A 72,089-nucleotide genomic window follows, 5' to 3' on the forward strand; every position below is an offset into this window, starting at 1 on the left:
ATATATATTTTAAAAACACAGCATAAGGATTTTTCTTTCTTTTCTATGAGTGACAGTGTTTCTTGTACCTATCAGGCCCTTTCCAGACTCAATGTATTGGATCCAAATGAAAAGAGTCAGCAGAGTACCATCAATAGAAAGGGTTCTTTGGAGGACAGAATTTAGTGATGATCAGTGAATATGCTAAATGGTTTCTCATGGATTTTATGCTGTATTGATCATGGCAGAGGCCGGAACAGGTTGAATATCAGAGCAGCACATACACCGAGTGTACAATCGCTCCCCTATTTTTTCTCTCTCTACTACCGCTGGCTTGAGGCGCTTCTGACCCCAAAGATTTCAGCAGCACACTAATCTACCTGCCCCACCTTAGTCAATCTGACCAACCATCTATTGGACTGAATGTGGACTCTGTGATCCAAAGTCAATAAACATAACAGGGCCTCAGGGGCAGCGATGAAAAATCAATGGATTCACCAAAAGACCTGCTTAGCTCCGGTTGCAAAGAAAAGGTCACCCTCTGAGCCAAAAAGGCACTCCATTATTAGCTATATAAATAACAACACATAATGAAAGTAATGAAAACAGTTCAGCAGTTAAACAAAGCCAGGTAAGCAGAAGCCTGGTTTCCCTCATGGACCTTCAGTTCGCTTCGGTAATGTCAGTAGGGGTTGCAAACAAGCGCTGCTGAATCTGGAGCTCTTGCGGGCCTGCCGTGTTTGAAACCACAGTCGACTCACACAGGCTATGTATGAAGATCTGATTTTTGACTCCCCCCATGATGCACCATGACAGCGGACAGAGACGTCATGCGCAAACAAAGCCACCCCAGTGCTGCCAGGAATTAAACGGTTATTCTGTGCCTCAGGGAAATCCTGCGTCGTTCGCAGCTCCCAGATTTTGTGTGTGTGTGGAGGGGGGGACGACGACATCATACTGGCCCACTGAGAAACATCTGGAGCTTCTTTTTTTAATTAAGGCTAGTTGTCAAAGTGCTTTTTTGAAAACAAGTTAGAACCGTATTTAAATGACGAAACAGCACAGCTTTCCACCGCACAATGGAAATGTTTAATCTTCTTTTCAACGACTGTCAGTCTAATATACACTCACTCTGTTTTCCCATACACATATGAATGAATACGTTCATACAATAACATGAATACGTTGAAAAATGCCATTGATGTTACACAGTGGCTCTATCCGGTCTATGGCAGACTGTTAATCCCAGAAAATGCCTGAACAGCCTCTGTGTGTGTGTACTTGATTTAGTACTGGGTAAAGCTCTGAAGCCATGTCCTGCAGATGAAGAGAGATGGCTCCACACCTACAGATTGTTGTGAGGGGCTTTACATTATTGATGAGGCCACACTCGGCGCATGTCTGCTGGGCTGCGGGAGGGTGCAGGTTCCCCTGATTCAGCAGTCTACTCCCCAGCACCAGCAGCTTTCAGCTCAGTCAGCACTACAAGGGGCAGAGGCAGAGACAGAGAGAGAGAGAGAGAGAGGAGAGAGAGAGAGAGGAGAGAGAGAGAGAGAGGAGAGAGAGAGAGAGAGAGAGAGAGAGAGAGGAGAGAGAGAGAGAGAGAGAGAGAGTGAGACGGGGGTCGGGGGTGGGGCAGAAAGATAGACAGAAAGGGGTAGTGGTTGCTTATATATCTTTGCAGATTAGGGTCCACCTTAGTACATAGACAGGACTGCAACAAGCTTCATGACCCCCCCCCCCCTCCCTCCAAACACACACATTAAAACGACATACACACATGCACACACACATACACACAACCAGCTGCTCCTCTATAATGTATTCCTTACAGTGCCCAAAGGACCAATGAAAGCACGTATGCCTCTTCAATGTCCCCGATCTGCATTCCTCTCTATAAACTATGTGATGGGCCCTCAGTCTGGGTGACTTTGGCTTAATTAGTATTTCATCCCCCGGGAAGGACAAGAGCAAACACAGGGAGAACAACGCGTAAAATCCCACAGCCTACTTAGGAAGGAATCACACAACACACAGGCATGACACAGCCTTTTAAAAATAAAACACTACATAATACAAAGATGAGGAGGAAATAATGGCCGTCTGCCCTGACACTAAATTGAAACAAGAAGAAAAGAAAACGGAGCAATCCATTCTGGCACTGATGAAGGAGGATTTTGGTAATTTCATGGTTGGAATTCATGGTTGACACGGTACTATGACATTTATATATGCACCTTTTTTAGTGTGTGTGTGTGTGTGTGTGTTTAACTGCTGTAAACCCGCCATCTTTGCTGTTCATCTGGTGCATTTATGCTGACAGTATCAGTGGTGGTTGCTAACAGAAACAGGCCTTGTTGCATGCGTCGACCTTGGTGCTTTGTTTCACCCGGGTGTAAACTGGCTTAAATATTTCATGGCACACAACAGAACTGTGTTACTCAACACAATGTGGCTTTGTTACATACTATTTCTCCACTCTCTAGGAGAAATCGCACCATAATTATGCCTTAGGAAGGGGTGATTAATTTTTAAATGGATTTAATGTTTTATTCATAGTCTTGCCAGCTCTGCGCTGTGAGGAAAGAATGGGAACTACAATTGCGAATACCCCACAAATACCTGCATTCTCTAAAATATGCGACGTACTCACAAACTGCATGGGATAGGGGATAGAAAGAGAGAGAGAGAGAGAGAGAGAGAGAGAGAGAGAGAGTATGTGTACATCATGTCTCCTGTTGACTTTCTCCCATAGCTGTCATGGTTAATGATTACATATTCATATGCCCATGTTTGCTGATTTGGAAAGTAAATTGGAAAACTGAGGTCGAGGAACAGTCAATGGCTGCCTTAATTGACAACATGCAAGCAATTGATTGCAATGAATTGCTCAAAATGTCATCTGGATAGCTGTGAATTATAGGCTAATCATATTCCAACACTGGGATTACTTTCATTTCTTCATTCTACCCACATAATGTAGATCTACACAATATGATCATCTGGATGACGACAAATGTTCTTTCTGTATTTTTTTTGTGTATACATGTCTAACTCCTCACACAGGCACACATTAACACCCATACGAATACACCCATACAAAAGTTAAAGTTTCGTCACAAACATCTGTAAATGAATTCTGATCATTCAGTAAAAGCAACAGTATATTGCCACAATGACTGTATGACAATGCAAGTTTTCAAATACATTCACTACAATTAACAGTATCACATTAGCCTACACTGATGATGATTGTTTTAGTGGTTGTGATAGCAACAGCGCTGAACCACTATTAGAGCGTAAGATTAGCTACTACTGGCTGGATTAATGATATCAGTGTCTGTGTGCCCAGCTGTTCCCTAAAACAACCCCCAACCCCTACCCCCACCCTTGCCCATCAACCCCCCCATCTGACTTCCCAATTTGCAGCCATCAAGCTAATGAGATTGATCCCTCACACTCACGAGAGAAGAGCAAGCAGGTGCCACTTATCAGTCAGATGACCCTTTTCTTTCGTTTTATTCCTTTTGGTATTCTGCAGCCTTACTTCAAAAGCAGGAAGTGATACTACAAGATAGGCTACATCAAGGCACAACATTTGAATCAAGGGGTGTCCCTATAGACCAGGAGGATCAGAGGACCACTTGCCTGCAGTTCTGCAGTGTCCATGACACACTGATAGTTTACAGGGGTTAACTTGGGGTTGATTTAAAAAATTTAAAGTTTACAAAGAAGCATAGGCTGTCTGCTGAACTTTTGTCTGGAATTTTGCTTGCGAAATGTCATAATCAAGAAACACTTCATGTCATCAACCTGCCTTTAAAAATGTTGAGGCATTTCATCATACGAAAAAAAATGTCCAGTTCTCTTATCCGGAATATCAGACCTCATCAGGCGGATATCTGCAAAGAAGGGGAGGTGTTAGGATGACCTTAGAGGGCGTTTGCATTTAAATGAGCAAAAGATGGGGTAGGCTGCCCACGCCGAGACCAATCAATAGCCACAACATCGACTGGCATGGGACGGGTTAACTTTTTCCAACCATTCGAGGGAGGGTTTTAGGTAAAGGAGGCAGGACTGTAACCGGAAGTATGTCGAGACTGCTCTCCCTGTCAATTCGATACGGTAGATATCTGTGAGGAGAAGGACGGCAGAGGCGAAGGAACACAGCTCTGTCAGCTGGTAAAAGGAAAGAAGAAGCTGCAGTGTTATACTAAAACAATGAAACCATCGGACAAGCCTATTGAAAGGAACTAGTTTCATGTCTAGTTTTATTTTTTAATGAATTAAATGACGTAGCTAATATTCTTTTGATCAAATTTATGATTAGTGGCTGCCAGTGAAAGAGGGCTGTGTCATTGAGAAGGCAGGACACGTCAGGAGCAGAGAGAAAACGCTGGGAAGCTACACATTATATTACAGCTAACTCATCCTGCATAGCTAGGTCGCTAGCTACTAAAAGCATAAAATCATATCATCCATACCGGCTTCGTCGTAGTTAACAGTGTGGTCAAGCTGGAACGGATATCGTCAGCCAACGCTTGGATCAAGGGTAACGTTAGCCCCTAAAAGGTGAAAAGTGATTTTAATTTTTCCTGGTCATAATATCCGCTTATATATGTAACATTAGCTATCCCTTTGACTATATTTCAGAATTTTTTGTCGAAAGATATGAAAACACCTAGATGTAGTTCTGTCGAATAATGAAAAGACTGGCTAAACGTCGTCGTCTTTCTGCGTTTAAAGGGTGACTAGCTGACGTTAGACAGTAACGTTAACTAGCTAATGTTAGCTAGCTAACTAGCCAGCTAGCAAGCCTTTGCCAAGAAAAGGAAGGAAATTCTGAAGGGTGTATCTCGTATCTTTCTGCCTTTGGGTTTGATTATCTTACTAAAACGATACATTGTTGGAAGGACGTTCATTGTTGTGTTGCTTTATAACTGGTTACTAAAATCTGGGTCTGCTAGGTGGGTAGGGAGGGAGGTAGTCAGTCAGTCGCCAATATCACTTACGGCTATGGTTGCCGGGGTTGCCTATATTAGCTTTGCCAGCTAGCCAGGCGTATTCTGTGGTAACGTCACGAGGCTATAATTAGGAGAGCTAACGAGCGAGTCGGAATGTAATCTAGGCAGCTAACGTTAACGTCACCAGTTGTAAAGACGAGCCAGCTGTCTTTGTTTCTGACTAAACTTAACTAATTACGTTGACGTTTAAGTTGCCTGCAAACGGTTTCTGTTATATAAAATAAGACACCGGTTTATTGCCATTCCCATGGTTATTTAGATATAGAAAATGTGGTTTGATTGACTCTGAAATGGACATCAAATGACAGTTTTTTTTCCCCCCTAGGACCTAAAGGCAACGGGATCGAATATTGTGTGGGGGATAATCGAACTGCACCAGATAAATGGGGGATTACGGGTTTGGAGTCCTAGTGCAAAACAACACTGGTAACAAGTCTGCTTTCCCAGTAAGAATTCACCCACATCTCCAGCCTCCTCATCACCACCAAAACACCACTCCCAGCCCTGCCACCTACACGAGTAGTAACACTGCAGGGAATGGCAACAGTAGCGGGTCTCCCTGGCTCTTCCCCGCCACCAATGCTCACAGCAGCATGCAAGATGAAATTCTTGGCTCTGAGAAGGCCAAAATACAGCAACAGGAAATTCAAGAAACACAAGAGAAGCAGCAATCACAGTTGTCCCCAGCCTCCCAAGAAAGTGGGATCATATCAGAAATGGACAAGGCTCGATCTGAGGAGGGCAAGGGTGAAGGCAACCCCTCGGATGTCAGCAATGGCAAGGAGAAACTGCGTCTTGAGTCTCCTGTGCTGACGGCCTTTGACTACCAAGAGGCCCAAGGCCTGGGTACGGCTGCCCAGTCCAGTTCTTCCTCCTCCTCCCTGACCAGCTTCAACAACTGGTCTGCTGCTATTCCCCCGACCCCAGCTTCCACCATTATCAACGAGGACATTGGCTTCTTCAACCCGGCTGCCTCCGCCAACAGCGGGCCGCTTCTGTTCCAAAACTTCTCGCACCACGTGAGCCCGGGCTTCGGAGGCAACTTCTCACCCCAGATCGGCCCCATCTCGCAGCACCACCCCCCACACCCCCACTTCCAGCACCCACACAGCCAAGCGCATCCCCAGCAGCACCGCCGCTCCCCGGCCAGTCCACACCCGCCCCCGCCCTTCCCCCACCGGAGTGCGGCAGCCGCCTTCAGCCAGCTGCCGCATCTGTCTAACAACCTGAGCAAGCCCCCGTCTCCATGGGGCAGCTACCAGAGCCCCTCGCCCTCGCCCTCCTCCACCTCCTGGAGCCCCGGTGGGGGTTATGGAGGCTGGGGGGGTTCCCAGAGCCGGGACTACCGCAGGGGCATGAACGGTGGCGTGCCTCCCCTCAACTCAATCTCCCCCCTGAAGAAGACCTTTCCCAACAACCACGTTGTGCCCTCGCAGAAGTACTCCCGTGCCAGCCCTGGCTTCAACCCCAAGTCCTGGATTGATGAGAGCGTAAGCCGGAGTGAGAACATCTTCCCCTTCCAGGTGAGAGGTCTTAAGCCCGTTCTCCTCCCCTTTCTTCACTCTTACACCCTCGCCAGATCCCTGACTGATTTGTCTGATCTTGTATAGATATGTGCACTGCATAGAGCAGTGTGTTATTTTGGTCTACACACACTGACTGCAGTGTTGATTATGCTAAATCTAATTTGACTGCCAGTGCCTGTCTATGGCTTAGTTTGATGATGATGATGATGAAATCATGTGTGTACTGCAAGGAGCTGGACTATGGGTGGGGGTAGTGTGTGTGGTGTGGAGCGGGGGATAGTGGTGGAGGTAAAGCTGGAAATGCCAGAGGCCCAGATGACTAACGGAGCTTTCGCACTCATGAAAATGTAAGAATCGAGCGCCCCATCTTCTACCAGCCCCAGATGCTTTTACTGTGTGGTGCACAGAATGGAAGGAAGAGAGAGTGTGAGGAAGCCATGGACAACGAGAGGGAGAGAGGCATTTCTGAAAAATGGGAGGAATACATTAGCTGTAGCTGTGTAGCCTGGCCTATTTCCTTGCTTTTTTTTTGTTGAAATTTTACAAGAGGGTGGTTAAAGATGATGTGGTACTACGTCTGTCACTCGTCTTGCCCTTTTCATTAAGCAGGTGGTGTTTTCTGGAGTGTAGAAATGCCTTGTGTGCTTATTTTATTGATCACGCATAGGGAGCATGACAAGAGTGCGGGGGTGGGGCTGTTAGTGGAACCCCGGGTTGAGAAACTGGTATGAATGCTGCCAAAGGATCTGACGATGTTCACACAGCTTCTCAGGTCCCAGCATCATTAGCCTGTTTTGTATGGTATAGCGAGCTCCTGCTGTGATCTAGCCCTGCTGATCAAATGCAGCCATCTGAAGCTGCTGTTTGTTTTGCATACTGCTGGCATTAGCACTTGGCCATATTGCTTTTCTCATTCTGGCCTCTGTCATGCTGCTGCTTTTTGTGTAGGATTGATGGAACACAGTTTAAGTATTGCGCCTTAGGTGTAGATGGCTGGTCACCTTATGGAGTACGTTGAAATTTGTGTGTGTGTGTGTGTCAGGTCATGGTTTGCTACAAGGTCTTGGTAGAGCAAACATTTTTCAGAGGCAAAAACCAACCCTTTTATTTCCAATCAGGCACTTTGGGTTTGATCATATTGAGTAGCCTGATGTAACCAACCAAAGCTGCGTCTCATCTAGAAAGCTGTCACTGGTTTTGAGGCGCCCTTTTCTGAAGAGGAGTCTTTTTTATATATATATTGGTGAGTGATTTTTTTCTTAAGACCTAGCTTGGCTTTATAAAGAAAAAAGTGAACCTGTAACTAGAGGTCAGTTGTTCCATTCTGTGAATCAAACATGGCCTAATGGTTAACAACAGGTGAGGCTCAAGATGGCTGTATTTTGACCCTACTATTTAAGGCAATGTTCCTATTTTTCCTCTTGAGATGTAATGAAATGATTCCAGGACTTATGGACCTGGGCACCTAGTAATCTAATTTTAATCAATCATGTTGTGAACATACTATTGGCATTTGATATAAGTAGCTGTGTGTCAAGGAAGATTAGGCCCACATCTCCATATATTCCCTAAGTAGAAGCCCCTGAAGTTACATGTTATTACGTTATGAAGCTGTGTCATAAGTGGCTATATAGCACATACGCTAACTGCTTGCAGTAGCTTTTGTGTCTGATGTCATTGGATGTGATGTCAAGTTTGTGATGTGAGTATAGGTGCTGGAACTTTCCAGAGACTGTCATGACCAAGAATATCTGAACTTTGGTGTGAAAATGACCACTGTCTCTGATTAAGTCTGTTGGCAAGATGGCCTACTCACGCACGTGCGCACACTGACACACACACACACACACACACACACGTACGTATGCACAGTACACACACAATCGCAGCCTACACATTCTCTCTTTCTCTTTTCTACACGCATACACAGAACCTCACTTAAAGAAGTCAGAGCTACGAGGCCGAGTAAGCTGGTGATTAGGACAAAAGCAGATATTAAAGGCTCTGCCCTCTTTACACTTGCCCGCCTCTCCTCTCCCTATTTATGTATTTAGCGTGGGAAAAGCAGCTATTGTGCGGCCCACGTTTCCAGGACCACCATTACTTGCCACGGTTAAGTGTCTCCACCAAAAAATTAGCGCGGCAGCTTTTATAGAGGCCTGTTAATCCACACACACCGACATGCTCAGACCACAGCATGTATGGCGTATGCACCTGTGTTCTTGTTGTGCCACGTTTGCATGCTTCACCTGGTTAAATGGCTAAAAGTACTGTATTGTCTCAGAGCTGTGTAATGATCTTACTTCGTGCTCCAAAAAGTCAGCTGCAGTTTGTTCCTCAGGGTATAGCCCATGCATAGGCTTTATTTCTGCAGGCCTTGTGGGTACACCTGTGACCTCCCGAGTACCAAGCAACATTCTGGAAATTTGGCTTCCTTTAGAATTGTTCTTCTTTTACAGAAGAATATAGCCTACCTTTGAGGAAGGTAAAACTTCTCCTTCCATGTGGTTAGTGAGCCCTGAAAGCAGTCAGGTGAGATTTTGAGTTACATGCATACATACACCACATAAACATGTTGTTAGTCAGGATTGAATTAGGACAGAGGGCAGACAGGCGCCCCAGGTATTTCACTTTCTAAAGCCCGGGCATCCTCTTAGCAGGGTGTAAGCGGCTAAAGCTCTCTGTGACCGAGTGTGTGTGTGTGTGTGTGTGTGTGTGCGGGAGCAAGGCCCAGCAGGAGCATCAGCCAAGGAGCCTGTTTCCCATCAGTTTCTGTTCGGCCGCCACTGGAGGTGCGTGCAGGGCACTGTTACACAAAAGACCAGCCATTTATGGTCTGATGTAAGTCCTATGCAAACGCTTTGGCGTTTCCTCTCTTTGCTGGGGCTTGATGGGTCAAGTCATAGCCTTCATGTCTCCACCCTTGTTTGTTTATTGCACAGACTTTGAGAGTTGTTTAACTTTGACAACATGTTCATTTCATTTGAGCAGGCCTTTCAGAGAGTGTGCGTGTGTGTGTCAATGTGCAGTTGGCCAGACTGGGCTGTTATTGTTTATTTAGGTGCTCACATATCATTTTGACCAACTTCTACTTCTACTACAAACTTCTAATATTTCCTCCTGGTTCCTTGCTAGGTTGTATGATTCAGTAAAGAACAGATTAAGTCATTCTCCGCGTGACTGTCCCAGTAACTTATTTAAAAAAAGAATGATGGCCATCAGCAGAGAAGCCACCAGAACACTAGATAGAGATCTTAAGCCTTAAGTATGATAAGGCCTCTCTTTCGCCATACCTGAAAAAGAAATGCGAGCACAACGCTAACACAGCAGGTTGGCAACAGATCCGTGGCCCTAACCAGAATGTAGACCTATCCATACCCATCGTCTGTTTATCACCCAGAACCGCCTGTGCCTCTTCTGCTGTTTGCTGCCTTCAGAGCCAACAAATCATGAGGCTCTGGCCAGTGCTTGTATGGCATGTTTGAAAGAATAAGTATACAATTCCATGGAAGGTATAATTTAGCATATATAAACGTGTTGACAGTTGGCTAAATTGACCAGTCTTTAAAGCCTGGATTCACCAGGATTACCAAACATGGACTTTTATTGAAAGTGGTGTTAAACATGTGTGAGGCACACGCTTGGTAGGTCACACATTTTGCAACATGTGACAGCCGTTAGTCCTGCAATGAATATCAGCCTACTGGCTACTGTCTTACTAAACAGCATTATTTGTCTGCATGAACAATTAGATACTTACCCAAGTAATCACATTTTATGCTGCCATAAAACTGGGGTACATTTATTCACAAAGCAAGTAGATCCACCCACCTATTTCTTTTATCCTGGTGCTATTTTTTCTTTAGAGTTCAATCGTACGAGTTCAATCGTAGTGACCCCAGTCTTGAGATGAGCAAAGTTGTGTGTGTGTGTGTGTGTGTGTGTGTGTGTGTGTGTGTGTGTGTGTGTGTGTGTGTGTGTGTGTGTGTGTGTGTGTGTGTGTGTGTGTGTCTTTGTCTGTCTTCCATCAGTCTTGCTTTAACTAAGCCTAGACTGGCCAGGGACCCTCTCTCATGATGATGTGACTTTCAAGCCATTAGCTGTGGTTAGCAGCTCTGCAATTAGCAGCACGTAAACAGACTGGAAACAGTACGGATCAAACCGACACCGTTGGCCCCGAACAAGCCCCGCTGTCTGCCCCACTGTCTCTCGGCAACCTCCCGCAGCTTGCTCTGACACACGCGGGCTTGTAACAATATGACAATAGAGGTTAAAATGCGAACAATGAAAGGGCCAAGTAATGCATGGCCAAGCGCAGGCGCTGTTTAAATGATAATGAATAGATAAGCAGCGGTGAGCCTTGGGCTGCTTCATGGGGCTAAATGACTGTATTACTGTAGTGGATCTGTGAATGTCGTGGAAGGACTCTGGTCCCCCTGCCTTCTGCCTGCACGAATGTTCATAGGCTTAGCAGCAGGACAGAGAGTGATTTTTGATGTGGAAAGGCTTTGAAATACCTCCACCGGCAGTAATGGCAAACACACACACACACACACACACACACACACACAAATTACAGCATTAGATATTAAGCCCCCACCCCCACGCTCACCCTTTTTCATCAGTTTAGTGGTGACATTTCAGATTAACGTTGTTTGAAACACCCTTCCCATGCTGCTCTCAATCACCTGCATCACAGCCCTTCAGCAGGGTCCTTTCTCAGAAAACACACACAAACAAATTAATAAATAAAGTCATAAATAATCCATGGACTCAAAGGCAAGCTGGGCTGTGTTACTGCAGACTACAAGGTCATCTAAAACGAGGAAGAAAAAAAAACGTGCTCGGTGGACAGAAGTCCAGCTTCATCTGGAGTGTCTGGTTAAGCAGCTACTAATTATAGCCTTGCCTTGTAAAGAGAACAGAAATGTAAAAATAAACGACTGGGCGAGACTGAATCAGGAGGCGCCCTTACAAGACCTTCCCCCCACTACTGGCTTGATCTGTAGTTTCACCTGTCGAGTAAATTCACCCACTGTTGTGAAACAGTAAGGATTTATGAGGTTTTGCAGTTGTCTGCAAACCTGTATTTCATTAGATCAGTATCTCAACTTGGCATATACAATCTACAAATTTCTCTATAGCGTCAGGCTATTTATAGGTTCCTCAACAACTCAACTGGGTTTAGGCCTAACCATTTTAGAGCATCCGTTTTTCTCATAGAATAGTGCAATTTGATGACAACAGAGTTAATATATGTAGATTTACCTTCATTAATTTCAGCAGATGCTTTTGTCCACAGCGACATACAACAGATATACATTTTCCTCATTTAATATTTGTCAAAATGAGTCTGAAAGATGCGGGTATAGCCGCAGGGGGAGAGTGCTTTGAGGAGTATGAGAGGGTGAGCGAGCGAGTGTCAGAAGGATGGGAATAAAATGGTGAGATGAGGGAGAAAGAAAAAAACTAGAATGTGTGTGCATGAGGGAGAGGGAGAGATTGACCTCCACTCCTACTGGAGATGATTTGGTCGGTCTGTGCTGTTTGAAGCACTCTGCCTGTATGCCGCCGCCGCCTAAGCCGTGGGGGATGAAGAGATCCACGCACATGCCGGTTCGTGACAGTGGGAAAGGCCGATCAGATGGTTAATCGCCATGGCTGCCAATCCAGTCAGTCGCTTAGCAACGGTAGCTACGCCCATGGAGAGGCCGCGGTGGCTGGCACACGTTGGGTGAAGCTCGGCATGTGTCGCATTGTCATGTGTTGCTGTTGGGTTTGGAGTGTACAACAGTGATGTGCCCATTCAAATAATTTAATACTAGCTTTAAGATGTATGTGGGAAATGGATTGATTCACCAGTTTTTAATGTTTAAAAATTCTGACAGTATTATAATTTGTATGAAAATTGGACAGATACAAAGACACAATGGACACTACAGTAATGCAACATTTTGGTAATGGATAAAGCTTAGTTTGTGATCTCTTCTGTAATTTTCTGTTGTATTGCATGGGGCTGGGCAGTTAACCGAAAATTTACCAAGAACCTCATTTCTACGTTTTTACCAAAACTCATTAATCATGTTGGGTATGTCAGATTGCAGTATATTTTAATGTTTACTTTTGAAGAATACACACAAAATAAAAAAATTCCTTCATTAAAAATTCAGAACTTGACAATAGAGTGCATGATGTATGCTACAGAAGTTTCTGGCATTTTTGTCAAGTGTTAATTTGAAAATTGATAATACAAGGTAAATGATTGTGGATTTATCATCACCAAGGTAAATCTGTGAAATTATTGTGATATTTACTTTAGGTCATATCACCCAACCCAATTAAGGAGTATTGTATGAACTCCTGATGCATTAGGATGATCTAAATAATAGGACAAAGGTAAAATGTCTATCTTTGCAGCTATTAATTACAGGTTTTAAAGGAATTGTGGAATACAGATAGTAAATCGGAAATCACAGTTAAATGCGGAATTGCATTGACATGACATTTTCAAATGAAATGACGGGAGAGAAATACATTCAATAGGATTATAGGCAACATTTTTGCCTGTGTGAGGGACTGCACATCAAAGATGTCAGAGACAGCTAGCAAAAATGAATGGGACAAGTTCTCATTTAATCTTCATTATATCAACCGCTCGTGTTCAGTGGTTTTAAAATAAAGTTCGCCACATTGATGGTGAAGTGATTCATCCCTATGCATTGTGAACCGAACAGGTAATGCGGTCACTCGTTATAGACTAACACAGGAGACCGCATCTGAACTTTCAGATAACCATAAGACGTAGAATGTAGCTGCATGTAGAACACAAGTGGCTTACTGACTCCGTATAAGTCTTGTAACTAGAAACTGTAAGGTAATCTCTCCCCTTTTCATTCTATAAAATTAAATTGAATATAAGAGTAAATTAAACTGTATTCAGGGTTATGCTATGCATTGCTATGCGACACTCCCTACCCTATTAAAACAAAGGTCTGGAAAACACGGAAATGGAAAACATGAAATTTAGCAGAAAATAAGAACTTAGAATTTAGCAGACAGAACTGCCACTGGTTCCTAATGTTGTATGCTAATATGATTGTGAAGCCAATTTAGAAATGCAACATACATTTTGAATGCCTGAAACCTATGGCGAAATGAATCTCAAAAATGTTTTGTGAAAGATGGTTAATGCAATGATTTTTAGACATATTCCAGAGGAAAGTATTGTCTGTCTTCAAGTATGATATAGACCTAGGCTATGTATGACGCAGAGAGCTCCTCTTCACACCTGAGCTCTCGTACTTCCGTGGTGCTCTTGTGTTGCGTGAATGGCTCTGGGAAGACTTAAAGGGACCATCTGTGTGAATGATCTCCAGGGATCGTGCCCCCTACCGTCATGCTGGGTTTGGCTTTCGCTGCTATTGTTGGCTGGCTGTTATGGTATGTCTTTTGTGCTCAGGCAGGTAGAACTGGCAACAAAATGTCAAGTGACTTTTTAAGCTTGTACGGCGTCAACAGCGCATTGTGTTACAGCCTTATGACGCCAGGCTTTTTCTGTCTGATGCCTGCCAGATTTCTGTGAACTACTGTGGGTGCGCGTGCGCAAGTCCAGTCTTGTGTGATAAATGTGTTATCAAACTGCCACGTTGAACTGGAGCTTAAAGCCTCCGAGTTGTGCTCTTTCAGCTCTTAGTTACTAGTGTCAGCTGTTTTCGTAGCCTGTGGAGTTTAAAGTACATGTCAATCATTTGCCCATTCTGTACTTCAGCCCCCCCAGTGCAAATCTGGTGGTATACCTCATTAAATATAATTAGGATGTATTTTTCAGGTTTTTGAGGAATAAGCCTTGGGGGTTTAGACAACAGCAACAGCTGAGAATCGGTTTCTAAGTGATTTGTGATCGACATCACCATAATACCTGGCTTAACTGTCACATGGTCGCAGTGTGAGCACACTTAACGTTCTGAAGGGTCTCTAGACTGAAAATGTAACCTTCATGTTTTGAAGGACCACTGTTGTACTTATGAAGAGACATCTATATTAATCAATTCCTATCCTCCACCTTCTCTTTCTCTCTCTCTCTCTCATACAGGAGCGCACTCGTTCATTTGATGGCTTCAACATGCATTCGCTGGAGAGCTCCCTCATCGACATCATGAGGGCTGAACAGGACACCCTTAAAGGTAAGGGCCAAGTGGGATGAGTGGGGCTCACTGCAGAAAGTGGAAATTATGCATGCACATGAAAGAAAACAATGAAAAAAACAACAATAACAAAAAAACAACATAATGTAGTCATGGACCAAACCTAGGGGTAGGTACCTGAAGAGGTAACGCTTTCCAAATGAATAGGTTTATGTATGCTTAACACTGTGAGTGAGGTTTTGGAGGTTGAAATATCAATGATTTGTCATAAAGTAGCTTTAGAAACAGGGGTTTTGTCTATAAAGCATGCAGTATCTCTGTGGCTCTCCATGACCACTTGCATGTAACTGTAAAGGAAGGTCTCATTTGAGATCAGTTTGTAACTCTTGAATTTTATTTTGATTTGAGACACACACACACACACACACACACAGATATTGCCCCTGTATACAGGTTCGGTCTCTTTTTCAATCTCTTTTAGGCTCTGACATTGCCTTTTGCTCTCTTTGTGTCTATTTCCGCTTTCTCTCTCTCTCTCTGTCTTCGTCTCTCTTTTCCCTCCTGGCTCTTGCTTCTGGTCACCTGATTAAACGTTACTGGAGTGCGGCGCAGCTGTCCTTCATGTGTTCTTTTTGTGGGTTGTGATCGTGGCGGCCCAGCGGCTAACAGGCTTCGTGGGTAGACTAGAGCAGCCCAGCCAGCCTGACCTATAAAAGCCAGCCGTGCTGCTGAGGCGTAACTCCAAGCTGGAACTTCCACAGGGGCTTGTCTCGCCATGGCAGGCCCAGGGAGGAGCTCCTCTGTTTAGTGTGAGGGGCAGTGGTAGTACCCCCTTTCCCCTTCCCCTCCCTCTCTATCCATTTGTGCAGTTTGGCATGCTGTAGGGCTGGTGACATAGTTTCATGGTGATGAGGAGGATGATAATGAAGATAGATGGAGTGTGTTGTCTCTCCATGTGGTTTTTAGGCCAAATTGTGATGTCTGGGAGATGCTTGGCAAATAGGGATTCTATAGTGAGGATTCCTACAATCATGAAGCCTGTCTCATCTGTCTGCATTCAACATTTGTAGAATCATCTGGAAAAAGGTTTGCTGCTTTTTTTTCTGTTTTCAGAGGTGTTATTTTGAAAGCAGATGAGGTTTCACTATGGGTGTGGAGTTGTTTGTAGGGGGGAAACTCGCCCCCTCCATCTGATCTTCATATCCAGAGCAAACAAGCACCAGTTCTGCAGGTTGCTCACCAGATAAACTGCAGGCACAATGGAACCAGAGCCCACTGCAGTCGAGCAGCTCAAACAGTGAGCGCTTGTCAAAACATTTCAGCCAGCTCGCCTTCAATTTTCTGAAAGCAGTCTGACATTTATTTAGTCAATATAATTCTCATGCAACATTTTTATGGCAGCGACGTGGCGACCAGACACCAGCTGCCCACAAAGCTTTACTAGACCAAATTACGCAGCGCAACAGAATTCACTTCCAATGTTCACCTCCTACTTTGATCAAAATGGAAGATCAGAGCCAGACGTTGCCTTTGAAGAAGCACCTGCATATAGGACTACTTAGTTCATAGGATTTTTTTTTGGAATGGAGGCCACTGTACAAAAGACCTTATAGGCAAGTCTCACCAATCAGCAGTACAGATAGACCGATATTATCTGTTCATATCGGTACCGGCCTCATATCGGTTTTGCAGATGTTTGTCCAAAAGTGTCCTCTGGTGTTTTTGCTATGTATGGCAGGTTTACTTGCATACAGAGCTAAACTAGAACTACTGATATTTTATGTCTTTTTTATATATACTTACATTTTTAACATTAATTTCTGCAAATTCCTGGTTGGGAACCATACATTCCCATAACATTTCCAGCAAAGACAATTGGCACAGGTTAGTTAATCATTGGTTATAAGTTGGCTTAATTTCCCAATATATATATACTTAAACATCTTATTGTAGCAAAGTCACACAGGCAAGCTAACGTTTTAAGTGTAACCTTATTTCAGATATAAAACATAATGGTGTAACATTAGCTCCGCTTTTGTTAGCTGGCCAGCTAGTTCATGTTAGCGGCATCCCTTTCTTTGCTACCTGCTGGAAATAAAAGGAACGTTCAGGTGAGGCGAAACGTTCGTTATGCCTTTTCCACCAATCTGATTGGCTCTTTACAAAACAGGGCAAGACTTCCCGTTACAGATCCACCCTCTTTTGTGTTACAGACTCCCCCATTCATTTTGCCTTCAGTGATTTGTCTTCTCCCTTATAATGTCTCTGGCTGTACTTAGGAACTTAGTCCCTGTTCTTTTTCTTTTTGTCCACCTTGTCCCTTAATACTTTAATAACATAACACTGCTCCATGCTTATGACACTACTCCATTATACCCAGACAAAGAGTGCACACAGGGAGAAAAGTCACTAAAATGTAATACTTGAGTGTCGTTTATCGGTCTTAGAAATGAATTCCCTCTAAGGCGAGCATGATTTCATCTTTGCATTCTTTGATGGGCTGGGCTCCCCCTGGAATCTAACCAGGCCTCTGTTGATTGGCTTGGTCTTGCATCAGTAACGACTTTTCTGATTGGTTGCTTATGACCTCCCAGCTCAGGGTGAACTCTGAGACGTAAGCACTCTTGTCACTTGGTGCTTACCACACACACACACACGCACACACACACCTGCACACTACAAAAATGAGAACTAGACATATCCATACATCCTCTTAAGAGCAAGCAAAATAAAAAAAAGATATCTGGTGTAGAAGAGTTGGCTTTGAATGCTGTCCAGCATTGTTCCTCTGCCTGAAAAGGGCTCTGTGTTATTCTGCATAGTGTGTTGGCACAGGCAGAGCTTTGGCCAGTTCACTGGTCTGCTCTGTGATTGAAACTGGGAAAGGAGTGGAAAGGAAAGCGAAAGAGGGGGGAAGGGAGCGTTACAGTAACCCAGTGCTATTTGCCCAAGCCGCATGCCAGCCACAATGGCTTTACTATGGGCATATTTCTCCCCTCGTTGCCCCCCTTCTGCTGTGGGACCACAACGTGGCGCACAGGCGGTGGGGGAAGGGAGGTGAAGCAGGACTGAACTCGACCGTGGCCTCCAGGCTTTGGCCTGGTTGAGTGGAGTTAGCTGCACAGCTTTTCGTTGAGTCTGTTTATAGCATTTTTAGTACACAGGTGTTGGGACATCCACACACACGCACACACACACACACTTACATGAACAGCCACCCCCACAGACACAGACATTCATAAGTTATATTTCATGTTGGCCGGGCTGGTAATAATTTATTCTCTCCTTTCTTTAAGGCCGGCTTGGATTCACACACCCTGCTGGAGACAGTCCTTTGCCCATAAATGGTACGTAAATAGATTTTATTACCTTTCAGTGCCGACAGCTTAACCCCATACAGAAAAAAGGATAGATGTAGGGAGAGGGAGAGTGTGTAGATGGAGAGAGGCAGGTTGTGTATGTTGACTCAGTCAGCAAGATTAGTACTTTGTTTGCTCACAGGGAACAGGCCTGAGTTTGGTGTTTGTCTGCTTCCCTGTTTTCATCATTGTTTTCTCTCTCCCTCTCTCTCTCTCTCTCTCTCTCTCTCTCTCTCTCTCTCTCTCCCTCGCTTTTACTTTCTCTCTCTGAGCGACACAGCCACAGTAGCCCTGTGCAGCATTTGCATCTTGGCCTGCCAGAGAAGGTGCAGTAAGCACTCTGAGACGCCTCCGCAGTCTCCCTCAAATGACCGAGTTGAGCTCTGGAGGGGGGTGAGGGGCAGGCTGGGTGTTACGTCATGGTGCGTGTAAGGGAAGCTTGAGGGTGTAAGATAGGGGACTGGCCTCCGCAAGTTATATTGGGATAAGCCACCCTGTGGATACTCATGTCAAAGTTAATAGGGCCTCTTTCGTTTCTGCAGATGTTTAGCAGTTTCTGTGTACAACTGTTTTTTTGGCACCCAGCGTATAGTTTACTAAAACTGATAGAACTGTTTAATTCATTGCAGAATTCTGGTTTTTCCACCTACAGTCCTGACCTATGTGTTATTTAAAGGGTGTGGTTTTTGGTCAAACTATTTTTGAAGACTCTGTAGACTGTCAGCTCCTGCATCTGATCTTTCAAATGTATATAAAGATTCCCAATGCAAAAGCATGGAGACTCTCAGTACAAAATTAATCCACAGTGATTCACAGTGCAGATCTCTAAATTTAAGATGTGTTGATGGGTTTTGTGAGTGGGTTCTTGAGCTGGGGTATACTTAGGGGATGGCAGATATTTGTTTTGATATGTCCCTCCAATGGGTTCTTCTATAGCCCTTCAGTCGATTCCAATCATAGAGTTTCATTAAAAATAAAAGTGTACGTTTGGATTGAATTGAACATTATTGAAGATTATGGTTCAGCACACGTTATCTGCAGGATTTGACAGATTATCTGTCAGGGGGATTTTGTTGTACCTTCATGTGTTTGTCCACTCATGGGTCGTCTGTCTTATTTTACAAGCAGCAAGGAATTATGGGAGGAGACGAGGTAAAGGAAATAATTTCAAAACCTTTGAAATTGAGCTACACCAACATTTCCCTTTTGATTACTGTTGAACAAATAAGAATAACAGAATGTCTTGTCTGAGGCCGTCTGCATGATGTGATTTTGGGCAAAATAATCTGTATAAGATGTGTGCATGCAGCTGTGGGGTGATATTAATTAGTCTATCGTGTGTGTGTGTGTGTGTCATGCAGTGTTTCTGTGAATTTGTGGGGGGGTCGGCTGGTGTTGTTTTCCTGCTATCCTCAAACCCCTTGAAAACAGCGCTATGAATATCTAATGAAGGGCAAAGATAACCCATGTCTGGCAACGCTGAACACACACACACACACACACACACACACACTACTCATGTTGCGGCAATGGAACGGTATTATTACGGAATTGGATGCATGCTAACTGGAGTAATCGTATCGGAATCAGACCTGGCTCTCCTGGGGCTGGTGCAGACGCTCAGCTAACAGTCCCCTGGCCTGGTGTTTGGGTTGTGTTTTGGATCCTATGTGCCCACGTTTCCCCCTTTGCCTGACGGACCTCCGCTTTGCTCCCCAGGCCACTCGTCCCTGTTTCCCATGGAGGACGGCTTTGGGGAGGACGAGCGAGCAGAGCAGAGCCTTCCCGGCCTGGGCTCCCCACACTGCTTCCCCCACCAGAATGGGGAGAGGGTGGAGCGCTACTCGCGCAAGGTGTTTGTGGGCGGCCTGCCTCCAGACATAGATGAAGGTGAGACGGCTGTTATAACCGAACCCCTAACACACACACACACATACACACTCTCACACACACTCTATCTCTCTCTCTCTCCTCTCCACTAGTCTTTATGACCCTCCTCTCATATGACACTCTGGTTATCTATAAAGTGCTGTATATGTGTAGCTTGTCATGCATCACTCATTCACTTGTGTGCTCACTTTCTTTCTCAGAAGCTATCGAGCACATACACAGCACATGTCATAAACACTTGTCTCAGTCTGAGCACAACATGTGTGCACACTATTTGCCTTAAAGGTTCAACGTCCAGGTGTTCTCAGATGAGTCAGTTATTAAAGTCCACAGAGGGTCCATTCAATACTTAGAAAAAATACAAATGTAAAAAACAAAGTTATACAGATAAAAGTAGCAGATGTTTTGCCACTCATATAATAAACATTTGCACCAAAGGAGCTTGCATGCACATGGCCCCTGTGTTGAGTAAAAGATCCTCCACATTTCCCTTGCGAGCATATTTGAGCTTATCTAGCTTCAAGTGGTACACAACCTCCTTGAGCCATATTTCTTGGGCCATGTCTTCCAATTGACCGATCGCGAAACTCCTCCCTAGAACGGCCCTCATCCAATCATACCTTAGCAACCGCTACTAAGAGAAGAAGGTCCGACAACTTTGAGGTCTGAGCAGCATGGTGAAGCAGTGTGCTTACGGGACTTTTAGATCTGACACAGAGATTAGAGGGATGCGTCGTTTTTTCCCCGCATTTCCAAAGCCCAAAACACAAGAGGAAAGGTGCCGGCGGTGGATTAAACAGTGTGGGAGACCCCACTCCCAACTCAATATACCGAAAAACACACACATGTCTGCTCCAAAGTAAATGAAGCTGCTTGGAGATAGCTATCTATCTAGCGAACCACGCTATCGTTAGGTATGATAACTAACTATCTATAGTTGAGAGAACATCCCCAAACAGTTATGGTTCATGACAACTTGTATTATTACCACTATTACCACTAGTGTATATAAGTACATAACTAGTCTCTCCAACTAAAGTGTTAATGTTAAAATCAAAATGTTAATGTTACCGTCAAAATGTTAATGTTACCCTCTGTAAAATTGCATGCTGATCTATCCTAGCTAGCGATAGCAAACGCCAGCATTGAACAGAACTTTTAATGAACACTTTGTATTTATGCTTGATACAACATTGAACAGAACTTTTATCTAACACTTTGTATTTATGCTGCTGGCGTTTGCTATCGCTAGCTAGGATAGCTCAGAGTGCAACTTTACAGAGGTAACATTAACATCGCTAGCTAGGATAGCTCAGCGTGCAATTTTACAGACGGTAACATTAACATTTTGATTTTAACATTAATACTTTAGTTGGAGAGACTAGCTCGGGCTTAACATACTGTATCAATGTTGAACAAAAGGCCAATATGAAGTTTTTTTTTATTTTAATCTTTGTAGCATTTTGTGAATGGGCAACCTACTCCTGAGTATCCCAATGTATGCATAAGGCACAACCTAAGAGCAATAAGCTGGCGATCTGATACAAAGCCATAGCATTACATCAGGATCATCATTTTACAAGCAAGTTATCACTACAGTGACTGTGAAATACTTTCAGCAACATGCACACACATCCCTTGAACAATAACGTTACTAGCAGCTGATCCACACTGGTACGTTATTGTACTGTTCTCCAGAGTCTCTCTCCAGAGACGGAATAAATAATAAGAATAAAGAATCGTTGTAGGTTATTAGCTAGCTTGAAATATTATATACAGATCTTACCCAGTGGTGAAATAACATGACTAGTCTACAAGGCTGTGCTGGTTGCATTTAATGAAGAGGTTGTGGGGTTTCTCATTTTTTTTTTATTGAGACCTGTATGCTTTTGCTTCAATTATTGTTGTGTCCACTTCGTTGTTGATCTTAATATTTTGGATATATCCTTCCACTGCATATTGCAGTCCCTTTTGCCTTGATCTGGAGGATATCGTGGAGGTATTACTCCAAAAATCATCACTCACACTGACAGCTATAGCGGTTGTCCCCGTACTCGCCATGGCTTTTGGCTTGATAGTTCCGGGAATTGTGTCGGACGTAGCAACAGTAACTAAGGGGGCGGGGCCCTGGCGATCGGTCAATTCAGTAGACTGAGGCGCTAGGCTAATAATGTTGAGAATGCTACTACTGTGTAAAGCCTTCTGGACCAATGGGGGTTATCAGGTTTAGCCTGACGGGGACACGGGCAGGGGCAGGACATGCGTATGAAGTTAGCAGGAGTACTCATACCTTTTTCGCAAAGTGGGTCTAGAGTGGGGAATATTTCGGAAGTCCACACTTAGTAGTGTGGATTTTTGGACCTTTTTAAGTTTCCATTCCAATCCGAAGTTTCCATTCCAATCCGAGCCAGACAGAGCGCTGCACATCTTCCATTGCTACATATGGTGCCTCCACTGTTTATCTCTTCCAGTGGATGAAAACCAGTCGCTGTAGTTTGGACTGTCAGGTGTGCTGGAGCTTTCGCTCTGTTTTCCATGGCTAGCTTTTGTCATTTTCTTTCAATTTTCCAGTGTTTTTGTTTTTTATTTCTTGTAATTGTGTGTTTTCTTTTCTCAATGTGAATTGCATGTCATCCACATTCAATATTGGTTTGACCACCCATATGAATCTGTTTAACACTGTTTTTATATCTCTTGCTTTTCAAATTCTTTTGCAGCCTCCATTTTTTTTTTTTTTTTTCTGCTGTGTCTTCTCTGTGTCTCATCTCTCTCACTTCCTCCGTCTTTTCTTCCAGATGAGATCACAGCAAGTTTCCGTCGTTTTGGACACCTCTTTGTGGACTGGCCTCATAAGGCTGAGAGCAAGTCCTACTTTCCTCCCAAAGGTGAGACCCTTTCCTCCACAGAAGATAAGGGGACACACACACATTTTTCAAAGCCAGGTTCCACTCTTAAGGTCCATTTCGTTCCCATTTGAAGAGCATTGAGTTGGGTGTCAGTTGTGTGAAGATGGCCTTTACCTAAAATATCAAATGGTCCTTCTTCAGAAGTCCTTTCATTCAGTGTATTCACCTATGCGTGTGTGTGTGCAGGATATGCCTTCCTGCTGTTCCAGGACGAGAGCTCTGTACAGGCCCTGATTGATGCCTGCATTGAAGAGGACGGCAAACTTTACCTCTGCGTGTCCAGCCCCACCATTAAGGACAAACCAGTGAGTCTCTCACTCTCTCACTCTCTCACACACTCACGCTCTCCCCCTTTCTCACTCACACACACCAATTCCTTCTATAGACACACACACTTGTGTAAACAGTCTTTTTTTCCCCTTTTCTCTCCCTTGTATGAACAGATGCACGCTGTGTTTCTCTCCCCCGATCCTTCACACGTACATACACTCTACTTACCAGATGTGCAGAGGCGTTAGTATAGTGCTGTGGTGGTTGACTGTGCGTTTATTCTCTATGTGTGTTCCAGGTTCAGATCCGACCCTGGAACCTGAACGACAGTGACTTCGTCATGGACGGCTCTCAGCCTCTGGATCCCCGCAAAACCATCTTTGTCGGTGGAGTGCCCCGCCCTCTCCGTGCAGGTAAATCGATTTAGCGTTAAAAATGGATTAACAATCTATAACTTCAGTTTAATAATGGATTCACATGACAACGCGAACGTTTGCCGATAACACACGCCGTCTGATAATTAACACCGTTACGATAGGCAGCTTTTTTTTGCCCACATGAGTGACAGGCACATCAAAGATGTTGTCAGAGACCGCCAGTGAACGGACTCATCGCTATGCATTGAGAACCGAAAACAGGAAATACGATCACTCGCAGACTATCACAGGAGGCTAAACTGCATCTGAATATTCTTAGAATAACCATAAGACTTACTGACTTCAGTACAAGTCTTTTAATTTGAACCCGTAAGGTAATCTCCCCTTAAATAGGTTTGCCATTTTTTTCATTCTATAAAATTACATTGAAAAGGATCAATTAGACCGTATTTGTAGTCTTCGGGGTTATACTAGCATTGTTTGTTTGTTTGTTTGTTTGTTTTATTTATTTAGTTATTTATTTATTTCTCTATTTCTCTTTCTCTCCCACTCCCTCCCTCCCTCTTCCCCTGTGCAGTGGAGTTGGCTATGATCATGGACAGGCTGTATGGTGGCGTGTGCTATGCAGGCATTGACACCGACCCCGAGCTCAAGTACCCCAAAGGAGCAGGGCGGGTCGCCTTCTCTAATCAGCAGAGCTACATAGCAGCTATCAGCGCTCGCTTTGTGCAGCTGCAGCATGGGGAGATCGATAAACGGGTGAGTTAGGGGGCCCCTTCTTTTTCACACACAACCACTACCATGCACACACACACACACACACACACACACACACACACACACACACACACACACACACACACACACACACACACACACACACACACACACACACACACACAATGAGTCACACAAACGCACCAAGCACATAATTAAGCATGCATGAGTACCTCACCCATACTCTACACCCAACACAAGTACATGGCAGATGTTTTTCTTATTGTCTTTGAAACGCCCAGCGTTTGGGTGGCTAAGATCACACCCTGATACACACAGTTGCATACTCATTCTCCCTGTCCAATTTGACATGCAATTATGGTTCTCTGAAAGGTTAAGATAACATTTATATAGTGTAGGATGCTTAGGAGCGATGGGAGTTCCTGGCTTTCCCACAGCTCTATGGGGCAGTCAAATTCACTCACACATTTAAATATTTAACAATTCAAATACTCAAGTATCCAAATACATATCCAAATATCCCGGTACCCTAAAACAAGCATATGTTATTCTGGTTTGTCAAGTTTTCCCAGAGTATTTTTTCTCGCGCTTGCAGAACCTCTTTGCGAGGCCTCTGGTCTGTGTGTGTGTGTGTGTGTGTCTGTCCATGCTCAAAGTTTTGTATGTTTGTATGTGCACCTGCGTGTGTATGTGTGTATCACCACCTGTGCTCAGCTTATCTCTGTGGGAACCTGCAGCAGAAGGGCCTCTCTCAGTGTTTAACCCATCCCCCCCCTCCCCTCCCCCATTCATGGAGAGTCCGTAATTGTCTCTCAACAGGGAACCACCTGAGTTAAGTCAGTTAAGTAATGTCATGTTAGAGCAGGTAGTTGGCAGCCCTACCTATTACTACCTGTCCAAAGCAGTGGAGCTCTACAAACATGAGTCAGCGGTTTTCCCCACATGCCCCCGCACTCCCAGGTTCTTGCTAGGTGGACCTTCTTGCTAGGTTGACCTCGTTTAACGGTTTCTGGGTCGAGAACGTCAGTTTGTGTGTGTGTGTGTTTATATTTATTGTTAACTTCACACTCAATGATATTCTATTTCTCTCCCTCTGTGTGTGTGTGTGTGCTTGCACGCATGTATCTTAATCTCCATAGGTGGAAGTAAAGCCATATGTGCTGGACGACCAGCTGTGTGACGAGTGCCAGGGCACGCGCTGCGGGGGCAAGTTCGCCCCCTTCTTCTGCGCCAACGTCACCTGCCTCCAGTACTACTGCGAGTACTGCTGGGCTGCCATCCACTCGCGCGCCGGCCGAGAGTTCCACAAGCCCCTGGTCAAGGAGGGCGGAGACCGGCCTCGCCACATCTCCTTCCGCTGGAATTAGAAGGCAGGAGAGAAATGACAAAAAGAGCGAGATGTTAAGAAGAGGGAGAGGGAGAGAGAGGGAGGAAAAGACTGAGGGAGGAGAGGTATGAGGGAGGAGTGACGAGGAAGAGAGAGGAGGTTAGGCAGAGGAGGAGTCGCAGAAACATTGTATAAATAAATGCACTTTTCTGTTGCTGGTTCCTTTGGTTTAATTTAAAGATTTAATTTGTAACTTTAATATATATTTTAAACGTTGAACCTTTGAAAAGAGGAAAAAAAATGGATTTTATTGAGAATTGAAAGAAAAATGTATGTACAAAAAAAAACTCATTTCTCTATTTTTTCCATTAGAATTTATTTTTCTGGTTACTTTAGTGCACATTGAGTTGTAAATGTATTATTATTATTATTATAAATCCTCTCTAAAGTATGATAGTCTTAAACAATTGGCTTGACCCACTTTGTTAAAAATCAGTTTAGACTCGCAGTGTCTCAGAGCCAACATGGCTGCGTGGAAGGTGCACTTATTTGCTTACCATTGAGTGCAAATATGACGTTAATCCTCAGATTTAAACCAAAGCGCAATCACTTTTGGTTTCTGTTGAAAAGAAAAGCAAAGAAAGGAAAAAGAGACAAAATTCAAATTTCAGACTTCCGATTCGCAGATTCTCGACGATCAAACGATCAGAACATTTGCTCATTGAAAGGCCACGCTAATTTCTTCTATGCTACTTGACATGAGTGATTCCCCCCCCTCCCCCCCCCCTCCCCACAGACAGGTGTTGGGGTGAGTTTTGATCTCCACTTTTGACATGCAAAAACTAATACCTCAAACTTAGCTGCTAATGTTATGAGTAACGTGTAGAGCCCCAGCCAGTCTCCTGCTCCTCTCTCTGTCCCCTTGACAACGCTACCACCGCCGCCAAGGGAAAGGACATCGGCAAAGGCACTTTGATTCCCTAAAACACTGCTTTGTCAATTTCCTGTGATTTTATTTTGTTTCCTCTTTTGTCTGTGTTTTAAGCCCAGCTGAATTAGGAAAAGCCTAAAAGAAGAGAGGAGTAGGGTGATGCTTTTTGGGGAATGTACAGTCTAGCCGTGCAGTGATGTTGGGGTGAGACACACTCATAAATATCTATATCTATATATATATATATATATATAAAATACCTGATATACATATGTGCCAGGTATACCATACCGTACATATACCTGATTTTCCTTGACGTGAGGCAACAGTTTCTTTCCTTGTCCTCTTTTTTTTTTTTTTTTAACCCTGAAGAGCAACTATACTACCCAGTCTCCACCATATCTGATGCAAGTTTCCGACCCAAACCGAGAGCAGATTAAAGGATAAGTTGATAAGTTACAGTGACTGAGAGGATGAGAGAGAAGGCACACTGGGGAGAAGAGGGCGTGTTTTTGGGGGAGGGGGGAGGGGGGTCTGCAGACTTAAACGTAGCTGAAGTAGCTCCCTTCTGGGGATTTCGTCTCCATCTATTCACCTCTCTCTCTCACTCCCTCTCTCTCTCACTCCCTCTCTTTGTGAAGCAGAGCAACAGAGACCAGACCCCAACCAAAGAGAGCAGTCCAAAAGCCAGGGAGACTTTGTATTTTTTTATTTTTTTTTCTTCCCTTCTTTCTTTCATCTGTCTGTCCTTTTTACATTTTGTCTTTTGTCAGTCTTTCATTCTGTTCCAACTTCCTCTAAAACAATCTCTTAAATTTGAGTGAGACCCTACTTTCTTGGTACCCCCTCTCTGCGTGAGAACCTTAAGGAGTCCAGCAAACCAAAGATTGGCCTTGAATTGATAAATGGTGTCAAGTCAAAATCCTTGGCAACACTAGTGAAAACAACCAAACCCACCCTGCAGCCTGGCTCACTGGCCTTTTTACCCCCTCTCCCCCCCTCTTTCCAAAGGTCAAAATGGAGAGATGAGTTGCTTAAGCAGTCTTGTGTTGAGGAGTTTGCAATAGGTGTCTGATTTTGAACAGGTTGTCTTTTTTTTTTTTTTTTTTAAGTTGGTTTATTTTATTTTTGTTGCTGTATTGTTTGGAAGTTAAAACACAAAGAAACAACAAACAGGATATATAATTGGCATAGAAATCACAGGCTTACCTTATCTGAATCTGCTAGCTTGTAAATGTCAGGGAGTTAATGCTGAACTATAACTTGATACACTAGTGAGAAACTTATCCTCGTGTTGGCTGGGTGGTGCTTCTCTGCGCTTATTCAAAGTCATCACTATAGCTCGGGGGTGAGGGGTGAACACTTTTAGAAGTTTAAAACACTTTTTGAAGAATTTGCTGTTGATGAGATGATGAAAAGATTATTTTATACATGGCCTGCTGATTTTTGGTACAATGTTTTCTAGCTAAATTATTTTGTCATGCACATAGAAACATTTATTATGCACTACTTTTCTAAATATTTCTTTTTTCCAACAGTCATTTTAGGCACATTTTTCACGAATGGGAAAACTCCTTTTTGCAATACCTCAATTTTTCACATTGTGAAAGGTAGCTTTTATACTTTTGTTACTGAGAGAACTGCATATATGGAAATTTTCATTTTAAAGAAAAAAAAAGTTAAGTGATTTTAATATATATCATTTTAAATTATGCTTTTTATACATTTCAGTGCTGCGGAAACTATAAAACAAAGTGTGCACTTGTGTTGATGCGACTTCTGCAGAGGGAGCAAAGTGTATAGCTTAAGGTCTTGGATCTTGTACACTAGTTGTTTTGAACAGGAAAAAATATAATAAATTGGGGAAAACATAGCAGACACAACAGCATGGCGCGAACACTTCGTCTTTTAAAAACAAATGTCATTGTTTTGGGTAAAAATGGCAGACCTAGAGGGTAAAAATGGTAACTTCTCTTTTTTCTTGCGTTTCCATAGCTGGAATTTAACTATTATAAGGAGAATGCAAAATTGATTCATGTTAAAGCTGACTCTCGTATCAAAAGAATGGATGTTTGGTGTTTAGATATTTTAACATTTGAAAATATATATTCTTGAACTGCCAACTAGCTCCTATTGTAATCCTTAGCATGCATGGAAGAAAAAAAAAAAGATAAACAAGTACAATTAGCTATTGAAATTAATTGTTGTGGTTGTGCACCAGATGTTTAAAGTTTAATTTGTTAAGGACACCCCACACCCTTTCATATGTCAATCTGTACTTCCTGGTCCCCACCCCCCCGCTCCCCCATCCAGGCCTCTGCAGAATCCTCAAAGAATTACAAAGATTCAAAAAAAAAAAAAAAAAATCAAATGAAATTAGCAGTGTTGTAACGTACAAAAATACACTGTTAAAAACATTAGACTCATCCCTGCTATCTGTTTTTAAGTGAGTAAACATTTTCTTTCTTTTTTCTTTCTTCATTTTTCTTTGTCTTTGCGGAAGGGGAACTTTAAGACTTGAATGTGGTAGATGTTGCAAGTTAACTTCGAGTTGTTATGTGCAATACTTTTTTTTTTTTTTTTTTTTTTTTTTTTTTTTTTTTAAACTTTTTTCCAGATAAAGACTCTTTGCAATGTAATTCTTTAATGCCATTTTTAATTGCAAACATTTAAAAAAGGATGTTAATGTTTTTCACAGTCATTTTCTACTGTTATTGTAATCCTTTACATGCTGGTGTTTGTAAAAAGAAAAAAAACAAGACTATTTGTACTAATATAAATAATTGAAGTTATTTTTAAAACATTAAAGTTTTTGTGCTCATTTGCTTATTTTGATTATTTCAAGCTACTGTGATTGCATTGTAATTATTAGGTCAATAATGTATTTAGCTGTTTATTGGTATATTTTTAATTGGAATGTATAATTAATTTTTATAATTTTGATCAGATTTTTGTTATATTTTTGAGGTGAAGCTTTTAATATGTTAAAGTGTCTAGTTTCTACTAATTGCTATATTGTGCTCCACAATATATGGTTCACATTTTCTGAAGGAGAATAAATATTTAAATATTTGTCTGTTAATGATGTTACTTAATGGCAAAATTTCAATAGTTTTTGTGTATGAGAAGGTTGTTGTATTTATTAATAGCATTTTTTACTTAAGATATCACCTTAATTTTTATTGTCATTTCACTTTATAAGTTCCTATTTTTGTATTTTTCTTTCTAATTAAGTTATGTAATACAAATGTCCATATTCTAGGAGTTGGTCTGTAGAAGTGCTAGTGTAACAAAAAGAAAAATCTAATGTTATTTAATTGTTTGCAGCCAACTATTTATAACAATATGCATAATTTTTAAATATTTGTAATGTGAAATGTTGAATGAATAAAACCTAACTGTGATGAGACGTTGAGATGTGGCCTGCCTTGTTCTATATGCCCATCTACACACAGAGGAACCCTACCTCCCCCCAGTTCAGGTCATGCACAGGATTATTGAGTAGAGACACTAACCAGTTTCCCAGGAGCTCCTCCTGCAGGCTCGGTTCAGTACTGAGATACTGACGCACAACTATAAGCAGAAGGCACACGAGTTATACATTTAGTGAAGACTAGTCCTTGTCACAAAATGTGAAATTATAACACATACTACAAAACATACAGAACATCATTTCCTACGTCATTTTCCTTTAGCTATCAATACATTATTCTGTATATAATGACCAAATAGGGCATTCTTACTGTTGTGTACTGAGGCAGTTTTTATTCCCATATTTCTTCACTTTGTTATATGCCAGCATAAACCATTCCCAGATGAGGACATGAATTTGGGCCACCATTACCTCCCTCCTGTCCTAATGGGGTCACAGCAGTGATGAACTGGTTGAGTGGTTTTGGGCACTTTCTTCCTAGTCTTCCTAGAGTTTTTTTATATACTGACTACCAAACGAATGAAAAAGGTAAGTGTGAGTTCACTTTGCCTTTTGCCCTAGTTTGATTTCACCTCAGCTAAACATCAGAGCATCTCAGATTTTGAAAATGTTATACTGTATTTACTAGAGAGATGCTGTTGGTCCTGATGTTTGACAGTCTGGGTAGTATTATTTCAGATCTCTGGTAAGTTTGTGATTGTGCCATGTTCTCTGTGTACTTCAAACGTTGACATCATTCCTCGTGTACTTGCAGTTCGCTCTTTCGTGTATGTGTGTGCCGGTTCTCGCTCTGTACCAAAGCCTCGCAAAAAGCTCCCATTGACATCATGCCTTCTTCTCTCTGTCAGCAAAAACAAAGCTTTCTGCTGAGCCCATCCAGACTGCCGCCCAGACAGCCATTAGCAGGGACAACAGGAAACACATCACAGAGTTCTATCCAGTGAGTGAACCGATGATCTCCCCTTAACACAACTGTCATCCAGGACATTTGCATATCTCCCACCAACTCAAATTAAATCATTACCCACAGCCTGTGCCTTCACATGTTTTGACTGTGGGTTCACTTCATCAGTAACAATCTACAGGCAAAGTGTTCTGTCTGACGTGATACTTCACTGTGGCAGCCACGAAATCTCTGTGCTGTGTTAGAAGATCAGGAGGACTTTTGTGCTCCGCTGTGCATAGTGATGGGAGGCTTAGGGTTGTCATGCGCATGGGTAAAAGTTGTACTTTCTTTGCATACAGATCATGTATCTAAATCACTGAATTTATAAGGCTTTCAAACGAACATTAGGGAAGTATTTCTCTTAAACCGTACACCATAGTGGCACCATATTGGCTTGGCACATATTCCATATGTCCATGCCATAACACAGATTTTTGCCTTAATTTTGCGATTTAAGTAACAAATCTCAGAGCCTTTAATCTTGTCCACCCTATCCCTATGTCCCTAATATCCCTATGTTATGGGATTGGCAGTGGCTCCGGACAATAGCTACCAAAGGAATCCTGCTTTGAGTGTATTTGAGCGAGACCCAGTTTCTGTGTGAACAGGCCCCTTTGAGGTTCAGCTGTGGAAGTAACGTTATTTCTAGGTTAACCTTTTGTTTGACCCCACTCTCAGAACCTGAAACCCCATCTGCCCATCCCCTGCATCATGTCTTGTCACTTACAGGGTGCTATAGTGGCTCAGAAGGCAAAGTGTAGTGCAGTGAAACTGCAACAGCCGTGAATGTAAATTCAGTAGAGAAACATGTTACAGGTCCGGTCTTTCATTAAAATCCTTCACACTTTTCGTTGAATTCAGCAATATTCTTCTCACATTCCTCTGGCTGTCTGTCAGGTGTGTGCACACGGAAATAATGTTGAGGGTTCCTGCACAATCCAGGCTGTGAAATGGGAAATAAAGTAGCTCGGCTTCAGGAGCATGGAAAGGAGGGGTATATGTGATTGGTTGTTGAGTTCAAATATCACCAACCTCACCAGGATCGAGGACTACACCTTTAACACTTCTCCCAACTAAACACTCACAGTGCAGTGCTAAAACCCGTAGTGTAAGTTTTGACAAATTAACACACTTAGAATTTGCCAGTTTTACAGTAACTGCACTGAACTGCACAAAATGGGTCCCATGTATAGTCCCAAAACCTGTATTACTTCAACTGTAATGGCAGTAGTACCGTTAGCACAATGTTTATTAAAACTATGTCTGAAATTACTGTAAGTCTTATGGAGTCATACTTCACAAACACCTTTTAGATTTGGAGGTCATACTTTGTTTGGAATATTAGTCATAAAAAGAAAAAAAAGTCCAAATCTGTAACCAAAAGGATTATAAAGTACAATGTAATGCAAAATTTAAAAAGTAGACCCTCAAAACTGCATGTTGAAGTGTTTTATTCCATCAAGCCATGTGCAGTTCGGAGATAACAGCTGGCAAATTCTGTTGCTTTTTATTCTAGGTAAGAAGTTACTCTTTTGTCACATTTAAGTACGTCAGCACACACTTCAGTCAGCACAAACAGACTGAAGGGAAGGGACATTTTTTTCGTTTTGCCTGGATTCGGCACCAGACTGCAGCACTAGAGAAGATGGCGTGCACAAACTCTAAACAATCATGAAACACATCAAAGTGGAGCTTTATAGGGTGCTTGACACATTTGACACACACAGCTGACACACTCTTTTCAGTGGGCCAGTCTACCAACCAACCCTGCATTGCACCCCCAGTTGCAGGGTAAAGTGAATATCCAGAAATGCACCATAGTCTGCTGCAGTACTGTGTCTGATGTGTAGACACACTGTAATTACACATTCAGCTCCTCAGCAGAAGCTGCGGGAGAAAGTGGCTCCCTGCCTGAAGTTAAGGCTCTGGTGAACTTGCCGTGATGAAACAGGAGCACTTTAGTGCCCTTGGGAAGTTAACCTTTAACCTTTGGCAGAAACAGCTGTTGAAAAGCCCTTTTTCGGCAAAAGTATCTCCTGGGGTAGTGGTCCCCTGAATGCCCCAAACGACCTTTGACCTCATCCTCGCCCCATGTCAAACCCCTAGAGAGACTGTTTATGAGATGAGATGATGGCCTGGTACATAGATACACCCTTTAAATATTTCAAATACCTTGCGTAAATTTTAATTGTGTTTATACAGCTATGCTGCCTTAAGGCATCTGACATCCATCAAATCTAGTCAGTTATATTAGGTGCAGACAGGTATAGTTTATTGTGCCTCAGAACCCAAGACAAGGCCAGGGTTGAATTTTGATCCTAGTCCATCCTATCAAATATTACTGTTGCTTTAGGTAAATTAACTTGTTACACAATATTGAAATCACAGTTATTCCATATAGCGGTCTAACTGATAATATGTAAGGGATAATGTATAGTCCGCCGGTCATTAGCAAAAAATAAATCCAGACAGGATGAACAGAACCTGACACACAGCGGAGTTATGTTAGTGTATATATATATATATATATATATAAAAAAAATAGTATATACATAAATATATTTTTATATTATAACGTATTATAATATAATATATTTTTGCATGAAGGTTTTTTAGTAGACATTGCCTACTAGAATCACATCAAGTAGGTCATCATGGTAATGTTGCTTAATAAAATAAAAAAAAACTAATAATTGTATTCAGGAAGGGATCCTTTGTGTACTTGGAGAGGTTACAAAAGCAATGCTGAACCTGGATGATGGTATAGGATCACATCACTGGGAAAATATAATTTTAAATAGGATTGGCCTGTCCACTCTTAATCTGCATTTGCTCTAAATCTCTAAAGTCTGAATACAGTATAGTGTTTGGCTCATAATAACACTTAAGTACTATTTAGGGGATTTATGCATTCCTGAAGGGCTATCAAAAATGAGTACTTTACTGTATTTACAGGTAGGTGCTGTTGCACCTTTTGATTTAATGAATTATTAGCAATTTATTTCAGCTAATAACAAATGGTAACTATACTATAATATATAGTCAATATTCATTCTCACAGTTTGTAACATATAATTATTTATTAAATATTTATTTTGAAGTAACTTTTAATATTATGAAAGCAGATCGAAATTAAGACATTGACAATTTTTTTACGGGGGTTAGTGTCTATGTAGTTTAGCATTTATTTTATCTTTTTTTTTTTTATCTTTTAAGCTACGATGTCTTAAACGTATAGTATTAGCCCATTCATATATGTTGTAAGTCTAGAGACGTTTTTCAACTACATAGGGCCAAACCCATAGAGCTAGGATGTACAGACGTGGACAAAATTGTTGGTACCCTTCATTTAAAGAAGGAAAAACACACAATTGTCACTGAAATAACTTGAAACTGACAAGCTCCAGTTTTGTCTCGTCGGTCCAAAGGACATTCTCCCAGAAGCCCTGTGGCTTGTCAATATGCATTTTGGCAAATTCCAGTTTCGCTTTTATATGATTTGCTTTCAACAGTGGTGTCCTCCTCGGTCGACTTTGGCTCAAACAGCGACTGATGGTGCGATCTGGCACTTATGTACCTTGACCTTGGAGTTCACCTCTAATCTCTTTGGAAGTTGTTCTGGGCACTTTGGTTACCATTTGTATTATCCGTCTCTTCAATTTGTCATCAATTTTCCTCTTGCAGCCACGTCCAGGGAGGTTGGCTACAGTCCCCTGGACCTTAAACTTCTGAGTAATATGTGCAACTGTTGTCACAGGAATATCAAGCTGCTTGGAGATGGTCTTATAGCCTTTACCGTTAACATGCTTGTCTATAATTTTCTTTCTAATCTCCTGAGACAACTCTGTCCTTAGCTTTCTGTGGTCCATGTTCAGTGTGGTACACACCATGATACCAAACACCACAGTGACTACTTTTCACCCTTTAAATAGGCAAACTGACTGATTACAAGTTTGAAGTTACCTTAGTTTAACATGTCTCTATGGTCAAATTATTTTAAATCTTTTCTAGGGGTACCATCATTTTTGTCCAGGCCAGTTTAATCCGTTTTTATTTTTTTTATTATTCTGTTGAACCACAATTCGAAAGCAATGTCTGATTTTCATTAGTTCATTTTCAGTATTTATTTTATTTATTATTACTTTTGTCAGTTTCAAGTTATTTCAGTGACCATTGTGGCTTTTTCTTCCTTTAACGGAAGGGTACCAACAATTTTGTCCACGTCTGTACCAATTTTTCGCTGTCTGACACTAGATGGCAAACGAGAGGTGGGATTACACAGAGACCTATTTAGCTGCATAGTGACCGAAGTTTATTCGAGGTCTGGGTAAAACGAGCGGAGAGTTTCCGTTAGTTTCCCCCTAGTGGCGTCGTTGTGAAGCCTGGGGTTACAAGGCAGCGTTTGGATTTGAGCGCTGGTCGGGGATCTGAGGGCCGTCAGTTGCTGCGGTTGGCTACTCGAGCTGCTATACACCTTCCCCGCATCAGCACCGCGCGCTCTCCCTCTGAAGCCGAGAGCGTATCTGCCCGGCTTTGTGCTGCCACTCCTTATCTACCCAAACCCTAAAAATACGTTTGGTACGAATTCACGCCATCTTAGTTTACCTCAAAGGAATCCATTCGCAGGTGAGTTATCTTCAAAACAAAACAGTTTAATGTTTTAGACGATGTTGAAACAGTTGGAGCGTCTGTGCTAATGTGTCTAGTATTTTGTTGCTCGCTTATTTGTGAAACTGCGTAAAACGCCCACCGAATTACGGCGTTGGAGTGGAATCGTATTTATATTGTGTAAATGAGAAGCATCCAGGTGGAAATGTGGTTTCTTTTATGTATGTTATGTTTTGAACGCGGAACCGGGTGTTTGCAAGCAGCTAAATGAATAGTTCATCTCTGGGAGGTATTTGAACAGTTAAGACAAGGGGTTACTAGACACTGCTTATCTTACACAAATTCGTTGAGAAATAACGTTAGAAAGGTTATCATTGCCTTTTCAAAGACGTCAGTGCTGTTTCTGGGCTGATGACAAATAGTCTTGTTTGAGGAATGACTGTTTTCCCCCTGTTCCCAATTTTACATCAGATTTTTTTTCGCGTTTATAGGTTCGCTAAAAGGGATACTTGCTTTGGTAAAAATGGTAAAACTGGGGAGTAATCTTCAAGACAAAGGCGCCAAAGCGGTTAGCATAGAGGATGGTTTCCAGAACGTGCCCCTCATCACGCCTTTGGATGTCTGTAATCTCCAGTACCAAGCCCCAGACAAGGTAAAGTACCGTCGCCTCTCCCCGCTGTTTACCAGCAGCACTGCTGTATATTACCCAGTCAGTCGCAGCAATTTATCCTCAACTTAATGTTCCTCCTGAAGTATTTGAGAGACCATTACCTTGCAAATAACCTAGATAGATGACGTTGTCATTTGGATGTCTCCATATTGTGAAATTATAACAATGGCATAATATCAAAACATGGATAGAAACAATTTTCTGCCATGGTATTGCACGCACTGCTATATGATATAATCCAGTAACCCAGGTAAGTCATTTTAGACACAAAATAATATATTCTGATGGTTTTAGAAAATAAATGTGTAATATGCCTTCACCAAAAAGGTCAAACCGAAAGGTCTTTACTCATGGTAATTTCTGTTATGTGATTTGGGGCATGACTGTCTTGTCTGGCATGTCTCTGTCATATAGGTTAGTGTGATGTACAATATGTTTGAAGTAGTGCTTCAGCCCTTGTTCAAGATTCTGCTGACGGAGCTGCCCTCTAACTGTGGCTCCTCACTGGACTTGCCTGTCAATCATCTCACACTCTCCATTTCACACGTACAAACGGGCAGGCACGCACACATGCAGACACACACACACACACACACACACACACACACACACACACACACACACACACACACACACACACACACGCACACACACGCACACATCCCCCATCACTCTTTGGTCTTGCTGCTTAGACAGGTCCACCACCCCCCTTTGTCTTGTTGTCATATTTTACAGGGGGCAGGCTGGCATCCTGCCTTCTCACCGTTATTGGATAGTCCTTGGGGAGTCTGATTCTTTATTGACCTGCATAACAAACAGAGAGAGAAAGAGAGGGAGGGAGGAGGGGAGTGGAGAGATTGGCTCATTTGAGATGGCAGACAGAGGCTGTTTGACTGAAGATGCATGTAGATGCTGAATACTGGTGATGAACCTTCTGGTACTAATCCGTGTTTACACTCTTCATCTGGGGAGCCAGAACACACAGCATTGGATCTGTCATCTGTGATGTATGAATCAGATTCAGCTGTGATTTGGCATGATTTTGATCTGCCATGATATGATTTGTTCTCAAGGCTGGTGTGTCACCCACTGATGTTTCCCTGGCAACCTATTGGCCCACTGTTGGCCCACTAGAAAGTCTTGTAGTGAGTATATACAGTATTTTTGGACCGCGCAGCATGGTTCACCTTCAATATGAAATGCTACAGTGTCCTTTTAAGATGACCCTGAAAGAAACACAAAGTCTTGGTAAAACAAACAGGAATGTGGATTGCTTTGGAGCGAGTGGGTTTAAAAAATAATTCCTTGACTATTCTCAACGATTCTGCATCTTTGTGACCACAGACAATGACAAATATAAGCTGCCAACAAATCCTCACAAATCATGTGATGACATATGGAGTGCACAGGAAAGATGAAATCCACTTCTATTGAGATGATGTCTGCCTGGGATCTTAAGCCCAAAATCTCATCACAGGAAGTGGCCATGACTGCCTCCTATGTAGAAGAAAGATTAGAGATTGGGGGTGTGGGAAATGGTTGGTAGATACGGGTTGGGCTGTGTGAATTGGCACAGAATCCTGGAGCAAGCCGAGTAGTAGTAATATGTATTTAACTTGAACATCATGAAGCGAGTCAATCCTATAGACTAGAAGTCAAGATGATGAAGCAGACCAGAGCTGAAAACATTCTGACATCGTCCTCAATCTTCTATCTGGAGGAGAGTTCATGTCTGTGCGATGCGTCGGCCCTCCCTGCCTCAGCACATGTGTACAGCTGACCACGAGCCAGAGCCAGAGCCAGGGGACAGCCCAGGCCAGCAGGGCAATCTGCTGGCAGCCACTGCCTGGCGAGGGATTGGGCAGGAATTAGCGTTGATCCCATCTGGAGTGACACGGGGTGGGCTTTGAAGCAGCGGGGGCCTCCCTGAGACTGATGGGGGCTGGTGGTGGTGGTGGTGGTGTTGGTGCAGGAGATTTTCAACTGGGAGATTCTGTGCAAAATCAAAGCGGAGATTCGCCTCGTGTCAATACAGCGCAGAACAGCTCAGCTCAGCAAAGCTCAGCAGCAGGTTGTTATTTTTGTGTACTGGCGCTGCTGCTTCTGTCTTTGATTTCACACGCGCTCCCACAGTGGAGAGAGAGTCCTCAGAAGACTCTTGAATGAGTAAAAGTCCATGAAAAAGATAAAACATCACAGGAGTTGTTTTTTTTAAAGTGAATTGTTCAGATTTACACCATGGGGAATACACTGAGAAGTCGAGCACTCTTAGTTTACTTCACTGTTCTCTTCCACTTTCTCCACCCTGCTGCCCAAGCTCCCGTTTCCACCTCTGCTTCAGTCAGACACGGTTGAGGCATCCATCACTTTAGACTTACACTGAAATCACCAGCCTACTCATACAGCACACCATTTCCCGATTAAGCTCTTTGCCACTTCTTTATCAACTCATCATATTTATGGGACAAGCATCATCGGTCTGATTGATCCAGTCTGGCACATGGCCTGGCTGTGCCAAGGGGGATAGCCCAACCCTCCACCGCCCCCCACGTCAGATTGCTGCAAGCAAGAGTGAAGGGTGGAGTTGGGGGAGTGGGCAATGCCAGCTGATGGAATGGGGAAGGAGGAGTATGGAGGCAGCCGGTCTGAGACGGTAATCTGGAGAGAGAGAGGGATAGAGAGAGAGGGCAAAGGAGAAAGAGAGAGGGAGTGATTGGGAGACAGTCGGATGAGGCGTAATTGTGGAGTGTGTGACGAGTGGTGGAGAGCTCCTGTGGCAGTAAGGGGCATTAGAGGACATTAATTTCTCTGCCGACGTGGAACAGCTGCACAAGCCAGTAATCACGGCGAAAGCCTCCCCTGATCCACCCCTTATCTGGAGAGCTGTGTCAGAGCTTATAAATGAACAGATAAAGGTGATAATAAATGTCTAATTAAACAAGTAGGTTGTAGGACTCCTATGGCAACGTAAGGAGAAATATGTGGGGGACTTTGAGCGGCACACTATTTTAGTTGAAAGGGACGTTTCTTGAGAGGATATGAGTTGATGAGTCTAATAAATGTTAGTGTGAACTAAAGTATAAACAAGTGTAAAGTGTTGATAAGTCATAAATTGTTAATGTGATCTTTTGGTTAGCTGGTTCATATGCCACTGGAGAGTATGGACACTGAAAAATTCACATTTGTGTGAATGGCATATTTATGTAAAGCCTCAAGGAGCAGACACAGGAATTCAATTAAAGTATCAAATTTTCATCTATATTCATCCAACTTTCTAGAAGAAACTCTTCAGAAAAACAAGATGAAAACCTCATGCCCTAGTTCCAGATTAGTTAATGGGATTTTCTAAATTCACTGCACTATGTCAGTAGCCATTACACTTTTGACTAAAGGTTCCCTCCCTCAGCCATCACTGTGTTTTTTTCTCTGATGTTGACTGGGGCTGCTGCTGTGTTCAGGTGGTGGTGAAGACCAGGGCCGAGTATCAGGCGGAGCAGAAGAAGGCCAAACTCAAGGTGCCAAAAGTGGAGGAGTTCACCATCAGCATCACCGATGGAGTGTCTGAGAGACTCAAGGTACAGTGTGCTTTCTGTCCATCAGAGTGTTTCTTTCTTTCTCTTTCTTTTTTTCTTTCTTTCTTCCTTTCTCTTTCTTTCTTTCTTCCATCCTTGCTCTTTCTCTCTTTCTTTCTTTCTTTCCGTCTCTTTTTTCACACACACACACACACACACACACACACACACACACACACACACACTCAAATTATGATTCAGTTATTAGGACTCAACGCTTACATATTAACTAAAAAATCCTCTGGTCCACAGTTGACGTAAGTTGCCCTTGGTTACAATTGAGATGTACTTAGGATTAGGTCTCTTGTCAGGTAGGCATACTAGTGTGTAATATTATTATTAATAGTAGTATCATTCATGAACTACTTAAACAAATGGTGCCAAGAGGAGAGCTTAATATGAGCTTAGAAGAGCTTAATATGATGTGGGACCTGAATCTGAAGAAAATGAATAGATACTTGGACTTTCCATGCTGTCTTTGAAGCCAAGGACATCTTTGACACCAGACTAGTTCCATACATTTTATGTCACAGAGGGAGACAGGAAACTTTGTCTGGCATCAAGTTGTCATGACAGCAGACAACAAAAAAAGACACATTTGTCAAAGTGACAAAAGCAGGTTTGTCTCAAGGCAAAGACTGTTAGGTCACCTGCCACAGGTAATCAGGTTTCATAATAACCACTGTTGAGATGGCAGCAATGAAATCCTGCAGCGTTCTGTGACTAATTTAATAAACACCTGAGCATTTGCAGAAACACACACTCTTACACATCTCACCCGCTCCAGTGCTCCTCAACTCTGACATCCTCTCAGTGATTCTGGCCTGCAGGCCCGCAGACCTGTGGGTGGCCCTCACTGAGCTGTTAAGTGCAGACAGAGGAACAGGGAAAGGAGGCTTTCCAGAGAGGAGGCAGCTGATGCTAATGCTTGTGGAGGGCCAACAGGGTTGAGTGTTTCAACCTAATGAATGCAAAGGGAGAGATCTACCCAGGAGAGTAGAGGAGTAAAGAAGAGAGTAGAAGAGGCAAAGAGAGTAATGGAGAGGAGAACAGAGAGTGAAAGAAATGGTGAGAGTGGCCTGTGAAATAAAGGTCATTAAAAGAGCTGGCCAATGAGAGCATCACCATGAATTCAAAATAAATTAAGGAAGTGTTGAAGCCTGTCTGTTTAGGGGGGCTGGCGCGGCTTCCATCTTTATGACAGTTTAAAGGAGTGGGGGCCGGTGAAGCTTCAGTGATCCCATTGTGTGTTTGCTTTTGAAATAGGAAATTTCACTCCCATTGTAAGTTGAGGGGGAGGAAGGCGTAGGCAAGGCCTCACCTAACGCAAGTACTGAACCGTTACATGTAGTCTGGGGAATATTCAAATGAATACAATTTCAAGGCTGTCATGTTAAGAAAACCTACGTGGGATTTTGGGATTGATGTTAATGTATGCTGTCTTAGTACAAAGGGTAAAGCACAATTTTCAGCACCATAGATAGAGGATGGTTAAAGGCTGATTTTATTGCTGTAGATATACTGTTTACTGCATGGAAAATAATCTGTTCTAGCATTGTGTTTTGGATGAAGGTCTTGATCAAAGCTGTCAAGTGATTAGGCCATTAAAGTATCACTGAAAAAGCTAATGGAGGAAGATTTGGTTCAGCAAGGTGGGGGAATATAGAACCAAAGTGTGATGACCTAGGTCCAGAAGTATTTTACATTTAAACTAGGGCTGTCAGCGTTAACGCGTTAATCTATGCGATTAATGCGGCCGCGATTAACGCGATACAATATTTTAACGCAGTTAACGCAACTTTAAAAAAAAAAAAGTTAGGGCTGTGTAGGCTACGGTTAACTCGCCTTGCTCCTATATTTATGTCGGGTGAAAACTTATGAGTGAAACAATAATACACAAAAAACGAAACACAGCAAGTTACTATTAGATTCATTACACCAAGAATCAGAGCAACAACAGATTACAACACAGCTGGCTAATAAGTTCTAACGTCTGCCACCAACTGGGTAATGAATGAATGGTGTGCTAACGGTCACATATTAGAACGTAACGTATCTAAATTAATAATAATTACATTTTACGTTACAACGAACTAACACAGTTCATAGAATTTAAACAGAGGTCACTTAAACATATTTATCACAGTGTCAGACAGCTAAGTCATTAGTCATTGTTTTTGAGCCTGCAAGGGAAAGCATAATTTAATAGAGGCTTACTAGACATGTGCGTTACTAACTGTCACAGTTGTCAAAGTAAAAGTCTGTCAACAGAAATAAATACAATAGTGTGTGCGTGCAGGGATGGATTACCGAACGGGCTGAACGGGCCCAGGCCCAAGGGCCCCTGAGCTCAGGGGGGCCCTAAACCAGAGCCTCTGCGTGAAGTTGCTGTTATTAACTTTGCTTGCTGTCAATTGTTTTTAGACTTTATATTTGTTAATATCAGAAGTGGCTTAAATGTATCTCTTATTTGTGGTTGGAAGCGGTGTATTTTGTTACACGTCCTGACCAATGGTTTCATAATCCGTCCATGTGTGCGTGTCCATAGCAACAATAGACTACAACATGAAACATTAAATCACTCCAAGCAATATACATTTGCTGACCTAAATAAGATGCTATTTGTTTTTACTTGAGGTTATTTCAATAATTGAAAATTTTAAGCTTGGCCTACCATGTTATGGGAGCGATGAGGGACAGGTTGGGCTTGAAAAGCCCCCCTTGTTCAAAGTGGGGAATGACAGAAAAAGTTTGAGAACCACTGTGGTAGTTGAAGATGGAGAGAGCTGAGGGATTGTTGGGCGGAAAGTCTCTGTTTAAGAGCCAAAATGACGGAACAATCGACAAAACCGAAGTTGTATGTAGCATTTGTCAAGCTGAATTTAGCTATCACAGAGGCAGCTTGTCTTTAAGTTATCACCTTAATGCAAAGCACATTAACGATCTTAAGATTTACCGTCGAGGGGCACCATTGTGTTAAAAAAAAAAAATTAAAAAAATTAAACAACAGTGTCTAAAATTCACGCTGTAGGAAGTGATTACTCGTTCATTTATAAGATTTAGTTTTAAGAAGAAAAACAAACTTTTAATCGCGATTAATTCATTTCAAAATGTGCGATTAATTAGTTAATTTTTTTTAATCTATTGACAGCCCTAATTTTAACATCACCATGTTCCTCACTCACTACCACGAGGTCCATGAGTTTGAAACCTAAGTTCCTTGGGTGGATTGTATTTAGGAGCGTAACCCTGGTTCAGTGTGATGTTTGCAGTGTTAAAGAGTTAATGCTCAGGCTCTTGAGATCTGATGCTAGTCTGATTCACTGCTGTTAGACAGCATTCGGGGGGAGGCTGCAGTGCTCTTTGGCATGGCTGATGTGAATGGACAAGGCCCTGGCAGCGTGCAGATAGTCCAAATGGATGAGGGTCTGCCTCTGTGCAGGAGATAACGTTGACGGATGGCGCCTGCGCCCTAGGCCTACTCCGCCGTGATTGGTCCCAGGTGTGTGCCGATAGAATTCCCTACAGCGATTACATCTGCAAATGAAGGCGCGGTTCCCTCCTCTCAACCCCCATTCCGGGAAACAGACAAACAATGGAAGCCGAGCAGCAGAGGTCTCTCTGGTGTGTGATGCTGCAGAGCAGAACATATTAGCGTAGCTTGTTAAAGTTAAAAAAGAGGAAATTACAAAGACAACTCAATTAAGGAGGGGGAAGGGGAGAAAAGGAGGGGGGGGAATAGAGGGAGAATGGGTTTGATTGGGTGTCTGTTTGTAAGGCTAATTGCTAACACCGAACTGCCGCTAGAGGTTTGCCATATGGGAGCAATCAGAAAAAGTATTGTCTCACTGTACCCAGTCAAGCTAGTTAGTGTGATATACAGTAGAGGTGTCCCACTTCTACTGATTTGTCCGTTTGGAGATATTTTTATTCTCTAAAAGCTGTACACTAAAAACTGGAGAGGCATCTTTTCAAATGTTATACTCACCCATGCTCTTAATGGCTGCAAGCACTATACATAGAATCATTTTTCTAAGGTGAACCAGATACGAGTAAACAAACGACTGAATACACAATGCTTCTATTGCCCTACAGTATTGTGATACATTTTGGTTGAAAATAAACAGACATTTACTACCTGTGCAAGGCTGTCCAAACATATCTGAGAGAAGTATGAAAAACATGTTTTTTTATATACATTTGCATTTTAGGAGGGGGTAGCCGAATCCTCCAACAATGATATTTTTGCCCCACCAACAAGACCCCGAGATGAAAGAAAGGGGAGGGTGTGCAAGCAAAGCCTGATATGAAAGATTTCATCTGGCAGAAAAAGAAAAACAGTGTGTGTGTGTGTGTGTGTGTGTGTGTGTGTGTGTGTGTGTGTGTGTGTGTGTGTGTGTGTGTGTGTGTGGTGTGTGTGTGTGTGTGTGTGTGTGTGTGTGTGTGTGTGTGTGTGTGTGTGTGTGTGTGTGTGTGTGTGTGTGTGTGTGTGTGTGTGTGTGTGTGTGTGTGTGTGCTCTGTAGCAGATGCCAGGGGGTATTGGTTGGAAGCTGAGATCCTGACATATCCGCCTACACGGCAAGTGCTATAGTTTAGTCTACCATTTTGTAGAGACCGGAGGGAGAGTGAGCGAGATACGTGGGCAGAGAGACAGAGACCGAAAAAAGCCTTACCTCATTCATTTTCCAAGCATCACCTGACCTTTGTGTGTGTCTGTCTGTCTGTCTGTCTGTCTGAGAATGAGCTGAAGTGTGCACTTAAATATGCCTCTACAGCAGTCACTGTTCCATCACATGTTTTTCTTTGAGATCTACTTTTATTGGAATGAGCATTCTTCCGAGGCACTCAGCCAAGCCCCTTGCAGGATGGACACTTAAGCACAGTAAACCTCTGGACACTTATGTAAATGCCTGGTCTTAACTTGTGGTTATTAAGTGAAGCCTTCTCTGTGGACACTGGCCAGCAGTTTGTGTGTGTGTGTGTGTGTGTGTGTGTGTGTGTGTGTGTGTGTGTGTGTGTGTGTGTGTGTGTGTGTGTGTGTGTGTGTGTGTGTGTGTTGAGTGTGTGTGTGTGTGTGTGTGTGTGTGTGTGTGTGTGTGTGTGTGTGTGTCTGTCTGTGAGCCTTTATTACTTATGGATGCCGTTTGTCACTCTTGCATGTACTCCAAGTCCTCCTGTGTCGAAGACCTTGGCCGTGTTCGGATTCTTAGATAGCTGTCTAATCCTTGATCTCTTGTTGGACAGGTGTCTGACGAGAGAGGTCCTTTCGGGGGAAGGTATCTCAAAAACCGTTGATTTCGAACAGTCTATTACGATAGCATGTGCGGCAACATGACGCTGTGTCATCATGCTGTGTTTGCTTATTTGCTAGCTAGCAGCTACTGTTAGCGACCTGGCTAACGGATACATCGCTAACGAAATCAGACTATTTTTGTTAATCAATCATGACATAAGTACATAGTACACTGTTTATTTCTCGGTAACGTTTAAAAAAAATTACCAAAAAAAGCAAAGAAACGTACATCGGTGAGTACTTTTGTGGAACTTCGACGATTTCATCCGCCATCTTTTTTTTTATTTGTCTCTGGTTAGGGAATGGCGCAGAGAGTTATGGGTAATACCTGCCGCCATAAGACAGCAAGGCAGCTCATATGCTCTCTTGAAAAATGTTATGTGACGTATTTCAAGGTATCTTACTAAAGCGGAAGAGAAGGTTTAAGACATTTCGAACAGTCCTTGCTCTCTTAATAGGAAGGAAGGAAGGAAGGGAGCATTTTAAGCCTATTCGAACAGGGCCCATGTCAGTAGTTAGCAGAGCCTCAGATTTAAGTCCACATATAAACCCACAGACCTTTACTTTCTTCAGCACCATGGTGATTGAATCTGACAGATGTAACTGTGTCATGGTGTGAAACATGATCCCATTTTGTTTACACACAGTCATTCTTTGTTTGACTGTGCCTGGCAGATCATAAGGCAACCCACACAAGTTGAAATGCATCTCTTCTTACATGTATTACATTCCCTGCTAGTGCATTTCATTTCTCCAACCCATCATTGCTGTTCTCTTTATCCACTGAGCGTGGCCACAGTATATGCATTCAGAGACAAGTGTGCTCCTTGGCGAGTGGATTTTTAAAAGATTATTCTTTGATTATTGGCTTGCCTTGCCTCTTGTCTCAGCTCTGTGGCCTCGTCTTGCCAGACCATAGCTTCCATTCAGAATCAGACCTAAAAGAGCAATCATCAGGGTGTGCGGGTCCCGCTGCCTTCATGCTGTTGCCATTTGTCATGTTAAAGGGGACACGGAGTCAGGCCCGGGAGGGGTAGCGAGAACCTTTTGTGCGAGCGACTTCCTGGAAGATTGATGAGTCCAGATGGCTTTTACTATGTTCTGAGTCTGATTAATTTCTCTGCTCCCTTTTGTGAAGGAATAAAAAAAACATCCCAGCCATCTTGCCCTGGCCTTGAGCTAGCAAAGAAAACAGCAAGGAATTTCAAGGTGTGTTATTCAAATTTCGATTCTGAAATATATTCTGCTTTTGATTGAGTTTAAAGGGAGAAAGGATTCTGAAAATAGCTTGATTCGATGAATGAATTTCCCCAAGTGTTGATTCATGGTAATTGATTTTGTTCAGGTACTCTGGTTGAGAATTCCAGGTACCCATCACGCTACCTCCCACAATATGAACCTCATCTTTGCCCCATGGCGCATGGTTGGTGTGGCAGGACGGAGTGTTGAGTTCCTCGTCCTTCCCGGTGTTTCCTGTATGGCATAATGTGAGGAGAGCCTTGGGATCAATTACTGCTCACAGCGTTGGTGCCGGCTGGCCTCCTGGGCTTCATCTGTTACTAATGTGGCTACGGTCACTGGCCCTGTGGACACTGTCCTCTCGCTGGACAAAGACCCAGCAATTATCAGTGGCTTACACTCTCTTTCAGTGTGTGTGTGTGTGTGTGTGTGTGTGTGTGTGTGCACGTGTGTGTGTGTGTGCACGTGTGTGTGTGTGTGCACACGTGTGTGTGTGTGTGTGTGTGTGTGTTTGTGTGCACATGTGTGTGCACGTGTGTGTGCGTATATGTACATGTTTGTATGTATAATAATAATAATAATGGATTTTATTTGTATAGCACACTTTAAAATACAAAGAAATCTCAAGGTGCTTAACATAGTATAGACAGTCACAACAACAATAATACAAAGTAATAGAAGTGCTAATGAAGTGCAGAAAATAGGATAATATAATATACCAAAAAAGATAATAAATGAATTTAAAATAATTAATAAGATTATAATGAGATCGAATAATATGTATTAAAAACAGAGTAATTTTGGACAGAGCAATTAAAACAATGCATTCTAAAAACAACACAGAAAATAAACTAAAACAAAGACCAGGACTTTAGGTGAAGGCAGAGATAAATAAATGGGTTTTGAGGTGTGATTTAAAAGCAGTGAGGGAATCTAAGGCCCTAATGTTCTCCGGGAGCTTGTTCCAGAGTGGTGGCCCCAGTGAGGAGAAGGCACAATCTCCCATTTTAGTCAATTTTGTCCGGGGAACTGCAAGGAGGTTTGAGTTTCCGGACCTAAGTGTCCTTGATGTGAAATGAGGGGTGAGGAGGTCCTGGAGGTAGGTTGGGCCGGTAGTGTTTATGGCCTTGTGAACTATATGTATACTGTATGTACAACCTCAGGGGTACACAACCTCTGAGAGCCAGGAGAATAAACTGTAAAGAGACTGACATTAATCACAGAGAGAGGTTAATGAGCAGACAAAGATACAGCGGATGTGTGTGTGTGTGTCTGTGTTTGTGAGATACCAAACAATAAAATATTGGCAAATATTAATGAGGGTGACTTTGCAATATTAAGGGTACCTTTGGCACAATTATCTAGCTGTAGGGGAGAGATATAGTGATAAGCATTCACACAGATAAGAATTCACAAACACATACACACTCAAACAGACACACTATCCTCACTTTCCCCAACAACTCCATATCCAGCCACCCAGTCACTCATTAGCAAACCAAATGTGGCTGTTTTGCATACCCTCCGAGCCTCGTTAGTGAAGTATCTCATGGAGCAGGTAGCGTAGAAGCTCGGGTCTCTCCACACATAATCCACAGTGCTAACAACAGACTTCACTGGAAGCTGTGAAAAGCTGAGCAGGGAGGAAAGGAAGAAAAAAAGGGGGGGAAAAAACGAGTGGCTTGTTGTGGCTTTCAGGTCTCTTGCCCAATCGAGAGTACAAACACACACACGGGCACACACACGGGCACACACACACATTGCACTCTCTGCCAGTCTTTTAAGTGTGATGAGCCTCAAGGGAGCCCAGATTTTATCTCTTAAAAGAAAAGTTTAGAAGGAGCAACCAAGGACTTTGAGTGTTTTTCTTTTTTCCCATGCTGGCTCTCCTGAGAGAGCTGGCCTAATTGGACGCCATTAACATAATTATAAATGAACCTGCATGGTGTGAGGATGAATGTGCTTCACGCTCCAACCTGAGTTCTTTGCTCTTCTGGAGTTGTTTTATTTATTTGTTATGAGCCTGGGATAGCTGCTCAGTCAGTAGTACAATGGGTTCTCTGCTGTTGTGAAGTGGCATGAAACATCAGACAGCTGTGCTCTCAGTGGGGTACAATGATACTGTCCACATAGAATAAACCAACCACTTGTACACATTTCCTCTAATGTGAGACACCGGGGAGCCTGTGGCTTTTACGAATCGTTGTGTGTTTTGGCATGTTTACTTGTCTTTGTGTAAGTATATGCGCATGTGTGTATACAGGAGATGGAGATAGAATGCCTAGGTGTTGTTCAGTGGCTGTTGACTTGATAAGGTGAAACACCCACAGGAGGTGTGTGTGTGTGTGTATGTGTTTGAGCAAATTCCCAGGGTGATGTTATTGTGTGCGTCATATAGCTTCTCCCTAACCACAGGACCCCAGTGATGGTTTACCTCTCTCTCTCTCTCTCTCTCTCTCTCTCTCTCTCTCTTGCTCTCTCTCTATTTCTCTCTCTCTCTCATCTCTCCTCACTGTCTCTATCTTCTTTCGCTTTCTCAATCATCTTTCCTTTCTTTCTCTGTCATTCCTCTCTACCCCCCCACCCCCCTCTCTCTCTAACCGTCCCAGTTGCTGGTGTGTTTCTGCTCTTACCTATTCAGCTCACACACGACAGAACGAATACAATAACAATATTTTTCTCTATACCATCCAACCCCAGCTCAATATCTGTTAACTCAAGCAGATCATTTGTGGGTGGCTGAACCTACTGCATCACACGATTAACTGAACAGATAAATGCCTCCTTTGCTTCCATGCTCTGAGCTCAATCAACGCTCACACCACCACATCATGCTGCATACATGGAGTTTATTTGCTGCTGTGGAGGTCCATTTATTTAGTTACTGACTCATCTACTACACCTGCACACACGCACACACGCACACACACACACACACACACACACACACACACACACACACACACACACACACACACACACACACACACACACACTGAGACACATGCATGCACAAGCCAACTGACACACACACACACACACACACACACACACAGAGAGAGACAGACTCACATATACTCTTTGACATGTACAGGCACAGCTGACTTCTTGGAAAGGGGTCCTGCTGTGCCTGCGGGTGTATGCCATTTTGCAACACCATAAAGAATGTGAGGTGGAGAGTTAGACAGAACAAGGTCAATGACAAGGAAAAGCCATTGAGCTGACACTTCAATATCCACACCATTAAGCGCGTAGGGAGATGGAGACAGTCTGTGTGTCTCTTTAAAGCCCCCTTCTCTCTCTCTCTATCTCTCTTTCTCTCTCCATCTCTGTTTCTCTCATTCTCTTTGTCTCTGTCTCTCTCTACCTCTCTCTGTTTCTTGCCCTCTCTCTCTTTCTCTCTCTCTCTCTCTCTCACTGTCTGTCTGGTTGTGCTGCTTGGGAGAAATGGGTTCTGTGTACATACGAACACATGCTGGGTGAGTTTTAACACAGAGCCGGGTATCATCCGCAGAGGCATTAAGTCGTTAATGCAGGATAATACTAATAACTCCACCGCGTCTATCAGACCCCAGCATAGAGGAGCTGGCAGGCAGCATCCTGAGCCAATGAATATTAGATGGAGGAGGATGGAGTATCCGGAGGTGGGTGGGTGGGTGTGTGTGTGTGTGTGTGTGTGTGTGTGTGTGTGTGTGTGTGTGTGTGTGTGTGTGTGTGTGTGTGTGTGTGTGTGTGTGTGTGTGTGTGTGTGTGTGTGTGTGTGTGAGAGAGAGAGAGAGAGGGGGGGGGGGAGGGAAGAGTGTGATGAGAGTTCACAGAAACAGTTCTGTAGAGAGTGGTTATGTAGCTGCAGGAACAGAAAAGCACAGAGATGATGAAAAATGTAGTCACTGATGCATGACTCTGGACTGTTCAATGTGACCTCTGTCTGTCTCTGAACTGCCACCAAAGTGAAGTTTCCTAGCTGAGGCTTTTATAGAAACAGTCTTAAAGTCCCTATCTATAAAAGGGCACATGTAACTTGGTATTCTCCTACCAAAATTAGAATTTTAGTTTAAAATATGTATGTCAAGTACTTTAATGGACACACATAGACACATACAGACCTGAAAAGGCATAATAGTAAGTAAATAGTAGTATAATAATATGCCTTAATACGCATTTCATTAACCCTAGGGTTGTCTTGGCTGTGTCAGGAAAGTTGTCGACTCGCTAGTTTTTCATCATGAACATCCCTGCTAATGTAATTTAAATAAAGGCTGTAAGTTATTCCTGTCTCACGGAAATTTGTAATTTTTCCAGATGCCCAAAGTCATCGACCTGTCCTGTCTCAGGCTAGCATCCAAATAAGTTCATCTCACGTCATCGGTCTTTGTCAATTTCACGCTAATAAGTTTGCAATCTTGAAAACCTAACTCAGCTAGCTTGTAATAAATGACACTGTCCAATGTATATTAAGCATGTCGCCAACAACATTGTATAAGTACTCCAAAGGAGAGCGGTATTTCAGCTACAGTTGAATTTGTCATTCTTTTTTTTTTGTTATTATTTGGTTATGTTAGGGTTCATCTCCGATGTCACAATAAATAAAACCATGCAGAGTTATATTTGTGTAAAATCTTGAGATTTTACTCTACCTTGTCAGTCTACATACTTCTTTGGCTTTTGCCGTTGTCTTTGCCGGTTTCATATCCTGCAAGTTGTCAACAAATACACGTGTACAATGTGCATTAGGGGGTCTCGAAGCACGATTTGTATTTACGATGGTGGTGTAAAAGTAAACTACACTCACTTTAGAAAATACCAATTCTCCCGTAGTGGGGCCTTAACTTAACCACACCACTTGGTTGAAGTATTTGCTTTACTTTTGGATCTTTGCCATAGTCTTGTCAGTCCACCCTGTATACAGGATTCTATATCATTTTGTGTATACCAATGCCAATATGGAGGACATGACACACTGCGGTCATCATATGAAATGATGCATATGTATATATGTAAATTGTCAATCAAATGTAAGCATAACACAACCAGAGGGATAAAACATCACAGGCTCCTCTGTGAGGCTGGATTAGCATTGACTCCATATTCCCACTCCCACTCCCCTATAAACCCAGTTGACTGTAGGCTTATATAGGGACCCACAGACATGAGAGAGTCGAGCCCCACTAATGCCTCCCAGCTCATCACATACTCACAGACACGGAGTAAATCCCAGGCTGGGATTACGGGCAACTGCCTGCAGTATGGATTATACCATCAAAATCCTCATGACATCAAAAACACAGGCAGCAACATTTAAAAAAAAAAAAAAAACAGCAACAGCAGCAGCAATAACAACAACATCAACAGCAACAACAATAGCAACAACAGCCATAACAGTCTTGACTCAGACCGATAGGATATGTTAAATGTGACAAAAAAAAAGAAAACAACAAGATCCTCATGCAAGCAGATGGCGCTTTGTCTAGCCTGGCTGCGCACTGCGACTGGACCAAAAGTGACCTCATTCAGTCGTGGCCCTGTCCTTGAGTGTTGGATGATTTTTTTTTTCTCCGGGTGTCCTTCTAATGTGAGTGAGCGCTGTTGTCTGATCCCGTTGCACTCAGAGATGATTTGGTAATGACTAGGCACGGCAGCCTTTTACTCTGGCGGGTGTAGAGGCCCAAAAGTGCCTCCCAAAAATATCCGGTGGAGTGAATGACTGGCACACCTCGGTGTGCGTCCTGGCATGATTTATTGTGGACGTGGATTGACCCAAATGCAGATGGCCATTTCGCACAGACACTTGGCAGTGGCAGAGGCAGAGAGGATCATTTAGCCTCCAAATGGACCAATTCAGGGTCACCCACAATCAGATACTCAGAGGATTAATGCCCATTGCTGGGAAAGTATGATTGTGCCTGGTGCAGAATAAAGAAGATAAAGGTCATGTGCTTACCAAGTAACCCAGTTTTGCTGTGCCATTCGTTTGAGTCAAATCAAATCTGATTGGTTTATGATTAAAGAGGACTCTTGTGAAATCGGTATTGGGATGTAGGTCCCTTTCATAGTTGTCAGTCATGCATTTTCCTATCAACATATGATGTATGGTTATGAACATGATTAAATCCTGTTCTGATTTTTCTCATGTTTCCAGAAAATCAGCACCAGGAACCACGAAAGGTCTGTCTTTATGCAGTCGTGTGTGTCTGTGTGTGTGTGTGTGTGTGTGTGTGTTTGGGGGGGGGGGGGGAGAGAGCAAGCAACCCAAAGGCAACCTTTGTTTAGCCTTGTTGTACCTGGCCTTTCCCCTACCAAGCCCCTTGTGAAATACCACCCGTGAGCCTGTCCCATCCCAGGGTTGGCCCGGCAGCTGTGAGGTGGGGAGGTGAGCTCTTAAGGCAGTGTGCTGAGGAAATTAGAGTTGCTGCATTAGAGAGAAATCCCCCGAGGTTTAAGGTTCATTGAGATTATGAATAATGGACAAAGGGCAGTGTAAATATTTATAGCTCTTCCTCCTCAAGCAGCATGGAGAGACACTGGGATTAAAAGACAAGGAGACATAACGTTCAGGGTGTTGCACACTGTAGGCATTTTATATTTGCACATTCACCCCAGACTGTGGGAACCTTTGTTAGAACAATGAATATTATTACAGTTCGGGGTGAGTGACGCCTGTCGGAGCCAATCAGTGTTGAGACAAAGACAAGAAGCAGATTGATTTGCACATGCTTGGAGGCAGCAGAAAGAGGCAGAGTCCCAGTAAACCGAGCTGCTGCCTGAATCTCACACGTTAACCTTGGGAAGAAATGTGCTGCCCAGACATTTCTGGTGAACTCATCCGTCCCCATGTGCTTCTTTGTCTTAGGCTGCTTAAAATGAATGGTGGAATGGGAAGGGAATTTCTTGGGATGATTTTTGTTCATTTTAGTTTTGTCACACCACTCACCCTGTCTTTTAATTAGGTGCCAGAGTGTGAGCGTTCTGTCACAACCATTAAGGCGCTTGCCACTGACGAATTATTTCATTTAAAAATAAATGAATTTCAATTTGGATTGTGGAATGGGCATTCAGTCAGGCGTTTCTGGGAATTTCTTTGTGACGGCTCCGGGGATCTGTGATGTACCCCCAGAGCAATTGTGCTTTACTGGGGCACCAGACTCATTTTTAGACAGAGCTGTACAGTACATTACAGTACATCATATTAATCTCTCACAAATGGATGAAACTGATTCTTTGTCTCTTCCTCTCTCCTTCCCTCCCTCTCTCTCTCTCTCTCTATCTCTCTCTCTCTCTCTCTCTCTTTCTTACATACACACAAACACACAGATAGATAGACAGACTCACAGATACACACTCACATTCACACACAGTGACTGAAGCCTTTGAAAAAAGCCAATTCTCGCCCTGTGTATCTTTCATTTATCCTTCTTAGTTCATTTGCATAATTCTAATTAAGCACTACTCAGAAACACTCTATTTCATATGCTGGGGCTGAGAGGCAGGAAATGTCCCCTCCTTTTTCAGTTTTAATCCGCCTTGACAAAGTAGTCTTGACTGACGGGAGGAAACGCATCTTCCAAGCGGCAGATTTCGCTAGCGTGCACGAGCACGGATTTCCTTGTTTGCATCACTTTGTTGTAACAAATGTGCTCTGGCAGAGTGGGTTTGATGGCGAGCCCAAGGACCAGGCAATTGCTGACAGTAATATGAACAAATTAGCATGAGCTCTGATTTCCTATCTCTCTCCTGTCCCTCTTTTTCTGTCTGTGGTGAGGCGGAGCGATCTGCCATTGTGAGGAGTTAGACAAAGAAAGGAAGGCTGTGCATGGGAATGGAAATTAGTGGAAGGTGTGTATCGAATCTCTGTCAGGTGTAGGGATCCATACGCATCAATACATCTCACAAAAGAGAAAAGAGAAATGGAGAGAGAGGGAGAGGGAGAGAGAGAGAGAGGGAGAGAGAGATGGAGGGAGAGAGAGAGAGAGGCCGGGAGAGAGAGAGAGAGAGGCAGAAAAAGGGATAAACAGAGACAAAGCCTTTGTCTCACTTTGATCTGAAGAATTTTGGAAATTAAATTGAATTTTTCTTCTTATACATGTGAATGAATGAAACCACACACTTGTTGACTCACAGGTTAAATGTGTATTGTTTATGATTTCCAGGTGACTATCCTCATTGTGCTGGCTCTGGCGTTTCTGGCCTGTATAGTGTTCCTGGTGGTGTATAAGGCCTTCACTTATGACCACACCTGCCCTGAAGGCTTCATCTATAAGGTGAGTCACTGTGCATTACGTACCTCTCATAACCACCACAGTATTCAAACCTGTGGTCCATTCTGTCTGTCCATCCATTCTAGCGTTATCTTTCTCTTAGCATGTCATTGAGCTGAGGGATATGTCTCCATTCTTGTCCCTCCCCCCACCAACAGCATAAGCGCTGCATCCCAGCTTCTCTGGAGGCGTACTACAACTCCCAGGATGCCAACTCGCGGGGGCGTTTCTACACAGTCATCAGCCATTACAGCGTGGCCAAGCAGACCAGCTCCCGCTCCGTCTCCCCTTGGATGCCCGCGGGCGGTGCCCCTCACGATGCCAAGCCGCCCAACACAGACAGCCAGTGAGCCCAGTTGTCTAGAAACCGCCCCACATTCAGTCATTTCTTCATTCCTTTAATCAAACTACTAAGTCTGGAGCCCACTCTGTCTGCTTCTCTCTCTCTCTCTGTCCCTTCTCCATCATTGCAAGTGTGTGGGATCCGTCTGAGGGTCAGCAGATGAGGCTGTAATGTGTCAAGTCCCACCACAGCCATCCAACCGTACCAGCTAGTTCTGCTGAATGTGTTGTGCCTCACTTGCTTTCCCCTCTTCTGTTCTCTGTTTTTGTCTCCCTCTGTCTCTCTCTCTCTCTCTCCACCATTTCTCTCTGTGTTGATCATCTCCTTGAGTTTAATTCTAATTGCTGTCTATTTATTTTTAATTTATTATTATTCCTGTTTTCTACTTGATGAAAGAAGACTATTTGTACAAAGGCATGATCTTAAAAAAACATTCTTTCTGTTTATTTGTTTTTGTTTTTCTGCGTCGTTGTCAGAGAGCAAGCAAAGCTCATTGTTACCTTGTAGTTTAATGACTGCTCATTTCCCAAAAAATGTGAAAAGATCCATGCTTCGACCAGGTTCAAGAGGAGGGCGTTTTTAATCTCATCCTTAATATTGTCCACATTGCAGCTGTACACATTGATGTTCTGTAAAAGAATTTTCCATGAAGAAAATATATGTTTGTATGAACTGCATATGGATGATGACAGTTATGCTAATATTGATGTTCTGAATTACCAAATCTATACTTCGTATTTTATCATGACTGACTGGAGAATGATCACAGTTTTTATGCTCATCGTAGTCCCTAATTTGAACCAGGATGCGCATACTCCACCACCCATTAAGGCAATAGTACCAGTTTCATTGTGCGTAGTGCTGTTAAATATATTGTTTTCTTAATTACTGGAATAGAAAAAAACAAACAAACAAACAAACAAAAAAAACACAAAAATCTGAAGAGCATTTAAGATATGGCAGACACATTGGCGGTAAGACTCAGCCACAGGAGGAAGCCACAGGAGGAAGAGTAAGTGCAGATGAATGACATCTTCAAGAATGGTTTGGACACGGATAAGATTGGCAGAAAAACACCTGTCTGTCTAGGCCTGAGCTCCCTGAGAATTTTTTAGACATCAGTTCTCTTTCATTCAATTTTTTTTATCTTGTCAGAAGAGGAAAAAAAAGGGTTTTTTGAACTATCGTGCTATCATTAGTTGATGTACCAATGTGTGGAGTGTTTTGAGCGTGTATCCTTTAGGTTTGGACAAAAAAACAATAAAACATGATGTGTTAAATAAATGTTGTGCTCTGTCTTCTTATTTGAATCGACCATTTTCTGCAGGCGTCTGACTGAGGAAGAGAGGCTGTGAGGGAGAGAGAGAAATAGAGAGAGAGAGAGAGAGAGAGAGAGAGAGAGAGAGAGAGAGAGAGAGAGAGAGAGAGAGAGAAGGTATGTGTACAAGGGGGAGAAAGTGGCTGGGTGTCTTCTTGTAATTAGCGGTCCCTGTTATCTGTGAAATGTTGTCACCATATGCTACCATAGGCCCTTTTTAAAAACCTGTATTGTGATAGATACTCCAGTATGGATGACATGAATACATAATTCAGCTTTCCTGGAGAAACAGTATGGAAAGTATTAATTTACTACATCAGAAATGCCATACTTCTGCAGGCTGAGTTTTTTTTCTTTTCTTGCAACATAAGATGCTAGTATCACAGTGCTGCATTAAACTAACTTTATGACCCTCCTGCTTATTACATACATGAAAACACCCTACAAGTCAAAAATAAAATTTTACAGAGACAAAACAGAGGCTTCAAACAATCTGATATCTGTTGCCCTATTGATTGATTTAATGATTTGTCATTGGTCTGTTGGTTGGTTAGCCAATAAATTGAATGGCATCAATTTGAATTAACAACGCAGTCCCTCCTTGTTTTGGTCCTCCTCTGAATCTAGACATGCGTGCACCATGAGAAAAATACCAAAACTAATGGGCACCAGGATTGGCTGGATTTGTCACATCCCTGTGGGGTTGGGATCTGGGACCAAATTAGTTGCATGCTCTTTGATAGCTTTCAAGTATTTAGAGCCTTCTGAATACAGGATTAACTTTGAGCTTCATGATGGGGCACAGAAATCAAAGAATGTTTTGTGTGCGAGAAATGAGTTTTTCCCAGATTCCCAGAACTGAATTGGGGTCATCCAGTGCAGAGCTTGAAAAGCATTTACAGACTGTCACTGTAGTTCAAGCCAGCATTAAGACATCAGAGGTCTGTGTTACTATTTTGTGTTGATATCTTACATGTTAGATTCACACAATGCTTCTATGAATGTATTGTTTTGATTAATACATATATCTTCTTGTTTTGGTGCTGCCACCTCTTTCCCTTTTCCCCTAATGATATTTGTAATGATAATGATATTTGATTGTGTTTCTGTAGCTCAACTGATAGAGCAAGGGGCTAACAACCCAAGGTCATTCATTCATTATTCATGGAGTACACATATTCTGCTTGTCATGCAGAAATCGTGTGTCCTGTCTGTGATTAAGCATTTGTAAATGAGATGAGTTCAAAGGTCATTGGCAAGCAGAGCACACTCCTTTGCGTGTGTGTATGTGTGTGAGTGTGTGTGAGTAAGGCAGAGACGGAGAAAGAAAGAGTCTGTCTGTGTGAGTCTGTGAGTTGGTATAAGTGTGTGTGTTTGCGTATCTTCCAGTGAGAATGGGTTCTGGGTTGTGAGTGACCTTCCCTGTTTTGATGGAGTGCATTTTGACAGCAACTGCCCGTCAATATGGAGAAAGAGTATCTTTCTGGCGAGGCTGCTTCAGGGAGGGCTGGAGGGACTCAGTTCATCAGAAGGCATTTGTTTAGATGTGCACTCACAGACACAAACACACGCACACAACCACATAAACACACTCTGATACACAAACACACATACATATACAAATTCACACACGCGCACGCACATACTCACACACACAAACGGACACACACAAATACATATTCAGACATGTGCACGACTAGGAAGTTTTGTAATACATCAAAGATGCAATTTTCAATCCATTTCTAATGGATGAAGCCTTGGCCTGGAGGAGGGGTCATCAGGTGGTCCCCAACCTTCTTAGAGTGTTTCAACCCTTAACCACAACACTCTCCAGTTGGCGGGTCAGCAGTGCTTGGCCAAGTCACTGCCCCCCTCCTCCAGGCTTCCAGCTAGTGTCCTCTCTCTTATGCCAGAGCCAACAGGAGGCTCTCTCTGCCGCTTCTCCCAACCTACGAACGGCTGTTTTCCTCAGGTGGCCTCTTAGTCCAACCCTTGTCATCAGATTCCAGGCTGATTGAGCTGGGAATCCTCGACAACCCACTTCCACTGTCATCAGCCATGTTGTCCACCCCTTGTCCCGGCAGTCCTGGACAAGTTGTTGGTACTTCATTTTCTTTCTCTCTGCCGCCTCCTCACAGTTCTCTTCCCACGGGACTGTTAGTTCCACCAGGATGATCTACTTACCCTCTAGGGACCACATGATGATGTCTGGTCTCAGGGTTGTGGACAGTACCGCCTCTGGGAAGTGGAGTTTCCTCCCCAGATCGACCTCCAAAACCCATCCCTGGGCTGACTGCAGGAGATTCTGCTTGGCTTGGCTTTGGACGGCTGGCCTCTGACCCTCTTTTACAAAGGCGAAGGTACTCAACAGTGGCTTTGTTTTGGCTGGACGTTTCTTTCTCCTCTCTTGCTCCAGGGTGTCTGCGAGCTGTGCCAACACCTTGTCATGGCGCCACCTATACCTCCCCGGGGTCAATGCTGTTTTGCACCCCGATAGGATGTGCGCCATGGTTCCTTTACCGCCACACAACCTGCACAGTGGGTCCTCCCTCATTCCCTACCTGTGCAAGTTGACTGGGGTCGGTAGGGTGTCGTACACTGCTCGGAGCATAAAGGAGATACGGAACGGCTCCAACCGCCACATCTCACTCCACGTGATGGTTCTTTTGGGAAGGTTCCACCTTGTCCAGGCACCTTGAGTTGCGAGCTCGATGGATTTAGCTCTTCTTCCTTCTTCCTCAAGGTTTCGGACTTCATCCTGGATCATGGTCCTCTTTTCCCTGGGAGTGGACTTTGACCACTGCTGGAAATGGGATGTTCCTAGACCCTGCCTTCCAGTGCAAAGGTTCCCGATGGTATCTTTGGTCCTCAGAGAAGATTCTGCCTGGTTAACTGCAGTGCTGGCGGCCCACTTCCTCCCGGATCTTGTTCTTATTCCTGCTTCCCTGGTGAGTTGGTCTTCAGAGTCCCTATATGTGAGGGCAAGTCTACACTTGGCAACTTTAAACTCCTCCACAACTGAGGACAGGGGGAGCTGGAGCTGACCCGACCTTATGTAGAGCCCCACTGATGTAAAACTGGGGGGTATTCCCAACCATCTTCGAAGGTGCTTGTTGAACTTCCTCTCCATCCCTTCAACTGATGTTATTGGCACTTCGTAGATGGTGAGAAGCCACATAAGTCTTTGAAATAGGCCATGTTGGTAGATCCAGCACTTATATTTCCCAGGCAGGCCAGACTTTTCAATTTTGTTCAACCATTCTTCAACTTGTTTTAAAGTGCTGGAGATGCTGTTTTTGTCTGACAGGGAATCATCATACCACTTCCCAAGGCATTTAATAGGGTTCCCCTGGATGTTCGGGATCACTTCCCCTTGAACAAGCAGCTTGAACTTCTCAGTTGTTTTGCCCTTTTGGATCACCAGACATCTTGATTTCTTGGGCTTGAAGATCATCTTCGCCCAAGTGGCCATACGTTCTAGTTCCGCCAGGACCCATCTTGCCTGCACATGGGTTGGTGTTATGACGGTAAGGTCATCCATGAATGCCCTGATCACTGGCTGTTGACTTCCTGCAGCAGTCTTCGGTCCTCTTGACTTTGTACTCGCTGCGGTGATGATCAGGTTCATTCCCATGACAAACAAGATGGGAGAGATGGTACACCCGGTTACTATTCCCTTCTCCACTGGCTGCCACTTTGTTGTAAACATGGCTGACTGAAATCGTAGCTTGATGTCTCCCAAGTAGCCGGTGATCATGCCCTGGATGTGATGTGGGATGTGGTAATGGTCCATAGCCACTTGAATCAAGTTATGGGGGATAGACCCGTATGTGTTTGCAAAATCAAGCCAGGCAACTGTTAGGTTCTCTTTCTTCTCCTTTGCTTCTTTAATAAGTTGGCTGAGGACCCCCGTGTGCTCCAAGCACCCGGAGAACCCTTCTATCGCGCCCTTCTGGATAGAGGTGTCAATGTATCCATTCTGGCACATATACGCGCTCATTCTTCTGGCAAGCACGGAAAAGAAGATCTTACCCTCCACACTGAGCAGGGAAATGTCATATTGTGGTCTGAAGATACTGTTTTTGGTTTCATCTGAAGATGTTAGCCATTGCTCAGGAGAAACCCAATTTGCAAACCTGGTGTGTCCCTCGCACGCAGCTGCCCGAAGCCTGCCTGACGGGTTTTGAAAAATCACATACCTGTGGTAACGTGGCTGGAGGGAACAGACCTCATTACCTGCAACAAATTGACTCAAATATGCAGTGTTATTGGCATTCTCCTGTGATTGGTCTTTGCTATACATTCATACATTAAGCTGAAACATGTACACACAAACACGCATACATGCACACATACACACATACACACACACAAACACGCAGACACGCACACATACACACACACAAACATGCATACAGGCACACATACACACGGTCGCTTTCAGATGCCTCATACAGAGAGGGAGAGGGGATAGAAGCGGCTCCTTGGGAGATCTCTTTTCTCAGAGGCATCTTGACATTTCATTACTGGCATCCGACTTCCACTACAAGTCCTGTGAGCGATGCTTGATCTTTCCACTTTGCTGTAGTCCAACTGTCTCTCTTTGTGGCTTCACTTTGGCTTAGTAATAACATACATACACACACACACACACACACACACACACACACACACACACACACACACACACACACACACACACACACACACACACACACACACACACACACACACACACACACACACACACACACACAGACACACGCTCAAAACACAAACTGCAGAACTCTTAATTGGTGTACACCCTGAGCATTCCTCAAAATGTTCCCAAAGCCTGCTGGGTGTGAGTCTATGTTTGCCAACATTAAAATTGGCAAGAAATATTTTTGTCTTAGCACCTTGCATTAGCACACAGTTACTGTAAACTGTCATCATAATACAAACAGTTCACCAGTTTGATTTTCCTGCCTGCCTAGTGTTTCTTCACAATGGAAACAGGGATGTAGGGAGAATTACATTGAAAAGACACTGTGAAGAACCAGATTGTAGACAGACAGCTGGTTTCTCAGGCAACGTGAGAATGAGAATATTTTAATGATCTTTGAAAGTTTGTGATATAAAACTAATCCTTTGTTTATTGCAACCATTAACCAGCCCCATTAGTTTGTAAAAAAAAAAACAATAAGTACGGCTACCTCATTGTTACAAATTAAGATAATGTTTAACCAGATTAATAGCATCCTTCGCACGCAATATCACTCACATTTCTTGAGCTGAGTGTGTGTGTGTGTGAGTGTGTGTGTGTGTGTGTGTGTGTGTGTCTCTGTGTGTGTCTGTGTGTGTGTGTGTCTGTGTGTGTGTGTGTCTGTGTGTGTGTGTGTGTGTGTGTGTGTGTGTGTGTGTGTGTGTGTGTGTGTGTGTGTGATTGAGCATGTGGGGCGTTCTGAGTCTGTGCTTACAGCAGGAGACTAATTTTGGGCTGGCCTACTTTCCTTGGTTCATTTAGAGCACCCTGCCTGCCTGCCTGTCTTTCCCTCCTGCCTGCCTGCCTGTCTTTCCCTCCTGCCTGTCTGTCTTTCCCTCCTGTCTGTCTTTGCCTCCGCTGTAATATGCAGCCTTAAGTTTAGGGGCCTCTCCATTTTAGTGTGTGCATGCAATATTCACCGCAAGCAGAGAGGCTAAATTATTTAGATTATCACCCAATTATTTATATGGGATTGTCTCTTAAAAGTCCATTGCGTTTCAAAACCAGCCAGACAAAAAAGACAGAATTATTTTGTTTGTGAGGAATCTCAAGGGGCGTATTTAGAAGCAGACTCACACAAAGCAGTTCCAAGGAGTGTGTGTCATTCCATTGAAAGCTGCGGTTTTTGACACTCATGTTACTAGCTTCACTCTTTTGTTTCCTGCATTTACACATTCACCTTCACACAAGTAACCTGGTTTGCTCTCCAAACTGCACTGACAGGGCTGAAACCATACTGAGCTGGGTCAGAGAGGTATGACTAAGTGCTTTACTGCTATAAAAAACACTCACATGGGCCCAAGGCTCTGTCATGTCATCATGACACACTGCAGCATTTTGATCTTTTTGTTGACAGCTCTTGTGCACAGTAAAGTTCTGCAGCTAGGTACACTTTACCCTGTTCATATTTTTGTGTTTTTATTGTTTTGTTGTCAAATGTTTTTGGCATACAGAGTTCTCTGGATAAATGTTTAGTTTTTCTCTCTCTGTGCCCTGAAGTTTGTGGCTCTGTGTATAAATTTGATGTAAAATGGTTATGCTGTTTGGACACATGTATGGTGCAAAACAACCCAGCTTAATTGGGCATCGCAGACAAGTCAGACTCCAGTGTGCAGTCAACTGTGAAGAATTTCTCACACATCAACTGCTTATGGCCGTAAATAGAGTTCACCAGTATTTGTCACTGCCTGTGAACTGTGCCTTTTGACTTGTGTGTTGCCTGTTGACTCAGAAGAACAATGGCAGTTACATTCTAATTAATACTTTACACTCCAAAACTTCACAAGGCTTTACATTTCGTTTCATGCAGGGCAACTCCAAAAAAATAAAACCTAATTGGACTACTCTATCGTATAATCTTCCCTTTGCTTGGCAGGCCTATTTCCACACTAATTACATGGCCTGTCTCTGTACAACTCGCCTGCATAGCACCCACTTGCCTTATCGGGTCAATCCAGAGTTATTAAACCTCATCAAGAGGGGAACAATGAGCCTCGCTGCTGCTGCCCTGCACTGACTTAGAGATGATCCCGCTGCTGACAGCGCCTTTCCACGGACCCAGGGCCAAGCTAACACCCATGTAATCCATGTAAACATCCATGTAATATGAGTGCAACCCCCCCCCCCACACACACACACACATAAATACACACAAACACACCCACACATAAATACACACAAACACACAGAGACTTTCCACCATTCACCAGTCAGACACATGAAGACTTGATTGACTTCAAGCACAAAGTCTTCACAAAGCTTGTATAGTTGGACAGTATAACACGTTTCACAATGATACAATGATGGCTCATATGTGGTATTCTCTCTCCATCTTTTCTGTATTTTCATAGTCTGACTATTCTCCTTCCCTTGCATTTATTGAGGTTTTCAACTGTTCCACTAGATTTAAATTGGGTTAAGGACAAAACTAATGAGCACCCATCCAAATGAAATTGAAAGTGATTTGCTCAGCTAGTAGGTCAAAGTCATTAATGCTGAGATCACTGCAGTGCAAATCTAGCTAGACACGGATAGGGAACCAAAGTTACCTAACGCAGTGAGCGGATCAAGTACCTACTTCAGCAACGTATGCAACTTTATGTTCAGTTTTCGATTCCATCCATAGAAGTTCTGTTAAAACCTAATGTGGTGCCTTTTCTAACCCAGAAGAGCAGCCATATTGTTATCATTACATTTCAGAAAAGTATCCCCCCCCTTTGTCATCAACTGAACCATTCCCCTCTGCTAGAAAATTGGCCAAAACCAAACTGACAAGCTCTTCTCAACAGTTGGTTTTCACACTATATTCCCTAAGCTAAACAGGGCAGTCTGATTGTTGCCAAGCCATCCAATACAATGGATCTGTTCAAGGCCCGTTGCAGTCATTTCCTCCAGTGGCATCCTAAATGGCCTCATCACAAGGCCTGGGTGCTGAAAATGAGGTCTACACTTTTTGGTTGTCATGGTCTTCTAACTGTTCAAGTGTCAAGATGGAAATGTCAGAGTGTCAGAGTGACAGAGACCTCATTTTCATTCAAAACACTTCTGACAGGCAGCACCTGGTCTCCTGTGTGGAAACAAAAACTATTTTTAGGATCAAAGGGAGGTCTGATTCTTATTACCTGCGTTCAGTAGAACAAAGATCCTGACACAACTGCTGCGTACACAATAAGATCACACAATACAAGCAAACACGCCCACTCACACACATGGACACCTACATGCATGCAGATGAACAGAAAAATAAATTGAGTCTCATATAAAGGAGATTTACATTTCTAGACATACTAACAACATTGTGTTGTTAATTGAATTGATTTGTCTTAATACCACAAATTAATGACAGGCAATGGTAGAAAAATCAGGAACAAGGTTTTATTCTTTACAATGGTAAACACCAAGGGAGTACTTAACCCCAACTCTAATTCTCAGAAACATAAGGGCATAAACTACATTTAAGAATCATAAGACATTAAGGAACTCTTTCACATATGATGTATAATCACAATGTGCTGTATACTGTCTCGCATAGGCATAGCAATGCATCCTTGTAGTCACAGGCAATAAAGGTTTTCTATATTATGAAGCTGGTAATGGAACTGCTTTCTGGCAGCTCAAATGACTGTAATTAACTCTCTCTAAATGGATGAAACGGTGCCCCAGTCCTTTAAAGAGGTGTGATATTTAAGGGAACATTTCATTAGATGTTTCCAAATGAGTCCATTTACTATTGTTAGTGACATACACCTGATAACTAAAAGTAATAACGTTTACAGATATGATCGGACAACGGAATTGTCTTTCTCTCTTTCTTCTCTCTCTCCTACATACCCCTCAAAAAAGCCTGCATGCACCAAGGTTACATACAAAAGCAGCCTTAAGAAGTGCTCCGCAAAAAAATAACAAAAACTCAGTTGTTTGGCTCCACTGAACTGCCGAAGCAGCATCAAAATACTAAAGGAACTCGGAACACAAAGCGAAGGGGCATAAGAGGGAATTTATTTTAGAGGAATTTCTAAAGGCATGTCCACTGGGGATGAGGCACAAGTGCGTTCACATTTCACACTCTCCAGCTCTCCATTTCTTCTTGTGCTCTGCCGCTGTCCATCTGCTGTTTGAACAATAACATCCCTCTGTTAAGATTTCAGTTTCACAGCTGGGTGGAGAAATCCACGTGAAACCTTGTCCCTTTCACCTCCAAGCAGCACTTCAGCTTGGAATGAAAAGCAGAAAAAAAGGAGCATATTTCCAGACGAGGGTTTAAAGTGTCGCGTCAGAAATGCTGAGGAAAGGGACTTGAGACTCAGACTGAGGGCAGACCACCTGACAGAGCCTGCTGTGTGCATTTGAAGCTTCCTATGCAAAACAGAGCTTCCTCTATGATCAGTATCCTTGGTGTTTATCTTCATCATGGCAGACAGGCCTCGGCACCCCTCCGTCGTTAACTCTTCATCAGTGGGCCCTCTCGCTTGCGATGCTCTTCCTTCTCCGGCCATCTTACAAACAATACAATCCATCGCAGCAGGAGCATTCGTCTACACTCTCCAATGCTGTGACCGTGAGGCATCAGAGACAGCCTTGACAGCCAGCGCGCTGCTAAGCTCAGGTAGGCCGTTTGACCTCGGGAGGGGGTCTGCCCATAGTGGCCCTGTCTGGAAGCTGACGGATGGGCAGTGAGGGAACTGATAGGCCCAGCTCGAAAGTGGCTCTGTGCTCTACCGGAGCAGCTTGGTAAGGTGTGTGAATTAGATGGGGGGTGAACTGGAATGGTGGCTGGGCCCTGTCGAGTGGAGTGAAAAGGCAGCATTTCTTGAACAAACACAGAGGCCGAGCCCTTAAGAGGAGAACAAGGCCTGCCGGGTAGCTGGCTAAATGTGGTGAGAGGGCCCTGTGGGCACTCGAGGTAACCGGATCTGTCATGGGATTCAAGGTCGTTGATGTCCATTTCTGCCAAACTGGATTTTCTGCCATATTGGACATTGGAACCCATTTTGAGGAGACTCACAAAACTTTGCCACTACGGGAGTGCTGCCAGGGGGTGTTGATGTGTTGATGTGCCTTAAAACTAAATGTCTTATGTCTGGTAATAACATGGTAGGTCCCAAAGCCAAAACATGTCAACCATGTTGGATTTTATTGAAAGGTTTACAACATTTTCACAGGCCACACATTGTGTTTCACCAGAGTTGCAGCAGATGATCTTCAGACCAAGCCTCACAGGAGATACTAGATGGATTTCAGATTTTCAAAACCATTTGTCCGTTACAGCCAATCAAAATCAGCAGTGAAGCCGCCAAACAGGAAGCATGATCATATCTCGGCCAATCTTCAGGTCATTTGACATGAAACTTGCTGTGAGTGCTAAAGGCCATACACTTGACATAATCACCTCAAGTTTCCATGGCAACTATGCCCTGCTGAGCTACTTGTCCCCTCATCGCTACTTGCATCTACACAAAAATCAGAAACATTCAGATTTAGGAAGTTCTAATGGGTAGCTGAAAAAACAGCAAAGCATTGTACATGACAAGCATGACATTCTGTTGGAAAGGGTTCAGTTTATGTAGAAAGAGCATTAGCTGACCTTTTCATCTAGCAAATGAAGATAAATTGAGCTACTTGCATCAGTGCTGGCTCAGTAAGGTAGACTGAGTACAGTTGTAACATTCTTAATGTCTCAGCTCATCTCTTATTTAATGCAATGAAACTCATAGACAAAATGTGTGATGGCACCAGCATGCTATGTTCAAAACTTCAGTTTGTGTCTCAGTCTCTGTCAAAATGTATAACATATATGACAGGTGGGTGTGATAGGTGATCTAGATGCTAGTATAATTATTAGCGGCATACAATCTGTTATATTCCAATTATCTAATCAAATATTTGAAGAGGTCGGCTGGGGACAATTGTAACACGCTTTACATACAATTGGTTGCATCAGCAAGCATTGTTAGCAGGTGAAATAGGCTAGCCACTTTTGTGAAAATGTGACAGAGAAACCCTTATCCACCACTATTTTGGTCTGAATAATTTATGTCTGTTGCCTTAAATTTAACTTTCCCCCTCAAAATGGCATGCTACAATTGTCCTGGGCCACTGTTGCAACTGTTCCCGACACGGGGCAGTATTAACAAAGGCGCTCAAAGCACATGTAAGTTTTGTTTTGTTCCAAGGCAAAACAAAAATCATTACAACTGTACCCAGCCTCCCCTACTGATCAGTTCACGTCATGTGTGTTGATATAGCATTTTTTTTGTTGTTGACATTTTTCATATTCTCACATAACAACTAAAGGAAAATCTATATCATATTTTAATTCAAGGGAAGAATACAAAATGATAGTGTGACAAAGGTTTTGATTTAATAATGAATACACACATAAAATATTAAAATATAGGTATATGTATAGTACAGAGAATTATAAAACTGTTACATGACAGAGCACCACGAAAACCTCAAACCACTTTCACAGTCACCATAATCACTGTTCTGGTGCTGACTGCTTCTCAGTAGCACAAGCTACTATGAAACATTTACGGCAGTGGACAAACTCCAGCATAGAGACCCCACCACGCTAAACATCTCACAAGCCCCAGAAGTGGAAAGCATTTGGTCAGCAGTACTGATGACTGCATCTGAACAGACTAAACAGGCAGGAGAGGGAGAGGCCACTGAGAGTATCTTCAATCACACCGATCTCATCAAACATGCATGAAGCTGTAGCCCAGAAGAAAGCGCTGGACTCTTGGAATCACTTAACTTGTGTCTTCAGCACCATGGACAGCTCTTTATCAGCACAACAGGACGGGGTCTGCATACACAGGCACACACAGACAGACAAACAGATAGACATACACACACACACACACACACACACACATTGATAAACACACACACACGTACACAAATTCACACTCAAACACACACACATATCACAGGCATTATCATTCAATAGGCATAACTTAATGATGCTCTGTCAATTTCCCATTTGAATTAGACGAGCCATGATCAATTTGTGCTTTCCTAAAGGGAAACATTAAAACAGAATCATTTTCTCCACACTGACAGGAGGACAAGATTTGTGAGCCAGCAAAATGCAATATGAACGCACCATTTTCTGTTATGAGTACTATTGTAACGGATTATCTTAATATGACTCTTGATGCAGACAAGAAAAGGGACAAATACCTAGTGTGATCTCATATTGCTCAAAACTGCTGAAATCAAATTACATCCACACAGTGATATGTGAATTTCACAACAACATGTGCAATAATGTAATGGTTGGTCTATGTTCCAAAGTTCTAAATACCTGCTCAGCTACATTCTAAATATATTATAAAATACATTCATGAAAACCAATTACATAGAATATAAAATAATTCATACAAATAGGCCTACATACAAGTGAATACAGTAAGATGGCCACCGTCGCAATCTCTGTCGTTACAACCGCGCTTCAACAATTTGGTGTTCCTCGAAAGCGTAGTTCCAACGATCAATCGCAAACATGTTCGCACAGTAGGGAGGTTGGAAGCACTGCTTGTGACCAGTCGTTAGAAGTCTCCTGGATATCAACGTTTTAATTGCGTTAGTTTTTGACCATCGCCCTATCTACCGGAACCCCCACCAACTGAGAATTTCACTTACACGTTTTAAAATGAATATTCATTCATCTTGAGTAAAGCACTAACATCATTGTAAAATAATTACAAACAGATTATCTGTGAGAGAAAAAAACACTGACAGATCCGAATAGGAACACCAGGATTTTAATTGTTTAATTGTTTAAGGGAAAGACGTAGACCAATAACCTGTTACTGGGTCTTCTTACCACAGTTAGCTGATAGGCCGTGACATTGTATAATTAATAAAATATTGGTATACAACATAAAACTATTTGTAAGTTAGTTCTTCATTATCAACAATTATGCAGTTTAAGGCCGGTCCATCAGTTGCTCCAGTAAATGTGTAGAACAAATGTGTACCTTCTACATGCTGCATACGTCATTAACAACGTTGTTGGGACTATGGTGGTATGAACGGCAGAAGAAGAGATTGGTGACTATGGTTTCGAGAAACTGTCATTAGTAGGTCGGTATTTCAGCCAAAGATGCGTCGTACCATGATTCAGCAAGTAGGCCTACTTCCGTTCCGTCGTTATTCGAGAAACGCACCCCTGAACAGGCTTCCCAGTTTCAGGACAACGGGAGTAAACAGCAGGACAGCCCATGCCTGACTAATACATTAAGATATGCCATTATCCTGTTGCCGCATCACGCAAAAGACGCGGCTCTCCACTTAACAAACAAGACCAGATCACCAAAACAATTAGAGAAATTGAGTAAATAATTAGAGGAATTTGCTTTTCTCCTCTCTCCCAGATTAGAGAGCACAGCACTGTTATTATAGTGAGACTCATACTTTCTTTTGATTATATGAAAGTTAGCAGGGACACGTATTCTTTCAATGCATCTCTATTATGATTTTCTGTTCCATTGAGCGTTGGAAAACTATGTTTTATAGGCTTTTCACGTGCTAAAAATGTGGTTCAGAGTTCAATGAATATGAAATATGAATAATTCTTCATAATGTAGCTCATTTAGCACACCGGCATTCATTCATGTTCAATATATTAAGCCAGGTCTCTCTCTCTTTAACTGGACTTTGTTTTCTATACGATTTCCCCCCAATTCACTTCAAGCTGAACCCTATCTTGTAATTACATGAAATATCTTTTTTCACGACCTGACGAATTTCCTATCTGCTCTGCCGCCAGCCGATTGCCATGGCGGCTCGAACGCAGCAGTTTTTCAAAGCAAGGTCCTGTTATTCACATTTTGTTCTTGCGCTGTGACGACCTCGCACATTCTTTTGCCGAACGCAGATGCATTCACACATCACTTCACTCGTGCTTTGGACGCAGGCCTGCTGCAACTCCACTCTCTCCAGAGCCATTTCTTCACAGGGCGCCGTGTGCCCATTAGAAATGAGAACCAACCCCACCCTTCCCAGTTCCCCGGCCATAACATCCCCGACTCGTTGAAGCGGAGCGTAGGAGCGGCGCTGTGCGAGAAGCTCGTGTATTATCATAATAAAGGCCGAAGAATGGAGAAGACACTGTCAGTGATACTGTGAGAAATGTGTTGACTGTGCTCATCAGAGGAGAGCGAGAGGAAAGAGAGGAGCGGGGCATGGTGAGAAAGAGAGAGCGAGAGAGAGAGAGAGAGAGAGTGTAAGAGGAGAGAGAGCAGCAGTAAAGGAGATAGGGAGAGACAGGGTGCGACAAAGGTGTTAGTCAAAGAGAGAAGAGAGAGTGTGAAAAAAAGTGTGTATGAAAATGAGACTGGGAGTGTTTGTTAGAGTATGTGAAACAGATAAAGGCAGTAAAAAGGAAAATATAAGGGAATGAGACGAGAGAGAATGGGGGAGAGAAGAGTGATAAAGAGAGATTATGGAAAGCCTTTTTTACCCCTGCAGGTTATAATAAAACAAATAACAGCATGCCTGTTTGTGCTTCTCTAGAAAGAGGATTTCAACTGGGAGAATATGCCGAGAATACAAGAATAGAGAAAGGGAGAGGATCCGTAAGCTTGAGAGAGCAAGCGAGATATAGCCTGCAGAGCAAATGAGAATAGTTTAGCTGTGAAACACGGGTCAACTTTTTATCACCTTCACACTGCCATAGAAGCCCAGTCCAGAAATAGACCCGCTATCTCAACCGAGCTGTATAACTACATACTCTATCGCCGTAATTGACCGATCGCGAAACTCCTCCCTAGAACGGCCCTCGTCCAATCATACCTTAGCAACCGCTACTAAGAGAAGAAGGTCCGACGACTTTGAGGTCTGAGCAGCATGGTGAAGCAGTGTGCTTACGGGACTTTTAGATCTGACACAGAGATTAGAGGGATGCGTCGTTTTTTTTCTCGCATTTCCAAAGCCCAAAACACAAGAGGAAAGGTGCCGTCGGTGGATTAAACAGTGTGGGAGACCCCACTCCCAACTCAATATACTTAAAAACACAAACATGTCTGCTCCAAAGTAAATGAAGCTGCTTGCAGCTAGCTATGATATCTATCTACTGTCTAGTTGAGAGAACATCCCCAAATAGTTATGGTTCATGACAACTTGTATTATTACCACTACAAGTACATAACTAGTCTCTCCAACTAAAGTGTTAATGTTAAAATCAAAATGTTACCGTCAAAATGTTAATGTTACCGTCTGTAAAATTGCACGTTGAGCTATCCTAGCTAGCGATAGCAAACGCCAGCATAGAACAGAACTTTTAACGAACACTTTGTATTTATGCTTGATACAACATTGAACAGAATTTTTAATGAAAACTTTGTATTTATGCTGCTGGCGTTTGCTATCTCTGGCCAGGATAGCTCAGCGTGCAATTTTACAGACGTAACATCAACATGGCTAGCTAGGATAGCTCAGCGTGCAATTTTACAGACGGTAACATTAACATTTTGATTTTAACATTAACACTTTAGTTGGAGAGACTAGCTCGAGCTTAACATACTGTATCAATGTTGAACAAAAGGCCATTATGAAGTTTTTTTTATTTTAATCTTTGTGGCATTTTGTGAATGGGCAACCTACTCCTGAGTATCCCAAGGTATGCATAAGGCACAACCTGAGAGCAATAACCTGGCGATCTGATACAAAGCCATAGCATTACATAAGGATCGTCATTTTACAAGCAAGTTATCACTACAGTGACTGTGAAATGCTTTCAGCAACATGCACACACATCCCTTGAACAATAACGCTAGCAGCTATCTTGATCCACACTGGTACGTTACTGTACTGTTCTCTAGATTGTCACCATCCTAGCTAGCTAGATAGACAGTTTCTCGCCAGAGACAGAATAAATAATAGGAATAAAGAATCTTTGTATGTTATTAGCTAGCTTGAAATATTATATACAGATCTTACCCAGTGGTGAAATAACATGACTAGTCTACAAGGCTGTGCTGGTTGCATTTAATGAAGAGGTCGTGGGGTTTCAACTTTTTTTGATTGAGACCTGTATGCTTATGCTTCGATTATTGTTGTGTCCACTTCGTTGTTGATCTTAATATTTTGGATATATCCTTCCACTGCATATTGCAGTCCCTTTTGCCTTGATCTGGAGGATATCTAGGGTCATCACTCACACTGACAGCTATAGCGCTTGTCCCC

General features: G+C 43.0%; 2 protein-coding genes across 3 annotated transcripts; both read left to right on the forward strand.

The window, feature by feature from the left end:
- The first annotated feature begins 3,987 nt into the window (after positions 1–3,987).
- Positions 3,988–29,880, forward strand: cpeb4b (cytoplasmic polyadenylation element binding protein 4b). 2 transcript variants are annotated; one of them, XM_012837774.3, is made up of 11 exons: positions 3,988–4,551; positions 5,329–6,526; positions 14,622–14,712; positions 17,970–18,020; positions 19,161–19,184; positions 19,752–19,922; positions 22,718–22,807; positions 23,015–23,133; positions 23,397–23,511; positions 24,053–24,234; positions 25,353–29,880. In XM_012837774.3, exons 2-11 carry the CDS (start codon positions 5,387–5,389, stop codon positions 25,578–25,580), a joined length of 2,211 nt encoding a protein of 736 aa, XP_012693228.1. In that variant the 5' UTR covers positions 3,988–4,551; positions 5,329–5,386; the 3' UTR covers positions 25,581–29,880. The 2 variants fall into 2 exon arrangements, with proteins under 2 accessions (XP_012693228.1, XP_012693230.1); XM_012837776.3 differs by lacking the exon at positions 19,161–19,184 and having other exon boundaries at positions 3,989–4,551.
- A 5,225-nt stretch (positions 29,881–35,105) lies between these two features.
- Positions 35,106–56,115, forward strand: nsg2 (neuronal vesicle trafficking associated 2). The gene is made up of 5 exons (XM_012837764.3): positions 35,106–35,476; positions 35,950–36,110; positions 39,587–39,703; positions 54,381–54,491; positions 54,647–56,115. Exons 2-5 carry the CDS (start codon positions 35,982–35,984, stop codon positions 54,836–54,838), a joined length of 549 nt encoding a protein of 182 aa, XP_012693218.1. The 5' UTR covers positions 35,106–35,476; positions 35,950–35,981; the 3' UTR covers positions 54,839–56,115.
- The last annotated feature ends 15,974 nt before the right edge of the window (positions 56,116–72,089 follow it).

The sequence above is a fragment of the Clupea harengus genome, chromosome 8, assembly GCF_900700415.2.
Source record: "Clupea harengus chromosome 8, Ch_v2.0.2, whole genome shotgun sequence".
Taxonomy (NCBI): domain Eukaryota; kingdom Metazoa; phylum Chordata; class Actinopteri; order Clupeiformes; family Clupeidae; genus Clupea; species Clupea harengus.

What these genes read in the sequence shown, in the direction of transcription:
- cpeb4b (XM_012837774.3), top strand. Translation starts at nt 5,387, where the DNA reads ATGGGGGATTACGGGTTTGGAGTCCTAGTGCAAAACAACACTGGTAAC. An exon ending in AGAACATCTTCCCCTTCCAG is followed by an intron (nt 6,527 to 14,621) that starts GTGAGAGGTCTT and finishes TCTCTCATACAG; the next exon opens with GAGCGCACTCGTTCATTTGA. An exon ending in ATGGGGAGATCGATAAACGG is followed by an intron (nt 24,235 to 25,352) that starts GTGAGTTAGGGG and finishes TAATCTCCATAG; the next exon opens with GTGGAAGTAAAGCCATATGT.
- nsg2 (XM_012837764.3), top strand. Translation starts at nt 35,982, where the DNA reads ATGGTAAAACTGGGGAGTAATCTTCAAGACAAAGGCGCCAAAGCGGTT. An exon ending in AGTACCAAGCCCCAGACAAG is followed by an intron (nt 36,111 to 39,586) that starts GTAAAGTACCGT and finishes TGCTGTGTTCAG; the next exon opens with GTGGTGGTGAAGACCAGGGC. An exon ending in GAGTGTCTGAGAGACTCAAG is followed by an intron (nt 39,704 to 54,380) that starts GTACAGTGTGCT and finishes TATGATTTCCAG; the next exon opens with GTGACTATCCTCATTGTGCT.